Source organism: Trachurus trachurus (genome assembly GCF_905171665.1).
Source record: "Trachurus trachurus genome assembly, chromosome: 19".
NCBI classification, from domain to species: Eukaryota; Metazoa; Chordata; class Actinopteri; order Carangiformes; family Carangidae; genus Trachurus; species Trachurus trachurus.
In genome coordinates, this window is record NC_139913.1 from 17,469,237 (window position 1) to 17,530,184 (window position 60,948).

The following is a 60,948-nucleotide window of genomic DNA, read 5'->3' on the forward strand; positions in this document are numbered from 1 at the left end:
AGGACAGAATGAGAGATCCAACCATGAAGGGACTCGAACCCTCAATCTTCTGATCCGAAGTCAGACGCCTTGTCCATTAGGCCACATGGTCACAAATGTTTGATTTTAAACTTTTGATGGACCCACAGTTTGGATTAATATTCATGTTTATAAGCTTGGTTCTGTACAGCGTTTCAAAATGACTGAGACATTGCACAGCATTGGAGAGGTAGCTTCACATTGGTTTCTGTTGAGAAAAAGTGTCACTGGAAACAGGTGAGAGGAGACCACCCTCCAACTACATACGGACTTGAGCTCACATACATGTAATGTGCCTTTCAGTGCCATATGAGAGTGACTTTTCTGGCCAGTATGGGGATCGAACCCATGACCTTGGCGTTATTAGCACCACGCTCTAACCAGCTGAGCTAAACGGCCTTGCTTTTGCACCTATTGCTGTACAAAAAGCCAGACACAGTGTAAACCACAGTCAAGCCATCTCCTTTCTTACTGCTTCCTCAAACACTAAACACATTGCTGGACTGAAATACAGCTTTCCTAATAAGCAAAATAAGGCAAAGGTGTTTGTCAGCACCAGTCTTTTAACTTTTCACACAGGCTCCAAACACCACATGATCACTGTAAACCTTGATGTAGTTGACTGAGGACGGATAAGTGGCTCCTTCAAATACTAGAGATACTGCAGAGGACAGAATGAGAGATCCAACCATGAAGGGACTCGAACCCTCAATCTTCTGATCCGAAGTCAGACGCCTTGTCCATTAGGCCACATGGTCACAAATGTTTGATTTTAAACTTTTGATGGACCCACAGTTTGGATTAATATTCATGTTTATAAGCTTGGTTCTGTACAGCGTTTCAAAATGACTGAGACATTGCAAGGCATTGGAGAGGTAGCTTCACATTGGTTTCTGTTGAGAAAAAGTGTCACTGGAAACAGGTGAGAGGAGACCACCCTCCAACTACATACGGACTTGAGCTCACATACATGTAATGTGCCTTTCAGTGCCATATGAGAGCGACTTTTCTGGCCAGTATGGGGATCGAACCCATGACCTTGGCGTTATTAGCACCACGCTCTAACCAGCTGAGCTAACCGGCCTTGCTTTTGCACCTATTGCTGTACAAAAAGCCAGACACAGTGTAAACCACAGTCAAGCCATCTCCTTTCTTACTGCTTCCTCAAACACTAAACACATTGCTGGACTGAAATACAGCTTTCCTAATAAGCAAAATAAGGCAAAGGTGTTTGTCAGCACCAATCTTTTAACTTTTCACACAGGCTCCAAACACCACATGATCACTGTAAACCTTGATGTAGTTGACTGAGGACGGATAAGTGGCTCCTTCAAATACTAGAGATACTGCAGAGGACAGAATGAGAGATCCGACCATGAAGGGACTCGAACCCTCAATCTTCTGATCCGAAGTCAGACGCCTTGTCCATTAGGCCACATGGTCACAAATGTTTGATTTTAAACTTTTGATGGACCCACAGTTTGGATTAATATTCATGTTTATAAGCTTGGTTCTGTACAGCGTTTCAAAATGACTGAGACATTGCACAGCATTGGAGAGGTAGCTTCACATTGGTTTCTGTTGAGAAAAAGTGTCACTGGAAACAGGTGAGAGGAGACCACCCTCCAACTACATACGGACTTGAGCTCACATACATGTAATTTGCCTTTCAGTGCCATATGAGAGTGACTTTTCTGGCCAGTATGGGGATCGAACCCATGACCTTGGCGTTATTAGCACCACGCTCTAACCAGCTGAGCTAACCGGCCTTGCTTTTGCACCTATTGCTGTACAAAAAGCCAGACACAGTGTAAACCACAGTCAAGCCATCTCCTTTCTTACTGCTTCCTCAAACACTAAACACATTGCTGGACTGAAATACAGCTTTCCTAATAAGCAAAATAAGGCAAAGGTGTTTGTCAGCACCAGTCTTTTAACTTTTCACACAGGCTCCAAACACCACATGATCACTGTAAACCTTGATGTAGTTGACTGAGGACGGATAAGTGGCTCCTTCAAATACTAGAGATACTGCAGAGGACAGAATGAGAGATCCAACCATGAAGGGACTCGAACCCTCAATCTTCTGATCCGAAGTCAGACGCCTTGTCCATTAGGCCACATGGTCACAAATGTTTGATTTTAAACTTTTGATGGACCCACAGTTTGGATTAATATTCATGTTTATAAGCTTGGTTCTGTACAGCGTTTCAAAATGACTGAGACATTGCACAGCATTGGAGAGGTAGCTTCACATTGGTTTCTGTTGAGAAAAAGTGTCACTGGAAACAGGTGAGAGGAGACCACCCTCCAACTACATACGGACTTGAGCTCACATACATGTAATGTGCCTTTCAGTGCCATATGAGAGTGACTTTTCTGGCCAGTATGGGGATCGAACCCATGACCTTGGCGTTATTAGCACCACGCTCTAACCAGCTGAGCTAACCGGCCTTGCTATTGCACCTATTGCTGTACAAAAAGCCAGACACAGTGTAAACCACAGTCAAGCCATCTCCTTTCTTACTGCTTCCTCAAACACTAAACACATTGCTGGACTGAAATACAGCTTTCCTAATAAGCAAAATAAGGCAAAGGTGTTTGTCAGCACCAATCTTTTAACTTTTCACACAAGCTCCAAACACCACATGATCACTGTAAACCTTGATGTAGTTGACTGAGGACGGATAAGTGGCTCCTTCAAATACTAGAGATACTGCAGAGGACAGAATGAGAGATCCAACCATGAAGGGACTCGAACCCTCAATCTTCTGATCCGAAGTCAGACGCCTTGTCCATTAGGCCACATGGTCACAAATGTTTGATTTTAAACTTTTGATGGACCCACAGTTTGGATTAATATTCATGTTTATAAGCTTGGTTCTGTACAGCGTTTCAAAATGACTGAGACATTGCAAGGCATTGGAGAGGTAGCTTCACATTGGTTTCTGTTGAGAAAAAGTGTCACTGGAAACAGGTGAGAGGAGACCACCCTCCAACTACATACGGACTTGAGCTCACATACATGTAATGTGCCTTTCAGTGCCATATGAGAGTGACTTTTCTGGCCAGTATGGGGATCGAACCCATGACCTTGGCGTTATTAGCACCACGCTCTAACCAGCTGAGCTAAACGGCCTTGCTTTTGCACCTATTGCTGTACAAAAAGCCAGACACAGTGTAAACCACAGTCAAGCCATCTCCTTTCTTACTGCTTCCTCAAACACTAAACACATTGCTGGACTGAAATACAGCTTTCCTAATAAGCAAAATAAGGCAAAGGTGTTTGTCAGCACCAGTCTTTTAACTTTTCACACAGGCTCCAAACACCACATGATCACTGTAAACCTTGATGTAGTTGACTGAGGACGGATAAGTGGCTCCTTCAAATACTAGAGATACTGCAGAGGACAGAATGAGAGATCCAACCATGAAGGGACTCGAACCCTCAATCTTCTGATCCGAGGAAGATGGCGGCATAGGCGGCAGACACGTCGCAACCCGCTCTGCTCCATTGACGGTATAAACCCCTCTTACTGAGAATATATAGCCCCAACTTCGAGATACACCACCTTATAGTACAGTTTAGTTGCTTTAAGCTCGTGTGCGGCCTTTATTCATCTTAAAACGCTGGAATGAACACCAGAAAAGGCTCAAAGCAGACCCAGGTAAACGATGGCACACCTGGGGAGAACGCGCTGCAATCACAGCACGAGGACACTCCACCTGCTTGGTTTCTTTCAGAAATGGAGAAAGGCTTCTCAAAGATACACAACATGGTTGAGGATCGTCTGAGCAGAATAAATAAGGTGGTGGAGAAAATACACAGCGAGCAGTCAACTATTAATAAAAAGTTGGCAGATCTGTCAGCTAAACAGATGGAATACGAAACAACTGCTGTGGACCTACGCGCAGATATCACCGACTGCAAAAAGGAGACTAATGCTACAATAGAAGAGCTCCGGGGAAAGCTAGACGACATGGAAAACAGAGCCAGGCGAAACAATCTACGTTTGGTGGGCTTCCCCGAAGGAGTTGAAGGCCGGGACGGAGTAAGTTTTCTGCAGGAGTGGCTACCAAAGATCCTGAAAATAAATATGTTCTTTGAAATTGAAAGATGCCACCGCACCCTGCAACCGCGACCAGCGGAGCAGGATAGACCACGAGCCCTGGTCATTCACCTGCTGCGAAGCAGCGACACGGATAAAATCCTTGCCGCCGCCCGAGAACAAAAAAAACTGGAGTATGGAAACTCCACCATCATGATCTTCAGAGACGTGTCCACAGCGCTGTACAAGCGGCGTAAAGCATTCACGGACCTGAAGAAATTGCTGCGGAGATGTGACATAAAATACAGCCTGCTCTACCCGGCAACGCTGCGAATGGATCTGCCCGGAGGACGCCGATCCTTCACCTCCCCAAACTCAGCCGAGACCTATCTGCGACAATATCATCCCGAATACTTCTGAGTTTGGATCAGCGGGCCACGGTAACGACCCCGGGCCACACTCTGTCGCTGGAGCAGCCGGTGGTTAGGCTGGGGACTTTTTTTGGATTCTGCGTCTGGACTACACTGTGGACTGGTCATCGGCGAGCCTCTTGGACTCTGCATAGGGATTATAGACTATTGACTGGTCATCGGCAAGCTTCGGCGAGCCTCTTGGACTCTGCGTTGGGACTATAGACTGTGGACTGGTCATCGGCGAGCTACTATGATCTAATTTACTTCTGGAACTTGGAAACACCACCCTGAGCACACTAATCCCACAAGGTATGACTCTATAGTTACCCCTCCCCTTTTTTTGTGCCTTTTTTTTTAATATATACTATTCTCCCCCCCCCCCCCCCTTTTTTTTCCCCCCATTTTTTTTTTTTTCTTTCAAGTAATCATTGGGGCAGGGAGGGAGTAGAGGGAAGGGGAGGGGAAGGAGAGGAGGGGGGAAAAAGAAAGAGGAAGAAAGAGGAAAAGGAAAAAAGGAAAAAAAAAAAAAGAGGGGTCCCTGGTGGGAAAGAAAGTGTGTGAGTGTGAATTTGCCCTATATGGAAGGATTCTGAAATTTAGTTGACCTTTGTGTTAGAGGGAATTTAATCTTTATATATATATTTTTTCTTCCTTTGTTTCTTTTTGTTTGTATCCCCCCTTTTTTGCAGTCCTTCTCGTTATTTTTTAAGTTGATCGCTTATTAGGGGAAAACATAGCCTAGTTTGTTTTTGTTTTTTCACTATAACAAAAAAAAATATCCTCCTTTTTCTTTAAAGGAGAAAAAAAAAAAAAAAAAAAATCCCCCTTTTCCCTCCCCTTTTTTTATTATTAAGAACGGGGAAGAAGTTATTAGGGGAAAAAAGAGGAAAAAGGAAAGAAAAGCTCTAAAACAGCACTATCTGTGTTTTTTTTATTTTTTTTTTTATTTATTTTTTTTTATTTTTCTCTTTCTTTTTTTTTTTTTCTTCATTATCAATTGATTCTGCAATGGAGCAGATGTTGGGTTGTAAAGGTGACTTAGATCACCAGTACGTGAAGTATATATCGATCTGCACTTCATTAGGAAATGCAGACACATAGATCAGGATAGGGTTACTGTCTATAGATTATCTTTACTTAAATTTGTTTTTCCTTTGACATGTTTTTTTGTTTTTGTTTTTTTGTTTTTTGTTTTTTTGTGGTTGCCCTTCTTATGTTTAATTTTGTTTCTTACATATTTCAAGTCGTCTTTGTATCACTTTCATGAAATTGTTCTGCTGGGTAATCAAGAGGACAAATTCTTTTATTGGGTAGGAGTAGGCCATGAATAAATTAATGCATTATAGATATATGACATGGAATGTTAATGGATTAAATCAGGCTTTGAAAAGGAAAAAGATTCTTAGTTTTCTATATAAACAGAATGTTGACTTTATTTTCCTACAAGAGACTCACTTAACAGTGGCAGAACATGTTAATCTAGGACGTCAATGGAGGGGGCAGGTTTTTTTCTCTTCATTCTCCTCTCAGGCGAGGGGAGTTGCTATTCTGATTAGTAACAAAGTGTCATTCCAACAAGATAGAGTAATTAAAGATAAAGGGGGTCGCTATGTTATAGTAAGAGGTTTTGTGGCATCTGAACCAATAGTTCTTGTAAATGTTTATGGACCTAACTTTGACGATCCACAATTTTTCTATAACCTGTTTTTGAACTTAGATTACCCCTCCCCTGAACTTATAATTGGGGGTGACCTGAACCTTACTTTGGATGTACTAGATAGATCAATTACTAATCGGTTCTCCCTTACAGCCGCAGCTAAGATATTAAAACAAGAACTGTCTCATCATAACCTTATTGATATTTGGAGGTCTCGAAATATAAACAAACGAGAATATTCTTTCTATTCTCACAAACACAACAGTTACTCTAGATTAGATGTATTTTATTTACATGCTGGGATGGAATATCGTATCACCTCTTGTGAATACTTACCTAGAGTAATCTCCGATCATTCTCCACTAGTGATGGTTATGAAATATGGACAAACTACAGCAGGGAGGAAACGGTGGAGATTTAGCAATTACCTTCTTAATGATCCTGAATACATGGACTTTATTAGCACCAACATTGAGATCTTCGTAGAGCTGAATAAACACTCTGCCTCCTCATCAATTATTTGGGACTCCCTCAAAGCTTTTATAAGAGGTTTAACCATTTCATATACAGCTAGGAAACGTAAAAAGAATGGGTCTAAATTAAAATCCTTAGAATGAGCTATTTTCGATTTGGAAAAAAAACATATAGAGACCCAGGACGATAAACACTTACTACAACTGAAGGCTAAAAGATTAGAATACAACATTCTTACCAGCCATAACGCGGAGAATGCTTTGTTGAGAACTAAAGCCCAATATTATGAGCATGGAGAGAAATCAGGCTCACTACTTGCGTGGCAGGTTCGAAGGGAGGATGCTAAAAGAATTATCTCCTCAATTCAACTGGAAGATGGCTCAATAACTAGGGAACCTCAGTTAATCAATACAGTATTTACAGATTTCTATAGGACATTATACACCTCTCAAGGGAGCAATTTAGACTTAACAAAGACTTTGTTAAATTCCTTAACTGTTCCCACTATATCAGAGAGGGATAAAGAAAGTTTAGAAATTGATATTACTGTGGAGGAGGTTCAAAGGGCAATACACTGTCTGCCAGGGGGTAAAGCTCCTGGGCAGGATGGATTCTCCACTGATTTTTATGTGAAGTTTCTGCCTAGGCTCCTTCCCCCCCTGTTAGATATGTATAAGGAGACTCTTTATAAAGGGAAACTGCCCGATTCGTTAGAACAAGCATTAATCATCTTGTTACTTAAACCAGGGAAGGAGGCCAGCCTTTGCAGCTCTTATAGACCAATCTCGCTATTAAATACTGACTACAAAATTCTGGCTAAAATTATTGCAAATAGATTGGCTCCCCTTATTCCTGGACTGGTAGCCATGGACCAAACTGGGTTTGTTATCAAACGTACATCTTATGATAACATTCAAAGGCTCTACAATATTATTTATTTTTCAAAAAAGATCGAAGTGCCTGTTTTAACTGTCTCTTTAGACGCTGAAAAAGCCTTTGATCGTGATGAGTGGGGTTTTTTATTTTGTCTCTTGGAAAAAATGAACTTTGGTCCTAGATTTATAACTATGATTAGGGTGCTTTATCAGCACCCAAAAGCAGCAATTCTAACTAATACTGAAATTTCCCCTCAGTTTAATTTGACTAGGGGAACCAGGCAAGGGTGCCCCCTGTCACCCCTTCTTTTTGCCCTGGTAATTGAGCCATTGGCCATTGCAATAAGATCAAACCCACAAATTCAGGGAGTACTAGTTGGGAATGTTGAACACACCATTTCACTTTACGCTGATGATATATTGCTTTTTCTAACTAAACCTGATACATCTCTCCCTACTTTGGTTGACCTATTGAAAACCTATGGTGCTATATCAGGCTACAAAGTAAATAATACAAAGAGTATTATTATGCCTCTTAATTTAGCCGCAGAAGTGATGCCCAAACAGACCATACCATTCTCATGGAACGATGGTTGCCTAACATATTTGGGTTTACAAATACCTAATAAACTAGATCAGACATTTTCTCTAAACTATGGCCCATTATTGAAGAAAGTGGAACAGGAGTTGGATAGATGGAAAACCCTGCCTATTTCATTAATAGGGAGGGTAAACTGTATTAAGATGAATATACTCCCTAGGTTTTTATATTTATTTAGGTCTCTTCCTATTCATGTCCCGCAATTTTTCTTTAAACGTTTAAATAGTGTAATAACTAAATTTATGTGGCGGGGGAAATCGGCTAGAATAAAACTGAAAGTCCTTTGTCTGAGCCCATGTGAAGGAGGACTTGGCCTCCCTGATTTTTATTTATATTATTTAGCAGCACAATCAATGGTCATATGGGCCTGGCAAAGAAGTAAGCAGAACCCCCCATCGTGGTTACAAATTGAGCAATACCAATTAGCTGACATAAACCTCTTTAGTCTTCCCTATATTCCTTTTGTACATACATTTAAAAAGATCTTAAATAACCCCTTTGTCTTACATGGATGCAAAATCTGGTCAGATATTAGGAAAAAGACAAAAAGTAACCAATCAGTGTATACAGCTACCCCTTTCTATGCCAACCCTGTTCTACCTGAAATATTAAAGGATGAAACTTGCTTACTATGGTATAAAAAAGGTATTCAGACATTTGGGGACTTATTCGATAATGGGGTGTTATTATCCTTTGAACAGTTGAGATTAAAATTCTGTCTGCCCCCTAGACATTTTTTTAAACATCTACAAGTTAGAGACTACATTAGAGTCCAGCAAGGGGGTAGATTATTGCCTTTACACCCCTTGGAAGTGGACCTCAACATAGGGGGTAAAGATGAAAAAAATTTTGTTTCATTTATGTATAAGATGTTATTGAGATTGTCTAACTGTGGTTCATCAGGGGTAAAGTTTAAATGGGAGCAAGACCTTGGCGTGGTATTTAAGGATGAAGAATGGAAATCTATTTGTCAAAATAGTCAGACATTCTCATTTAACAGCCGACATAGATTACAACAATTTAACCTGATTCATCGAACATACTACACGCCACAGCGTCTTAACAAAATGAATCCAGATCTTTCTGCTCTATGCCCCAGGTGTAGAACAGAAACTGGGTCTCTTGTGCATATGTTCTGGTCATGCTCCCATCTAAATGAATTTTGGAAAAATGTAAAGAGTACTATAGATAAAGTGACTGGTCATGACTTTGTGTTACATCCAAGAACAGTATTGCTAGGAGATGCATATACTTTACCACTATGTTCTAGATATAATATTAGGTTTGTTAAAATGGCTCTGATAGCTGCACTCAAATGTATTGCAGTTAAATGGAAAAGTACTGCACCCCCAAGCTCTAATATGTGGATGAATGAGCTTGCTTCATATGTTCCACCAGAAAAAATTGTGTATAACTTGAAAAAAAACCCAAACATCTTCAATGAGGTATGGGGCGACTTTATTGCTCTTGCATATAAAAAATAAGGGAATGACACGATGGTTTTTTTTTTTTCTTTCTTAATTGCATTTATTTCATTATTTATTTATGTTTTCTATTATTATATTTATTTGTTGCCTTTTTTTTTTTTGTACACTTGTTTCTGTTCTGTTATTGTTGTCCTTTTTGTTTGTGTGTTTGTTTTTGGTTCTTTTTTCTCTCATCTGTCGTCTAGGACCCTTCCTGTTGATATGTGGGGGGGGGGGGGGGGGGGGGGGGGGGGGGGGAGGTGGGGAGGGGGGCGGGAAGGGGCGGTTTAAATATGCTTTGGAAAAAAAAAACTGTACACATGTTTGAATGGGTGAATAATAATAAAAAGATTTACTGTTAAAAAAAAAAATCTTCTGATCCGAAGTCAGACGCCTTGTCCATTAGGCCACATGGTCACAAATGTTTGATTTTAAACTTTTGATGGACCCACAGTTTGGATTAATATTCATGTTTATAAGCTTGGTTCTGTACAGCGTTTCAAAATGACTGAGACATTGCACAGCATTGGAGAGGTAGCTTCACATTGGTTTCTGTTGAGAAAAAGTGTCACTGGAAACAGGTGAGAGGAGACCACCCTCCAACTACATACGGACTTGAGCTCACATACATGTAATGTGCCTTTCAGTGCCATATGAGAGTGACTTTTCTGGCCAGTATGGGGATCGAACCCATGACCTTGGCGTTATTAGCACCACGCTCTAACCAGCTGAGCTAACCGGCCTTGCTTTTGCACCTATTGCTGTACAAAAAGCCAGACACAGTGTAAACCACAGTCAAGCCATCTTCTTTCTTACTGCTTCCTCAAACACTAAACACATTGCTGGACTGAAATACAGCTTTCCTAATAAGCAAAATAAGGCAAAGTTGTTTCTCAGCACCAATCTTTTCACACAGGCTCCAAACACCACATGATCACGGTAAACCTTGATGTTGACTGAGGACAGATGAGTGGCTCCTTCAAATACCAGAGATACTGCAGAGGACAGAATGAGAGATCCAACCATGAAGGGACTCGAACCCTCAATCTTCTGATTCGAAGTCAGACGCCTTGTCCATTAGGCCACATGGTCACAAATCTTTGATTTTAAACTTTTGATGGACCCACAGTTTGGATTATTATTCATGTTTATAAGCTTGGTTCTGTACAGCGTTTCAAAATGACTGAGACATTGCACAGCATTGGAGAGGTAGCTTCACATTGGTTTCTGTTGAGAAAAAGCATCACTGGAAACAGGTGAGATGAGACCACCCTCCATCTACATATGGACTTGAGCTCACATACATGTAATGTGCCGTTCAGTGCCAGAAAAGAGTGATTTTTTTGGCCAGTATGGGGATCGAACCCACGACGTTGGCGTTATTAGCACCACGCTCTAACCAGCTGAGCTAACCGGCCTTGCGTTTGCACCTATTGCTGTACAAAAAGCCAGACACAGTGTAAACCACAGTCAAGCCATCTTCTTTCATACTGCTTCCTCAAACACTAAACACATTGCTGGACTGAAATACAGCTTTCCTAATAAGCAAAATAAGGCAAAGTTGTTTCTCAGCACCAATCTTTTCACACAGGCTCCAAACACCACATGATCACGGTAAACCTTGATGTAGTTGACTGAGGACAGATGAGTGGCTCCTTCAAATACCAGAGATACTGCAGAGGACAGAATGAGAGATCCAACCATGAAGGGACTCGAATCCTCAATCTTCTGATCCGAAGTCAGACGCCTTGTCCATTAGGCCACATGGTCACAAATCTTTGATTTTAAACTTTTGATGGACCCACAGTTTGGATTATTATTCATGTTTATAAGCTTGGTTCTGTACAGCGTTTCAAAATGACTGAGACATTGCACAGCATTGGAGAGGTAGCTTCACATTGGTTTCTGTTGAGAAAAAGCATCACTGGAAACAGGTGAGATGAGACCACCCTCCACAGTGGCGTAGCTGGGCTGTATTCCACATGGGTTTTGAGGTCCAAGGGGCCCGCGTGCGCAGTGGGCCACATTGCACACACAAATAGAGGACAGAAAAAAAGCCAAAAAAGTGCATCAAGAATGAACCATGACAGTGATTAGAAAAACATCTGAAATTGCTGAGATGTGTAAATTTCAGTATATGTTAGCCTACTGGTGAAGAGTAAATGAAGATGACACACGGGAAAAATAAATAAATAAATAAATAATAATATTCGTCCCCCCCCCCCCAAAAAAAAAAAAAATCATATTTTAGATGAGTGTCCTTCAGAATGATGCTGCTAAAGCTCAAAACATCTAGGCTATCAAATGATTGTACAATGTATGAACATGATCTCTGCAGTGGTTGATTCTGATAAAGTGTGCTGTTCATGGATGTATTATATTAACGGTGCTGTTACTGTTGTAACGAATGTGAGCTGGAAAGACTGAAATGTTGTTGTTGCTACAACTTTAAATAAAGTTGAAAAAAACAAAAAAAAGCAACAACAAAGTTTCCGCCGCTCCCATAGACTGTAAAAAGAATGGACGTAGCGTCCGTGACGTCACCCATTGGTTTGGAGGAGTCTGTTTTGTGCCGCTACTACGGGCGTTTGAGCCGCGCCATGTTGGATTCTACTTGCCATATTTGGAGCGGTGCGGCCATTGGCCGGCCGAGGGCCCGCCCACTGGCCTTGTAGCAGCGGTCGCCGGACCTGTCACTCAACGGTTCTGCTCCCTAATTGGTCAGAACTTTAAACCTAATAATAGTAAAACGGTAGAGTTTAAAAAAAATTCACCCCCCTCAGAGTGTGTGCGGGGGTAGAAACTATCGATTGAGACCAAAAAAATAAAATGTACCAGGCTGTAAATATGTTTTTTTAAGCTGTAAAATCGGCTATTTTAACATGGGGCTCAATTGGAGTTGCTCCCTTCTGGAGCCAGCCCCCAGCGACAGCCGAGGGGATTGCAGTTTTTTGAATGCGGAAGTGAGCTTCACTTCTCAGACCGACAACTGCCCCCTTGGCCGCTCCTAAAGCCCGTCCGGACCGATTTAGATGTAACACCGGTCAAAGTTCTGTTCAAACTGGAAATATTGTGGATTTACCTTACAGTCTATGGGATTTACCCATAAAACAAACTTTTCACGGCAAAACAGCAAAGGTAAGAGGAACTGCTCTGGTCAAGCAGTGTCTGTGTGTGCTGGACTTTGCTGGTTGTTGTCTTCTCTCTCTGCCTGCTGCTGTGTAGCCGCGGTTGCTATGTAACGTTCCAATCTTTGTAGCCCTTTCATATGAGCGGTAGCTGTAACTGTTTTGCATAATGTACAGTAGAATACGAGCCAGAAATGTGGCGACTGGGTCCACACAGAGGTGCTTCATGATGAAGTTTGATGTTTAGTTGTTCATTTGAGTAGTGTTTGCTGTGTGTTTGGGTCATAAAAACATGGTTTTTACACGTTGTAGACAGTGCTTAATTTGTAAATCATAAGGTGCCGGAACACAAAGTACACATGAGAGCTCGGGGATGACGAGACGGGCAGAGGTCCCGGAACGTATGCGGCGCACGTCGGGGGGGGGGGGCATGCCATGCTGTGGGCAAGAGTGTCTGGCTGTAGACCTCCACCGTCAGGCTGCTTCCGGTGCAGGCTCCACGCTCAAGCCTCAATTTCAAATAATAGGCTATCCATGTTATGACGTTTACTTTAAATTATTTTAGGCACAGGCAAATGCCCACATCACCACAGGCGGTGCTTTACACACAGGAAATTTCTCAACAGGTCTAACTTGTAAAAAAAAAAAAAAAAAAAAAGAGCTTATAAAAAATCACACAAATCTTCCTATTATTCAAAGACTGGCACAGCGACCTATTAATAGACAGTATGCCAGTATGCTCAGCACAGTTGTGCAGCAAAACCTCAATTTTCCATAAGAAGCCAGGGGTAATAAGTCTGCTTCACCTTGAACTGAGCTGCTGTCCAAACAGTTGTGCATCCCATCCCTGACCTGTCGCTGGACGTCCCACACACTCTCCACTCACTGCGCTCTCCTCTTCTTCTCAATCTCCTCTTCTTCTGAATCTCCTGCTGTCAGCGGGCTGATGCCAGGGTCCCCGCCTGTTGCTCCGGCCAGTGTTGCCCACAGTTTCAAATAAATTACGTCCGCCACGACGGCAATATCGTTCCGTTCATTCATCTCCGCATAACGCTCTTTCGCCGTTATTGGCACGCACGCACGCACGCACACACACACACACACACACACACACACACACACACACGCGCGCACACACGCAAGTACACGCACACACACAGAAACAGACAGAGAGGGGGGAGAGAGGAAAGGACGAGTGCAGCAGTGCACAGCGCGGTAAAAGCGAAACTATATACGGCCCGGTCAGTGCGTCAACTTCAACAGATCTCCGACTCTTTCAAATACTTTAAATCTTAATAAACAACATGGATTTATGGGGATTTGTTCTGTAAATTAATATATACATATTATATATTTTTTAAAAACATTTTTAAAAACAAACATTTTTATGAGAGGTACCGGATCTGCCCAAATAAGTACCGGAACACAGGGAGGCCAAAATTAAGAGGTGCCGGATCTTGTTCCGGCAGGATCCGGCTCAAATTAACCCCTGGTTGTAGACCAGCTTCTGTTGTTTAATTTGATGTAATAGACGCATGGATCAGCTCAAACTGGGAGGGGCCGCGCCCGCTCGTATCCCCCCTTAATATGCAACATAATGCAGTGGCCAGTCTGATGTTACACTCTGTGCTACCTGCCGCTGCGACGGAAGGCAGCCGCGGTCAACCGCGTCCCGAACCTCCCTATGACCAGCCCGCCCCTGATTTAAACCAAAAAAAAAAAATCCTCGGTAGTGTGTTGGGGCCGCAGGATTTCACCACAAGAGGGCCCATGGGTTTACAAAACCCACCAACCCTACGTCATCTACGCCACTGACCCTCCAACTACATATGGACTTGAGCTCACATACATGTAATGTGCCGTTCAGTGCCAGAAAACAGTGATTTTTTTGGCCAGTATGGGGATCGAACCCATGACCTTGGCGTTATTAGCACCACGCTCTAACCAGCTGAGCTAACCGGCCTTGTTTTCGCACCTATTGCTGTACAAACAGCCAGACACAGTGTAAACCACAGTCAAGCCATCTTCTTTCTTACTGCTTCCTCAAACTCTAAACACATTGCTGGACTGCTTTCCTAATAAGCAAAAGGCAAAGGTGTTTGTCAGCACCAATCTTTTAACTTTTCACACAGGCTCCAAACACCACATGATCACTGTAAACCTTGATGTAGTTGACTGAGGACGGATAAGTGGCTTCTTCAAATACTAGAGATACTGCAGAGGACAGAATGAGAGATCCAACCATGAAGGGACTCGAACCCTCAATCTTCTGATCCGAAGTCAGACGCCTTGTCCATTAGGCCACATGGTCACAAATCTTTGATTTTAAACTTTTGATGGACCCACAGTTTGGATTATTATTCATGTTTATAAGCTTGGTTCTGTACAGCGTTTCAAAATGACTGAGACATTGCACAGCATTGGAGAGGTAGCTTCACATTGGTTTCTGTTGAGAAAAAGTGTCACTGGAAACAGGTGAGAGGAGACCACCTTCCTATTGCATATGGACTTGAGCTCACATACATGTAATGTGCCTTTCAGTGCCATATGAGAGTGACTTTTCTGGCCAGTATGGGGATCGAACCCATGACCTTGGCGTTATTAGCACCACGCTCTAACCAGCTGAGCTAACCGGCCTTGTTTTTGGCCCTATTGCTGTACAAAAAGCAAGACACAGTGTAAACCACAGTCAAGCCATCTTCTTTCTTACTGCTTCCTCAAACACTAAACACATTGCTGGACTGAAATACAGCTTTCCTATCAAGCAAAAAGCAAAGGTGTTTCTCAGCACCAATCTTTTCACACAGGCTCCAAACACCACATGATCACTGTAAACCTTGATGTAGCTGACTGAGGACAGATGAGTGGCTCCTTCAAATACCAGAGATACTGCAGAGGACAGAATGAGAGATCCAACCATGAAGGGACTCGAACCCTCAATCTTCTGATTCGAAGTCAGACGCCTTGTCCATTAGGCCACATGGTCACAAATCTTTGATTTTAAACTTTTGATGGACCCACAGTTTGGATTATTATTCATGTTTATAAGCTTGGTTCTGTACAGCGTTTCAAAATGACTGAGACATTGCACAGCATTGGAGAGGTAGCTTCACATTGGTTTCTGTTGAGAAAAAGCATCACTGGAAACAGGTGAGATGAGACCACCCTCCAACTACATATGGACTTGAGCTCACATACATGTAATGTGCCGTTCAGTGCCAGAAAAGAGTGATTTTTTTGGCCAGTATGGGGATCAACCCATGACCTTGGCGTTATTAAAACCACGCTCTAACCAGCTGAGCTAACCGGCCTTGTTTGCACCTATTGCTGTACAAACAACCAGACACAGTGTAAACCACAGTCAAGCCATCTTCTTTCTTACTGCTTCCTCAATCTCTAAACACATTGCTGGACTGCTTTCCTAATAAGCAAAAGGCAAAGGTGTTTCTCAGCACCAATCTTTTAACTTTTCACACAGGCTCCAAACACCACATGATCACTGTAAACCTTGATGTAGTTGACTGAGGACGGATAAGTGGCTTCTTCAAATACTAGAGATACTGCAGAGGACAGAATGAGAGATCCAACCATGAAGGGACTCGAACCCTCAATCTTCTGATCCGAAGTCAGACGCCTTGTCCATTAGGCCACATGGTCACAAATCTTTGATTTCAAACTTTTGATGGACCCACAGTTTGGATTATTATTCATGTTTATAAGCTTGGTTCTGTACAGCGTTTCAAAATGACTGAGACATTGCACAGCATTGGAGAGGTAGCTTCACATTGGTTTCTGTTGAGAAAAAGCATCACTGGAAACAGGTGAGATGAGACCACCCTCCAACTACATATGGACTTGAGCTCACATACATGTAATGTGCCGTTCAGTGCCAGAAAAGAGTGATTTTTTTGGCCAGTATGGGGATCGAACCCATGACCTTGGCGTTATTAGCACCACGCTCTAACCAGCTGAGCTAACCGGCCTTGTTTTCGCACCTATTGCTGTACAAACAGCCATACACAGTGTAAACCACAGTCAAGCCATCTTCTTTCTTACTGCTTCCTCAAACACTAAACACATTGCTGGACTGAAATACAGCTTTCCTATCAAGCAAAAAGCAAAGGTGTTTCTCAGCACCAATCTTTTCACACAGGCTCCAAACACCACATGATCACTGTAAACCTTGATGTAGCTGACTGAGGACAGATGAGTGGCTCCTTCAAATACCAGAGATACTGCAGAGGACAGAATGAGAGATCCAACCATGAAGGGACTCGAACCCTCAATCTTCTGATTCGAAGTCAGACGCCTTGTCCATTAGGCCACATGGTCACAAATCTTTGATTTTAAACTTTTGATGGACCCACAGTTTGGATTATTATTCATGTTTATAAGCTTGGTTCTGTACAGCGTTTCAAAATGACTGAGACATTGCACAGCATTGGAGAGGTAGCTTCACATTGGTTTCTGTTGAGAAAAAGCATCACTGGAAACAGGTGAGATGAGACCACCCTCCATCTACATATGGACTTGAGCTCACATACATGTAATGTGCCGTTCAGTGCCAGAAAAGAGTGATTTTTTTGGCCAGTATGGGGATCGAACCCACGACGTTGGCGTTATTAGCACCACGCTCTAACCAGCTGAGCTAACCGGCCTTGCCTTTGCACCTATTGCTGTACAAAAAGCCAGACACAGTGTAAACCACAGTCAAGCCATCTTCTTTCATACTGCTTCCTCAAACACTAAACACATTGCTGGACTGAAATACAGCTTTCCTAATAAGCAAAATAAGGCAAAGTTGTTTCTCAGCACCAATCTTTTCACACAGGCTCCAAACACCACATGATCACGGTAAACCTTGATGTTGACTGAGGACAGATGAGTGGCTCCTTCAAATACCAGAGATACTGCAGAGGACAGAATGAGAGATCCAACCATGAAGGGACTCGAACCCTCAATCTTCTGATTCGAAGTCAGACGCCTTGTCCATTAGGCCACATGGTCACAAATCTTTGATTTTAAACTTTTGATGGACCCACAGTTTGGATTATTATTCATGTTTATAAGCTTGGTTCTGTACAGCGTTTCAAAATGACTGAGACATTGCACAGCATTGGAGAGGTAGCTTCACATTGGTTTCTGTTGAGAAAAAGCATCACTGGAAACAGGTGAGATGAGACCACCCTCCAACTACATATGGACTTGAGCTCACATACATGTAATGTGCCATTCAGTGCCAGAAAAGAGTGATTTTTTTGGCCAGTATGGGGATCGAACCCATGACCTTGGCGTTATTAGCACCACGCTCTAACCAGCTGAGCTAACCGGCCTTGTTTTCGCACCTATTGCTGTACAAACAGCCATACACAGTGTAAACCACAGTCAAGCCATCTTCTTTCTTACTGCTTCCTCAAACTCTAAACACATTGCTGGACTGCTTTCCTAATAAGCAAAAGGCAAAGGTGTTTCTCAGCACCAATCTTTTCACACAGGCTCCAAACACCACATGATCACTGTAAACCTTGATGTCGTTGACTGAGGACAGATGAGTGGCTCCTTCAAATACCAGAGATACTGCAGAGGACAGAATGAGAGATCCAACCATGAAGGGACTCGAACCCTCAATCTTCTGATTCGAAGTCAGACGCCTTGTCCATTAGGCCACATGGTCACAAATCTTTGATTTTAAACTTTTGATGGACCCACAGTTTGGATTATTATTCATGTTTATAAGCTTGGTTCTGTACAGCGTTTCAAAATGACTGAGACATTGCACAGCATTGGAGAGGTAGCTTCACATTGGTTTCTGTTGAGAAAAAGTGTCACTGGAAACAGGTGAGAGGAGACCACCTTCCTATTGCATATGGACTTGAGCTCACATACATGTAATGTGCCTTTCAGTGCCATATGAGAGTGACTTTTCTGGCCAGTATGGGGATCGAACCCATGACCTTGGCGTTATTAGCACCACGCTCTAACCAGCTGAGCTAACCGGCCTTGTTTTTGGCCCTATTGCTGTACAAAAAGCAAGACACAGTGTAAACCACAGTCAAGCCATCTTCTTTCTTACTGCTTCCTCAAACACTAAACACATTGCTGGACTGAAATACAGCTTTCCTATCAAGCAAAAAGCAAAGGTGTTTCTCAGCACCAATCTTTTCACACAGGCTCCAAACACCACATGATCACTGTAAACCTTGATGTAGCTGACTGAGGACAGATGAGTGGCTCCTTCAAATACCAGAGATACTGCAGAGGACAGAATGAGAGATCCAACCATGAAGGGACTCGAACCCTCAATCTTCTGATTCGAAGTCAGACGCCTTGTCCATTAGGCCACATGGTCACAAATCTTTGATTTTAAACTTTTGATGGACCCACAGTTTGGATTATTATTCATGTTTATAAGCTTGGTTCTGTACAGCGTTTCAAAATGACTGAGACATTGCACAGCATTGGAGAGGTAGCTTCACATTGGTTTCTGTTGAGAAAAAGCATCACTGGAAACAGGTGAGATGAGACCACCCTCCAACTACATATGGACTTGAGCTCACATACATGTAATGTGCCGTTCAGTGCCAGAAAAGAGTGATTTTTTTGGCCAGTATGGGGATCAACCCATGACCTTGGCGTTATTAAAACCACGCTCTAACCAGCTGAGCTAACCGGCCTTGTTTGCACCTATTGCTGTACAAACAACCAGACACAGTGTAAACCACAGTCAAGCCATCTTCTTTCTTACTGCTTCCTCAATCTCTAAACACATTGCTGGACTGCTTTCCTAATAAGCAAAAGGCAAAGGTGTTTCTCAGCACCAATCTTTTAACTTTTCACACAGGCTCCAAACACCACATGATCACTGTAAACCTTGATGTAGTTGACTGAGGACGGATAAGTGGCTTCTTCAAATACTAGAGATACTGCAGAGGACAGAATGAGAGATCCAACCATGAAGGGACTCGAACCCTCAATCTTCTGATCCGAAGTCAGACGCCTTGTCCATTAGGCCACATGGTCACAAATCTTTGATTTCAAACTTTTGATGGACCCACAGTTTGGATTATTATTCATGTTTATAAGCTTGGTTCTGTACAGCGTTTCAAAATGACTGAGACATTGCACAGCATTGGAGAGGTAGCTTCACATTGGTTTCTGTTGAGAAAAAGCATCACTGGAAACAGGTGAGATGAGACCACCCTCCAACTACATATGGACTTGAGCTCACATACATGTAATGTGCCGTTCAGTGCCAGAAAAGAGTGATTTTTTTGGCCAGTATGGGGATCGAACCCATGACCTTGGCGTTATTAGCACCACGCTCTAACCAGCTGAGCTAACCGGCCTTGTTTTCGCACCTATTGCTGTACAAACAGCCATACACAGTGTAAACCACAGTCAAGCCATCTTCTTTCTTACTGCTTCCTCAAACACTAAACACATTGCTGGACTGAAATACAGCTTTCCTATCAAGCAAAAAGCAAAGGTGTTTCTCAGCACCAATCTTTTCACACAGGCTCCAAACACCACATGATCACTGTAAACCTTGATGTAGCTGACTGAGGACAGATGAGTGGCTCCTTCAAATACCAGAGATACTGCAGAGGACAGAATGAGAGATCCAACCATGAAGGGACTCGAACCCTCAATCTTCTGATTCGAAGTCAGACGCCTTGTCCATTAGGCCACATGGTCACAAATCTTTGATTTTAAACTTTTGATGGACCCACAGTTTGGATTATTATTCATGTTTATAAGCTTGGTTCTGTACAGCGTTTCAAAATGACTGAGACATTGCACAGCATTGGAGAGGTAGCTTCACATTGGTTTCTGTTGAGAAAAAGCATCACTGGAAACAGGTGAGATGAGACCACCCTCCAACTACATATGGACTTGAGCTCACATACATGTAATGTGCCGTTCAGTGCCAGAAAAGAGTGATTTTTTTGGCCAGTATGGGGATCAACCCATGACCTTGGCGTTATTAAAACCACGCTCTAACCAGCTGAGCTAACCGGCCTTGTTTGCACCTATTGCTGTACAAACAACCAGACACAGTGTAAACCACAGTCAAGCCATCTTCTTTCTTACTGCTTCCTCAATCTCTAAACACATTGCTGGACTGCTTTCCTAATAAGCAAAAGGCAAAGGTGTTTCTCAGCACCAATCTTTTAACTTTTCACACAGGCTCCAAACACCACATGATCACTGTAAACCTTGATGTAGTTGACTGAGGACGGATAAGTGGCTTCTTCAAATACTAGAGATACTGCAGAGGACAGAATGAGAGATCCAACCATGAAGGGACTCGAACCCTCAATCTTCTGATCCGAAGTCAGACGCCTTGTCCATTAGGCCACATGGTCACAAATCTTTGATTTCAAACTTTTGATGGACCCACAGTTTGGATTATTATTCATGTTTATAAGCTTGGTTCTGTACAGCGTTTCAAAATGACTGAGACATTGCACAGCATTGGAGAGGTAGCTTCACATTGGTTTCTGTTGAGAAAAAGCATCACTGGAAACAGGTGAGATGAGACCACCCTCCAACTACATATGGACTTGAGCTCACATACATGTAATGTGCCGTTCAGTGCCAGAAAACAGTGATTTTTTTGGCCAGTATGGGGATCGAACCCATGACCTTGGCGTTATTAGCACCACGCTCTAACCAGCTGAGCTAACCGGCCTTGTTTTCGCACCTATTGCTGTACAAACAGCCATACACAGTGTAAACCACAGTCAAGCCATCTTCTTTCTTACTGCTTCCTCAAACACTAAACACATTGCTGGACTGAAATACAGCTTTCCTATCAAGCAAAAAGCAAAGGTGTTTCTCAGCACCAATCTTTTCACACAGGCTCCAAACACCACATGATCACTGTAAACCTTGATGTAGCTGACTGAGGACAGATGAGTGGCTCCTTCAAATACCAGAGATACTGCAGAGGACAGAATGAGAGATCCAACCATGAAGGGACTCGAACCCTCAATCTTCTGATTCGAAGTCAGACGCCTTGTCCATTAGGCCACATGGTCACAAATCTTTGATTTTAAACTTTTGATGGACCCACAGTTTGGATTATTATTCATGTTTATAAGCTTGGTTCTGTACAGCGTTTCAAAATGACTGAGACATTGCACAGCATTGGAGAGGTAGCTTCACATTGGTTTCTGTTGAGAAAAAGCATCACTGGAAACAGGTGAGATGAGACCACCCTCCATCTACATATGGACTTGAGCTCACATACATGTAATGTGCCGTTCAGTGCCAGAAAAGAGTGATTTTTTTGGCCAGTATGGGGATCGAACCCACGACGTTGGCGTTATTAGCACCACGCTCTAACCAGCTGAGCTAACCGGCCTTGCCTTTGCACCTATTGCTGTACAAAAAGCCAGACACAGTGTAAACCACAGTCAAGCCATCTTCTTTCATACTGCTTCCTCAAACACTAAACACATTGCTGGACTGAAATACAGCTTTCCTAATAAGCAAAATAAGGCAAAGTTGTTTCTCAGCACCAATCTTTTCACACAGGCTCCAAACACCACATGATCACGGTAAACCTTGATGTTGACTGAGGACAGATGAGTGGCTCCTTCAAATACCAGAGATACTGCAGAGGACAGAATGAGAGATCCAACCATGAAGGGACTCGAACCCTCAATCTTCTGATTCGAAGTCAGACGCCTTGTCCATTAGGCCACATGGTCACAAATCTTTGATTTTAAACTTTTGATGGACCCACAGTTTGGATTAATATTCATGTTTATAAGCTTGGTTCTGTACAGCGTTTCAAAATGACTGAGACATTGCACAGCATTGGAGAGGTAGCTTCACATTGGTTTCTGTTGAGAAAAAGCATCACTGGAAACAGGTGAGATGAGACCACCCTCCAACTACATATGGACTTGAGCTCACATACATGTAATGTGCCGTTCAGTGCCAGAAAAGAGTGATTTTTTTGGCCAGTATGGGGATCGAACCCATGACCTTGGCGTTATTAGCACCACGCTCTAACCAGCTGAGCTAACCGGCCTTGTTTGCACCTATTGCTGTACAAACAACCAGACACAGTGTAAACCACAGTCAAGCCATCTTCTTTCTTACTGCTTCCTCAATCTCTAAACACATTGCTGGACTGCTTTCCTAATAAGCAAAAGGCAAAGGTGTTTGTCAGCACCAATCTTTTAACTTTTCACACAGGCTCCAAACACCACATGATCACTGTAAACCTTGATGTAGTTGTCTGAGGACGGATAAGTGGCTTCTTCAAATACTAGAGATACTGCAGAGGACAGAATGAGAGATCCAACCATGAAGGGACTCGAACCCTCAATCTTCTGATCCGAAGTCAGACGCCTTGTCCATTTGGCCACATGGTCACAAATCTTTGATTTCAAACTTTTGATGGACCCACAGTTTGGATTATTATTCATGTTTATAAGCTTGGTTCTGTACAGCGTTTCAAAATGACTGAGACATTGCACAGCATTGGAGAGGTAGCTTCACATTGGTTTCTGTTGAGAAAAAGCATCACTGGAAACAGGTGAGATGAGACCACCCTCCAACTACATATGGACTTGAGCTCACATACATGTAATGTGCCGTTCAGTGCCAGAAAAGAGTGATTTTTTTGGCCAGTATGGGGATCGAACCCATGACCTTGGCGTTATTAGCACCACGCTCTAACCAGCTGAGCTAACCGGCCTTGTTTTCGCACCTATTGCTGTACAAACAGCCATACACAGTGTAAACCACAGTCAAGCCATCTTCTTTCTTACTGCTTCCTCAAACTCTAAACACATTGCTGGACTGCTTTCCTAATAAGCAAAAGGCAAAGGTGTTTCTCAGCACCAATCTTTTCACACAGGCTCCAAACACCACATGATCACTGTAAACCTTGATGTAGTTGACTGAGGACAGATGAGTGGCTCCTTCAAATACCAGAGATACTGCAGAGGACAGAATGAGAGATCCAACCATGAAGGGACTCGAACCCTCAATCTTCTGATTCGAAGTCAGACGCCTTGTCCATTAGGCCACATGGTCACAAATCTTTGATTTTAAACTTTTGATGGACCCACAGTTTGGATTATTATTCAGCTTGGTTCTGTACAGCGTTTCAAAATGACTGAGACATTGCACAGCATTGGAGAGGTAGCTTCACATTGGTTTCTGTTGAGAAAAAGCATCACTGGAAACAGGTGAGATGAGACCACCCTCCAACTACATATGGACTTGAGCTCACATACATGTAATGTGCCGTTCAGTGCCAGAAAAGAGTGATTTTTTTGGCCAGTATGGGGATCGAACCCATGACCTTGGCATTATTAGCACCACGCTCTAACCAGCTGAGCTAACCGGCCTTGTTTTCGCACCTATTGCTGTACAAACAGCCAGACACAGTGTAAACCACAGTCAAGCCATCTTCTTTCTTACTGCTTCCTCAAACTCTAAACACATTGCTGGACTGCTTTCCTAATAAGCAAAAGGCAAAGGTGTTTGTCAGCACCAATCTTTTAACTTTTCACACAGGGTCCAAACACCACATGATCACTGTAAACCTTGATGTAGTTGTCTGAGGACGGATAAGTGGCTTCTTCAAATACTAGAGATACTGCAGAGGACAGAATGAGAGATCCAACCATGAAGGGACTCGAACCCTCAATCTTCTGATCCGAAGTCAGACGCCTTGTCCATTAGGCCACATGGTCACAAATCTTTGATTTCAAACTTTTGATGGACCCACAGTTTGGATTATTATTCATGTTTATAAGCTTGGTTCTGTACAGCGTTTCAAAATGACTGAGACATTGCACAGCATTGGAGAGGTAGCTTCACATTGGTTTCTGTTGAGAAAAAGCATCACTGGAAACAGGTGAGATGAGACCACCCTCCAACTACATATGGACTTGAGCTCACATACATGTAATGTGCCGTTCAGTGCCAGAAAAGAGTGATTTTTTTGGCCAGTATGGGGATCGAACCCATGACCTTGGCGTTATTAGCACCACGCTCTAACCAGCTGAGCTAACCGGCCTTGTTTTCGCACCTATTGCTGTACAAACAGCCATACACAGTGTAAACCACAGTCAAGCCATCTTCTTTCTTACTGCTTCCTCAAACACTAAACACATTGCTGGACTGAAATACAGCTTTCCTATCAAGCAAAAAGCAAAGGTGTTTCTCAGCACCAATCTTTTCACACAGGCTCCAAACACCACATGATCACTGTAAACCTTGATGTAGCTGACTGAGGACAGATGAGTGGCTCCTTCAAATACCAGAGATACTGCAGAGGACAGAATGAGAGATCCAACCATGAAGGGACTCGAACCCTCAATCTTCTGATTCGAAGTCAGACGCCTTGTCCATTAGGCCACATGGTCACAAATCTTTGATTTTAAACTTTTGATGGACCCACAGTTTGGATTATTATTCATGTTTATAAGCTTGGTTCTGTACAGCGTTTCAAAATGACTGAGACATTGCACAGCATTGGAGAGGTAGCTTCACATTGGTTTCTGTTGAGAAAAAGCATCACTGGAAACAGGTGAGATGAGACCACCCTCCATCTACATATGGACTTGAGCTCACATACATGTAATGTGCCGTTCAGTGCCAGAAAAGAGTGATTTTTTTGGCCAGTATGGGGATCGAACCCACGACGTTGGCGTTATTAGCACCACGCTCTAACCAGCTGAGCTAACCGGCCTTGCCTTTGCACCTATTGCTGTACAAAAAGCCAGACACAGTGTAAACCACAGTCAAGCCATCTTCTTTCATACTGCTTCCTCAAACACTAAACACATTGCTGGACTGAAATACAGCTTTCCTAATAAGCAAAATAAGGCAAAGTTGTTTCTCAGCACCAATCTTTTCACACAGGCTCCAAACACCACATGATCACGGTAAACCTTGATGTTGACTGAGGACAGATGAGTGGCTCCTTCAAATACCAGAGATACTGCAGAGGACAGAATGAGAGATCCAACCATGAAGGGACTCGAACCCTCAATCTTCTGATTCGAAGTCAGACGCCTTGTCCATTAGGCCACATGGTCACAAATCTTTGATTTTAAACTTTTGATGGACCCACAGTTTGGATTATTATTCATGTTTATAAGCTTGGTTCTGTACAGCGTTTCAAAATGACTGAGACATTGCACAGCATTGGAGAGGTAGCTTCACATTGGTTTCTGTTGAGAAAAAGCATCACTGGAAACAGGTGAGATGAGACCACCCTCCAACTACATATGGACTTGAGCTCACATACATGTAATGTGCCATTCAGTGCCAGAAAAGAGTGATTTTTTTGGCCAGTATGGGGATCGAACCCATGACCTTGGCGTTATTAGCACCACGCTCTAACCAGCTGAGCTAACCGGCCTTGTTTTCGCACCTATTGCTGTACAAACAGCCATACACAGTGTAAACCACAGTCAAGCCATCTTCTTTCTTACTGCTTCCTCAAACTCTAAACACATTGCTGGACTGCTTTCCTAATAAGCAAAAGGCAAAGGTGTTTCTCAGCACCAATCTTTTCACACAGGCTCCAAACACCACATGATCACTGTAAACCTTGATGTCGTTGACTGAGGACAGATGAGTGGCTCCTTCAAATACCAGAGATACTGCAGAGGACAGAATGAGAGATCCAACCATGAAGGGACTCGAACCCTCAATCTTCTGATTCGAAGTCAGACGCCTTGTCCATTAGGCCACATGGTCACAAATCTTTGATTTTAAACTTTTGATGGACCCACAGTTTGGATTAATATTCATGTTTATAAGCTTGGTTCTGTACAGCGTTTCAAAATGACTGAGACATTGCACAGCATTGGAGAGGTAGCTTCACATTGGTTTCTGTTGAGAAAAAGCATCACTGGAAACAGGTGAGATGAGACCACCCTCCAACTACATATGGACTTGAGCTCACATACATGTAATGTGCCGTTCAGTGCCAGAAAAGAGTGATTTTTTTGGCCAGTATGGGGATCGAACCCATGACCTTGGCGTTATTAGCACCACGCTCTAACCAGCTGAGCTAACCGGCCTTGTTTGCACCTATTGCTGTACAAACAACCAGACACAGTGTAAACCACAGTCAAGCCATCTTCTTTCTTACTGCTTCCTCAATCTCTAAACACATTGCTGGACTGCTTTCCTAATAAGCAAAAGGCAAAGGTGTTTGTCAGCACCAATCTTTTAACTTTTCACACAGGCTCCAAACACCACATGATCACTGTAAACCTTGATGTAGTTGACTGAGGACGGATAAGTGGCTTCTTCAAATACTAGAGATACTGCAGAGGACAGAATGAGAGATCCAACCATGAAGGGACTCGAACCCTCAATCTTCTGATCCGAAGTCAGACGCCTTGTCCATTAGGCCACATGGTCACAAATCTTTGATTTCAAACTTTTGATGGACCCACAGTTTGGATTATTATTCATGTTTATAAGCTTGGTTCTGTACAGCGTTTCAAAATGACTGAGACATTGCACAGCATTGGAGAGGTAGCTTCACATTGGTTTCTGTTGAGAAAAAGCATCACTGGAAACAGGTGAGATGAGACCACCCTCCAACTACATATGGACTTGAGCTCACATACATGTAATGTGCCGTTCAGTGCCAGAAAAGAGTGATTTTTTTGGCCAGTATGGGGATCGAACCCATGACCTTGGCGTTATTAGCACCACGCTCTAACCAGCTGAGCTAACCGGCCTTGTTTTCGCACCTATTGCTGTACAAACAGCCATACACAGTGTAAACCACAGTCAAGCCATCTTCTTTCTTACTGCTTCCTCAAACTCTAAACACATTGCTGGACTGCTTTCCTAATAAGCAAAAGGCAAAGGTGTTTCTCAGCACCAATCTTTTCACACAGGCTCCAAACACCACATGATCACTGTAAACCTTGATGTAGTTGACTGAGGACAGATGAGTGGCTCCTTCAAATACCAGAGATACTGCAGAGGACAGAATGAGAGATCCAACCATGAAGGGACTCGAATCCTCAATCTTCTGATTCGAAGTCAGACGCCTTGTCCATTAGGCCACATGGTCACAAATCTTTGATTTTAAACTTTTGATGGACCCACAGTTTGGATTATTATTCAGCTTGGTTCTGTACAGCGTTTCAAAATGACTGAGACATTGCACAGCATTGGAGAGGTAGCTTCACATTGGTTTCTGTTGAGAAAAAGCATCACTGGAAACAGGTGAGATGAGACCACCCTCCAACTACATATGGACTTGAGCTCACATACATGTAATGTGCCGTTCAGTGCCAGAAAAGAGTGATTTTTTTGGCCAGTATGGGGATCGAACCCATGACCTTGGCATTATTAGCACCACGCTCTAACCAGCTGAGCTAACCGGCCTTGTTTTCGCACCTATTGCTGTACAAACAGCCAGACACAGTGTAAACCACAGTCAAGCCATCTTCTTTCTTACTGCTTCCTCAAACTCTAAACACATTGCTGGACTGCTTTCCTAATAAGCAAAAGGCAAAGGTGTTTGTCAGCACCAATCTTTTAACTTTTCACACAGGGTCCAAACACCACATGATCACTGTAAACCTTGATGTAGTTGTCTGAGGACGGATAAGTGGCTTCTTCAAATACTAGAGATACTGCAGAGGACAGAATGAGAGATCCAACCATAAAGGGACTCGAACCCTCAATCTTCTGATCCGAAGTCAGACGCCTTGTCCATTAGGCCACATGGTCACAAATCTTTGATTTTAAACTTTTGATGGACCCACAGTTTGGATTATTATTCATGTTTATAAGCTTGGTTCTGTACAGCGTTTCAAAATGACTGAGACATTGCACAGCATTGGAGAGGTAGCTTCACATTGGTTTCTGTTGAGAAAAAGCATCACTGGAAACAGGTGAGATGAGACCACCCTCCAACTACATATGGACTTGAGCTCACATACATGTAATGTGCCGTTCAGTGCCAGAAAAGAGTGATTTTTTTGGCCAGTATGGGGATCGAACCCATGACCTTGGCGTTATTAGCACCACGCTCTAACCAGCTGAGCTAACCGGCCTTGTTTTCGCACCTATTGCTGTACAAAAAGCCAGACACAGTGTAAACCACAGTCAAGTCATCTTCTTTCTTATTGCTTCCTCAAACACTAAACACATTGCTGGACTGAAATACAGCTTTCCTATCAAGCAAAAAGCAAAGGTGTTTCTCAGCACCAATCTTTTCACACAGGCTCCAAACACCACATGATCACTGTAAACCTTGATGTAGTTGACTGAGGACAGATGAGTGGCTCCTTCAAATACCAGAGATACTGCAGAGGACAGAATGAGAGATCCAACCATGAAGGGACTCGAACCCTCAATCTTCTGATTCGAAGTCAGACGCCTTGTCCATTAGGCCACATGGTCACAAATCTTTGATTTTAAACTTTTGATGGACCCACAGTTTGGATTATTATTCATGTTTATAAGCTTGGTTCTGTACAGCGTTTCAAAATGACTGAGACATTGCACAGCATTGGAGAGGTAGCTTCACATTGGTTTCTGTTGAGAAAAAGCATCACTGGAAACAGGTGAGATGAGACCACCCTCCAACTACATATGGACTTGAGCTCACATACATGTAATGTGCCGTTCAGTGCCAGAAAAGAGTGATTTTTTTGGCCAGTATGGGGATCGAACCCATGACCTTGGCATTATTAGCACCACGCTCTAACCAGCTGAGCTAACCGGCCTTGTTTTCGCACCTATTGCTGTACAAACAGCCAGACACAGTGTAAACCACAGTCAAGCCATCTTCTTTCTTACTGCTTCCTCAAACTCTAAACACATTGCTGGACTGCTTTCCTAATAAGCAAAAGGCAAAGGTGTTTGTCAGCACCAATCTTTTAACTTTTCACACAGGGTCCAAACACCACATGATCACTGTAAACCTTGATGTAGTTGTCTGAGGACGGATAAGTGGCTTCTTCAAATACTAGAGATACTGCAGAGGACAGAATGAGAGATCCAACCATAAAGGGACTCGAACCCTCAATCTTCTGATCCGAAGTCAGACGCCTTGTCCATTAGGCCACATGGTCACAAATCTTTGATTTTAAACTTTTGATGGACCCACAGTTTGGATTATTATTCATGTTTATAAGCTTGGTTCTGTACAGCGTTTCAAAATGACTGAGACATTGCACAGCATTGGAGAGGTAGCTTCACATTGGTTTCTGTTGAGAAAAAGCATCACTGGAAACAGGTGAGATGAGACCACCCTCCAACTACATATGGACTTGAGCTCACATACATGTAATGTGCCGTTCAGTGCCAGAAAAGAGTGATTTTTTTGGCCAGTATGGGGATCGAACCCATGACCTTGGCGTTATTAGCACCACGCTCTAACCAGCTGAGCTAACCGGCCTTGTTTTCGCACCTATTGCTGTACAAAAAGCCAGACACAGTGTAAACCACAGTCAAGTCATCTTCTTTCTTATTGCTTCCTCAAACACTAAACACATTGCTGGACTGAAATACAGCTTTCCTATCAAGCAAAAAGCAAAGGTGTTTCTCAGCACCAATCTTTTCACACAGGCTCCAAACACCACATGATCACTGTAAACCTTGATGTAGTTGACTGAGGACAGATGAGTGGCTCCTTCAAATACCAGAGATACTGCAGAGGACAGAATGAGAGATCCAACCATGAAGGGACTCGAACCCTCAATCTTCTGATTCGAAGTCAGACGCCTTGTCCATTAGGCCACATGGTCACAAATCTTTGATTTTAAACTTTTGATGGACCCACAGTTTGGATTATTATTCATGTTTATAAGCTTGGTTCTGTACAGCGTTTCAAAATGACTGAGACATTGCACAGCATTGGAGAGGTAGCTTCACATTGGTTTCTGTTGAGAAAAAGCATCACTGGAAACAGGTGAGATGAGACCACCCTCCAACTACATATGGACTTGAGCTCACATACATGTAATGTGCCGTTCAGTGCCAGAAAAGAGTGATTTTTTTGGCCAGTATGGGGATCGAACCCATGACCTTGGCGTTATTAGCACCACGCTCTAACCAGCTGAGCTAACCGGCCTTGTTTTCGCACCTATTGCTGTACAAAAAGCCATACACAGTGTAAACCACAGTCAAGTCATCTTCTTTCTTACTGCTTCCTCAAACACTAAACACATTGCTGGACTGAAATACAGCTTTCCTATCAAGCAAAAAGCAAAGGTGTTTCTCAGCACCAATCTTTTCACACAGGCTCCAAACACCACATGATCACTGTAAACCTTGATGTAGTTGACTGAGGACAGATGAGTGGCTCCTTCAAATACCAGAGATACTGCAGAGGACAGAATGAGAGATCCAACCATGAAGGGACTCGAACCCTCAATCTTCTGATTCGAAGTCAGACGCCTTGTCCATTAGGCCACATGGTCACAAATCTTTGATTTTAAACTTTTGATGGACCCACAGTTTGGATTATTATTCATGTTTATAAGCTTGGTTCTGTACAGCGTTTCAAAATGACTGAGACATTGCACAGCATTGGAGAGGTAGCTTCACATTGGTTTCTGTTGAGAAAAAGCATCACTGGAAACAGGTGAGATGAGACCACCCTCCAACTACATATGGACTTGAGCTCACATACATGTAATGTGCCGTTCAGTGCCAGAAAAGAGTGATTTTTTTGGCCAGTATGGGGATCGAACCCATGACCTTGGCGTTATTAGCACCACGCTCTAACCAGCTGAGCTAACCGGCCTTGTCTTCGCACCTATTGCTGTACAAAAACCCAGACACAGTGTAAACCACAGTCAAGCCATCTTCTTTCTTACTGCTTCCTCAAACACTAAACACATTGCTGGACTGAAATACAGCTTTCCTATCAAGCAAAAAGCAAAGGTGTTTCTCAGCACCAATCTTTTCATACAGGCTCCAAACACCACATGATCACTGTAAACCTTGATGTAGTTGACTGAGGACAGATGAGTGGCTCCTTCAAATACCAGAGATACTGCAGAGGACAGAATGAGAGATCCAACCATGAAGGGACTCGATCCCTCAATCTTCTGATCCGAAGTCAGACGCCTTGTCCATTAGGCCACATGGTCACAAATCTTTGATTTTAAACTTTTGATGGACCCACAGTTTGGATTATTATTCATGTTTATAAGATTGGTTCTGTACAGCGTTTCAAAATGACTGAGACATTGCACAGCATTGGAGAGGTAGCTTCACATTGGTTTCTGTTGAGAAAAAGCATCACTGGAAACAGGTGAGATGAGACCACCCTCCAACTACATATGGACTTGAGCTCACATACATGTAATGTGCCGTTCAGTGCCAGAAAAGAGTGATTTTTTTGGCCAGTATGGGGATCGAACCCATGACCTTGGCGTTATTAGCACCACGCTCTAACCAGCTGAGCTAACCGGCCTTGTTTTCGCACCTATTGCTGTACAAACAACCAGACACAGTGTAAACCACAGTCAAGCCATCTTCTTTCTTACTGCTTCCTCAATCTCTAAACACATTGCTGGACTGCTTTCCTAATAAGCAAAAGGCAAAGGTGTTTGTCAGCACCAATCTTTTAACTTTTCACACAGGCTCCAAACACCACATGATCACTGTAAACCTTGATGTAGTTGACTGAGGACGGATAAGTGGCTTCTTCAAATACTAGAGATACTGCAGAGGACAGAATGAGAGATCCAACCATGAAGGGACTCGAACCCTCAATCTTCTGATCCGAAGTCAGACGCCTTGTCCATTAGGCCACATGGTCACAAATCTTTGATTTCAAACTTTTGATGGACCCACAGTTTGGATTATTATTCATGTTTATCAGCTTGGTTCTGTACAGCGTTTCAAAATGACTGAGACATTGCACAGCATTGGAGAGGTAGCTTCACATTAGTTTCTGTTGAGAAAAAGCATCACTGGAAACAGGTGAGATGAGACCACCCTCCAACTACATATGGACTTGAGCTCACATACATGTGATCTGCTGTCATTTCCCTGATGAAATTCCTGTTAATCTCCCGTCTTCAGTCAAGCCACTGTAGTGCCACGTAATGTGCAAAATCACTGTAAAAATGGTGTTCAACACTCAAGTGAGTAAAACAAAAACACCAGTCATTAGCCTATGTAGTTATGATTTAAGTCCCAAGTCAGCAGAGCTTGCACTGAACTTGTAGCTAAACTCATCAGATGTTAGCCGACACATAATCTCAAATGTTTGAATCGCCTAACCCTAACCCTGACTCTAACAACCGACCAAGATGAAAAATGCCGAGCCAAAACCACACCCCGCCAGTGTATCCTGTCCCTAATCTGTTTTAATAGTTACATCGGCATTTTCCAATGCTGTTGTATGGCAATACAAAAAGCAGTAATAAAGCACCTTTTTAGTGAACAATTAAGATCAACTACTGAGTCCTCAAATATTAATGTCAACATGTTTAATTTCAGCAAATGTTTTATTAAGCAGTTCTTTATGAAATGTGGAAAACCTGATGCATCCTTGGCCCTTTTTTGTTACATTTATTGAACATCAACAGTCTCGCACTGAAACGTATCTCTTTCTGATATCAGTTAAATAGTTCCCTGTATAGTTTCCTTTGAGTCCTGAGGTCATGACTTTAGTTTCTGTTTGGTGGCACATGTGGGTGGGGCCAGTTTCTGGACTGGAAGTAGCCCCTGAGTCCTTCCAGGTCCAATGGAGGGAAGTAAGCTCCAATACGTTTTCTCAGCCACCACTTCCCCTGTGCTGCGCTGGCGCTGCCCGGCTGGCTGAACTTGTACTTGAAATGTTCTCCACGCACCCACCTGAGAGGGAGGAGGACACAGGAGAGTGAAGAGTTATTAGACTTCCTCATCTATTGCAGCTGAGAATAATAGGGGTATCAGGAGACAGGAGGCACTTTACTCATTCATCTAGATTTTCTTTCCAAACATGAGGCTTGAGTTGTTTTTGTTTTTAACACTCACAGTTCGAGAATGGGCTTCTAAAATAGATCAGGATGAAGGTAAAACACAACATGAGACATTGTCTATATTGTCTCTTGTTTGCACTGGATCATATAAGTCATGTCTGACATAAAAACACCCAGTAGCATTTGAAACACTTTGGCCCTTTCCTGTACAAATATAATAGTGAGTGTTCAGACAACTGAAATGTAAAGCTTAAAGGGATATTTCAGCTTTTTTGAAGTGGGGTTGTATGAGCTACAAAATGCCCATTAAGTACAAAAAGTCCCGCGGCACTCCTCCGCGACATGCTGTATCACTCCGCCTCTTCACACCGCTTATCCAAACAGCTGGACTGATACAACGCATCGCGGAGCCTGCCTGTGCGAAGGAGTACCGAGGAGTACTGAGTGAGTTAGTTAGTTCCAGATTTAAAAAAAAACTTTTTTTCTGACCAGCTGATGCATTGTAAATTTTTACTATCGTACTCTTGAACTGGTGTACTATTCTGAGACTGGACTTCTCGTAGGCGGCGAAAATACGCTTATTAATTGTCCCTCATTGACAGCAGTGTACTGCCTGTGTCTTGGTGCAGTGCGATGCACCGGTGTTTCTCAGTGGGGGAGAGCAGAGACTTTTCTACTGCATCTAGTGCACTTATTGGGCATTTGTAGCTCATACAATCCCACCTCAAATAAGCTGAACTATCCCTTTAATTTAATCATTGTGATACTAACTATCAACATCATTTAGGTAATTTATTTGAAAATATATATTGTGTATATATCATGAGCACAAATACATTTTCTAGCAAGAGAAAGTCATTGTGTGCTCTTTCCGTCACTAGAGGGAGCTATAGGACAGAAAATAACTACTGCAGACAATATGTGATTGTCATTCAATGGATCCATGCTCAGCTATTTCAGTAAATAACAACTGAAAATGTTTGAGTAGATATTAGTTTTTGAAAATAACGGCACATAGATGGGGCTGGGAAGTGACAGAAGATGCCCCATGCTGATAAAAGTCCCTTTGCCAAAGCTGAGGATGAAGATCCACTGATTTGAGCTTTTCTGCATTCTCTGGTTTTTTTTAAATTATTATTATTTGTTATTTTTTACCTGGGGGCGTCTCTGCCCTGGAAAGGGTTGTGGTCGAGCAGGGAGAGGACTGTGCTGTCATTGGACAGCAGACGTCCTGCTATGTGGATCACCCACTCACTCTGCTCGTAGGTCTGTACAGAAAGAGAAAAGGATTCAATGTTAAAAAAGATGGACATGTATGGTAAAAAAAGAGATTTAAAACTGAACAATACCATGAACAGAAAAAACACTGAAGAGGTCAAACAGTTTACTTATGGATTTTCAGTATCAGCTCGTACTTAGTAAAAGCAGCTTCAAGTTAGTCTTCACTGAGTAGAAGTTGGTGTAAATATGTGCACTTGGTGGACATTTCCACAGGAGGATAATTCATATACCACCAAAACAAGCCAATGTACCTGGAAGGCCGCAAACCACATGAGCCAGTCCAGGCGGTAATGGTACGGTGATATGAGGCACGGTCTCCGGTAAATATCCCCTGGCTTACACAGGAACTGGTACTCCTCCCAAACTGCCTCAGGGTCTTTGGGATCAGAACTTAGAGTCCCCTGGAAAATCACCTCAGTACGCTCCTTGGTGATGCTGGGTAAAAAAAGTTTGGAAAACAAGATTAAACCCTTATTAAAACTGCAAGGAAAGAGGTTGGAGTTGATGTTTTTTACAAATGTATGACTGAGGTGAAGCACAGAAAACTGACTTTGCACTGTGCAAGAGTAAGTTTAGTGTAAAATATCTTGATTTAACTTTAAAATTTGCTTCAATTTAATCCCCGGATTCCCCGCTTTCCCAGCTCTACCTGCCAAAGGCCCCGTAGGTGTTGACGATGCGCAGCGGGTCAAAGGAGGTGTTCATCAGCTGCCTGGAACTGAACAGGTTCATCACCACGGGGATGCTCAGAAAGCCAATCAGAACGCCCATAGAGATGTTCACCACTCGACGTACGAACATACCTGACACACAGAAATGAAAAATGATGGAATGTGAAAAACGGCAACTAAAATTACTACCATTACATATTAATATTCTGACAAAAGGGGAATATTTGTTTTTTCTGTTCCAGTCTGTCTACCTGTCCATCCATCACACACTGTCAACAACACTCCTACCCAGACTTTATGAAATTGCAGGGATGCATGTCATCGCTCCCTCGAAGCCTAAAGCGGTTGCGACTGTGTTTGTTTACTTATTAAATTCTAATTACTTTTAGAGAAATAGAGCATCTCGCAGCTGTGTGATCCCCGATTTCCAAATGAAACCAAGCGGCCCATGGGAAAGTTGTAATTACACTTCAAATTATGACACATTTGTTAGTGTCTGGCCATAAAAGTGAATTCATCATTTGGATGCGGGCTGACGTGACAGAGCCCGTGCTACTGAGAGTGCACAGTAAGCCTATGTGTGTTTATGTACGTGTGTCATCACTTTAACACTTCCTCAGTGGAAAAGGTTTGGCCTGTTAGATCATGGGACGCCTGGTATTGACAAATGTTGGCCGAGTCTGCATCAGTTCCTTCCTACCTGTTATGCGGGCCTGCTTATCCCATGCATGGTAAAGACATCAACACAATCCAACTAAAACCTTCTGGGTCTGTTCAAATGATTAAAACATACTCACACTTAAGGTAAAAGCCTATTTTATATTCTACTTCCTCCAACAAAGTAAAGACACTAATGGGTCCAATGAGACCAATTAGAGAGGCCACTCTCACTCTTTTACAACATTTTAAGAAGTCTGCACTGTAAAAAAAGAAAATGTAAGCGACATCACATTAAATTCCAATAAACCACATGTCAGACTTTTCCCAGCTACTCAGCTGTCCAAGTGCTAATCCCTTGTCTTCCCTTTAATTCTCTTTCTGTTATAACCAGACCCACTACCTGCTATTAGCTTCTATAAAACCAATGGTATATTCTGCTCATAGTCAACTGTGTAACAGCAAATAAAAAAATGTAAAAAAGTCAACTGATGCGTTCGCATGAAGGAAGGATACAGCCATGGTTGGATTCTGCCCTGCACATAATCTGCTTTGTGAGTTTAAATACCTTTGGTGGGGCTGGGGGTGCGTCCAGCTGCATCTTCACTCTGTATCTCCAGCACTACCTTCTTGGCTCCCCCGCCAGAGCGGAACAGGAAGCTGAGGGATGCATCGTCGAAACACGCAAGGCTGGGAACAATGGTTAGCCAGTTGAGGAAACTGAGGTTCCCGCTGACTATCAGAACCACCTACAGAACAGAAGACAAAGGACAAAGAAAAGCACGTATTGCCTTGTAAACTCTGACACCGCCTCCATGTGAGGAGAGACATGATATAGTATGACAAACCTAAGAGAAGAATAATACAGATAAATACAATTTAACCTTTCTCACCACAACAGACTTGGGCCTCCTGTACTTCCATTCGGTCATAAACTATTATCTAATCACATGTGGGGAAACGGGCTCAGCATCAATCACATCTCTGGTCTTGTATTGCAACACAGCATGCAGATTTAGGCTGTTTACCAAATGAGGATTAATGTACAGTGGCTGTAACTACATTAGCCCTGAATGCTAATGGAAAGCATGCCATTTGTCATCATGTACAGATGCCAAACTGTTTTACAAATCAGATTATTTTTTAAATTAATTACATAAGGTAAGTAAAATACATTAAATATATATATATATATATATTTGTATATATAGACTTGTTTTTGTCATACCTACTACACTTGTATATCAAAGCCTCTTGGTTCATAAAATCCTGACACTTTGCAGAGACAACATAACCTTTCTTTCTTCTATTTGTCAGCAGCTGCCAAATGATACAAATGTAAATGTTCACATCATAACTAGAACTTCACTACTTTTATGAAAAATGCTTTAGATCCTTTTCTTGGTGGAAACTTATGACCTATGTCAGTATAAATATTCAGAGGCTTTTGATGCCAGTCCATTTTAATCAGTTATAGGGGTGTATTCTGTACATCTGCAGTATTTATTTGCTCCCTCTGTTTAGCTTCATGTCGAAAAATAGCACTTTCAGTTTTCCACCGGCGAATTGCTTGTATTACCTGGAACAGGATCTGGATCGCTCCGTTGACGATGCACATCCGCCTGCCCAGGAGGGTGAAGAACGGGACAATGAGTTCGATGAAGTGGTTGGACAATGTCTCGAAGCGATGGAACCACCACGGGGACCGGTGCATGTAGTAGGACATGGGGTTAGGAACCGGCTGGGTCTGAAAGACAGAAATGGAACTCTTTAAAGTCTTTATTGATGTCGGAAGCAGTGATTTGCTGCAGGAAAAAGTTCCAGCAGGGGGGGTTATTGGAGTTGAATGATTGGATTTTTCCATGTATTTCTGCATATACTCATATAAAAATCATGTTTGATTATCTTCAGTGTCTGCTCCGCTCCAATACTTGTTGCAGCGAGTGGTTTCTAAACATAGTCTGCCTCTGCTTCTCCAGGTAGACGTTTACTCTGCTTTACTTTGGCACTAAGCTCTCATCTCAGCCCAGGATGGAGAAAAAGTTAAGACAGAAACATTTCCACGTCTAAATAAAGATGGAACTTTATTCAAATGAAGGCAACACCACCTACACACACACACACAGACACAGTCAGTGGTTTCATACAGAGCTGTGCAGTGTTTGCGTACGTATGATTAAGTGCGTGTATGTTTGGTGGTGCATGTAAATTGTTTAATGGCTGAAGGTGCAAGCAGTGTCAGGTGAGGTGGTGAAAAATAAATATAGCGCAGAAAAAGGGCGGGTTAAAAAAAGAAAAACAGCCGCGCTGCTAGTCTATACTCTTATTGTTTTTACGGAATGGAAGAAAAGAAGGAGTTATTCAACCTATAGCTAACCAAAATACCCCTGGAAATCCAAGGGCAAAGAGCCTGCAACCTCAGACAACCAAACAACCCCAGCTGGCCGGCGAGCTCGCTGCGTTACAACAAACAAACCAAAGCAAACAAAACGCTAAACTGCTGAAACACACCTACACAGCCCCCTGGGAGTCAGGACAGGAGGAGATCTGCAATTTCTCTGCAGGTCTGAAAGAGAGCAGTGTGTCAGAGGGGGTTAATAAGGCTTCACCTGGCGCCAGTGGCTTCCAGTGCTCCCTGTGTGTGTGTGTGTATGTATATATCCAGATTACCCCTAAGGCCGTTGACAGCTGAGGTTGGAGCAGGTAAACGGACCCAGCATGAAATAAGCTCCATATTTCATTAGGACTTGTCAGGTGGCAGCTCATTTTCTAACGCACTTTGATTACACCATTAGAACAGCACACATTAAATGTCATGATGTGATTCTGAGAATTACTGTTTCTGTCTTTGTTTCTCCTATTGAAATTTAAAGGTCCATCTAGCATTCTGATTCTATTATTTATCTATTAAATAATTCTATTTTATGAACGTGAAAGTGTCTCTTGAAATGTGCTCTCTGGTTGGCTGGATTTTCCATTCCGTACAAACATGGCGGTGCAAGATGGCGACACTCTCTAAAGCAAGACCCTTGCTATATGTATACATAAAAAAGGAATTATAAGGCTATGAAAACAGATTTTATTTTATAGCGATTATACACTTATACAAATATATTCATTGGTAGTATATTCAGATTTTGCAAATTAACCATGACAAATATTACACACTGGATCTTTAAATGTATCATTTAAATTCATAATTCAGGATGAAATATCTTAGTTGCAACAACCAATGAATCAGTTTGGTCTCTTGTTAATTGATTTCATTTTTCCTTTTCTTGTTTTTCCTGTTTGTTTCTGTGGATTAATGCCTGATTATACTCTTGCTGGAGTCAGCTGTTGACATGCAGTCTTACTATTTATGAGTAGTCAAGATGGACTGATATTCATTTAATGACTATGTATTGCTTCTCTCCCTAGATTAGTGGATTAATGAAGTTTGTGAATGAAGAGAATTGTTTTTTTGTCCGTCTATGTTGCATTGCTGTTTTGTTTTTTTGTTTTTGTTCTTGTCATTGCCTTTTTGTTGTGTGTGCTTTGACGTAAATACATTAAAAAAAAAATCATAATTCAGTGAAAACTACAATATGCAAGAATTGGAAAGCAAGCCAGCTTTAATCAGTATTTTTGAAAACAGACCTCTCCTCTCCTGCTATCCCTCCCTCCCCCTCCCTGCTGTCTTGCTCTGCCCAGTTTGCCGGCCTTTGAGCTATCCTTTGAGTGACGTCCTCCAGCAGCACATACCAGCTTGAAGCCTTTGGTCGGAGATGAGTAGAAGACCAGAAGCACATTGATTGAAAGCCATGACTCCCCACCCCTGAGTTTGACCATCTCTGATTGGTCAGAGGGGATGACTCAGAACCTTTAGGAGGGAATATCTACTGCACAGCTGCCAGGTTCAATGAGTCAAGACGACAGCAGCCGCTGACAGCTCGCCATGAAAGACACAGTGCCGAGATGATCCTTTTGGGATGAGCTGGTTCTTTGTATTAACTGGACACAGAATGTGATCTGATCTGCATCTAAGTCACAAATATAGACATTACAAATACAACATGCTTATGCAAACAACACAAACAATTACTATTCACTTTATTGACCACACCCATTTAACTTTCAGTGCTGGTGGAAAAACAAAGTTATCTATCTATCTATCTATCTATCTATCTATCTATCTATCTATCTATCTATCTATCTCTTACATGCATTGCCTTTATTCTAAGTTTTTTTGAGATTTCACACATTCTTTCGTCATTTTTTTAAGTTTAGTTCGTCAGGGTGATTGAGCTCCAGTAAATCTCACACAGCAGTGAGGAAAAAAGAGACTTAGATATTTCAGTGTTGTCACAATTACGTTTGTCAGGTCAAGGATGAATGATGTGTTTATGTTGGTCAGTGTCTGCTGGATTGGATGGCATGGAGGAGACGTACAAAAAACGTGTGCAAAGTTTTCATGAGACACATGTTCTGTATATTTAGTAAATTGAAAGCCACACCAGACTGATTAACATCCTGCTGACACTTTGATGCTGCACTTGATTCTCCTCTCTGAAGTTCATCAAGTGCACATGCCGTCTCTGTAGAGGATCAACATTTTCCTGCTTTTTTTTTTTTTTGGTTAGTTTAACGGCCGCTGCTGCTCTTGTGCTCCAATTTAAATATGAACTGAACAGACAATGTAGTTAAGACTTTGGTTCCTTGGAATTTGGGACCAAAGAATTACTGTATTGCTGAATTTAGACTTTTTTTTGTAAGCTGTGATTGAAAGGCTCCATGTACCCAAGAGTTTCCTTTACCACTGCATAATTACAGCAAGGCATTCTGCCTTAAACAATTAAGCTCATTTAGGCTGGTTTCAGTGAGCATTTTTAATGTCCTCTTCTGTGTGATATTAGCCTTCATTAGGAAATAAATTCAATATTTTATCCAGACTTAATTATCTCAACCATTATAATATAGAGCAATTTTATTTTCATTGTCTCCAGGGGATGAATCAAACTGGCTTAAGTCCGTGACTTTATCTCCAGTGTTGTTATTTGATGGATTGGTATCACATTTAATGAGTAGTTCCTTTAAGAGGATTAATTGTGAAAACTTTAATCTACTGAGCTTTCATGTAGCACCATCATCACGTCAAGATTTCTGTTTGACAATATATAGCTGCCAATCAAACGACTTTAAGTTTTGCTTTAATTAGCAAATGTTAGCAAGCTGACATTATGAACTTAGACTGCTAAAGATAAGGATGCTAGTATGGTCACTCTAGCCATGTTCTCACGCTGATGTTAGCACTTTGTGGTAGAAAGCAACACAAACCCTATGCACTGCCTCACAGTGCTGCAGGGCCAGGCCAAGCGGGCCAATCTAAAAATATACAGATATTTAAGAATAAAGATTAATTTCCCCTGTTAAGGATGTGTTGTATGATTCATTAACACACACAATTGATGCAATAAAGATGTACAGTAAGGTCTCATTTGATTTAATTTGTTGGTCTATTGCTCTACGAGACATTAGCTATGCTAACATTATTCTTACTCATGGGAAGTGAAACCCCATGAATATATTAGAATAACAAATCAGAGTACAAAAGTACCAAACCAAGAAAAGTCAATTCATATGTCAAGTACATCATTCCTAAAGTTTCTTCCATAAATCACACACATAATAATCCCAAATGGCATTAGCTATCCAGTGTCTTACAATCTGTCAGGATTTCCCATTACATCTCAGACTGTGTAAGTAGTATATTGTATTCCTGATATGTGTCAGCGTCAGTCGTGCAGCTCCATAGGAGCCAGTGTATTCCTGTCTATATGAATTACAGACGATGGCCCTGCTCTCCCTGCGGCTTGCTAACACAGAGCAGTGTGGGTCAGAGTGGTTGAGCATCCCGCAGGGGAAAAACAAACAGTGGATTTGCACAACCTCACGCTCTGTGTGAGAGGCTGATTTATTGAAACCCTTGACAGCATTTACTGTAATGTTTTGCCCTGCTGTGGTCAGCCTGATGTGAGTCCATTGCAGTCATGTCATCAGTCAGGAGACAAAGCCAAGGCGCAATGTTTTTGTATATCTGGATCAGTCTAACATATTCACTTTGCCGAAGGAAAACAGGCCTTTTGGGAAATTACAAAACTAGTCTTTCAGAGAGTGATCTTTATTTTTTCTTTACTTCTACTTGTGATGCAGTCTGAAGAATGATTTGTACTTCATGTGTCATTTGAACTTGATACCGACACTGATCTGATTTGGTGAAATCCTTGGTTCTCACAGTTCATTGATGCGGTGTTGCTGCACTTCCTAGAAGTCAGCGAACAGCCTTGGGGTTGTATGATGAGAAAAATTCAGCTTCTGTTATTTTCTTTGTCAGTTCCCATGATAACCACTCTCCACCGTTGTAGCATCTGGAAACTTCAAATGCGTCATTTCTTGTGCACCAGAGGATCCCCCCCCAAGACAGAGGGCCCTCAGCCTGCTCAGAAAATGTAAATGCAGCTATATTCAATATTGGTATGTTAAAGGGATAGTCCAACATTTTGGCAAACTGGCCCATTACCATAATCTCTATAGTTTTAGGAGTAGGTTCGTTACCTTTATTTGTCGGTGCAAGCTATTTTTAGAACGGCAGAGCAGAGCCGCAAGCTCCTCATCAAACTCATCAAATACACAATCCAACAACTCCAAAACGCTCTTGTGGAAAAGTTGTGACCTGCACATTCACCACGCTATGAAATAATAATGGAATGTTATGAGACAGAGTTGTTTTAGAGGTAAATTCATGCAAAACTGCTGATGCGCGTTCCTGTCAGGGGCAATTTTTCGGCAAGTAGTATCTACATTTGCCTCGAAAACAACTCCGTCTCGTAACGTTCCGCACCTTTTAGCTCATTGTTTGGGTTACACAGCCCAAAAAAGCCCATAGAAACCCATTGTACACAAAATATAAACCCACTGTAAAATGATGAGCTAGTGGCTAGCTAGAGGTCATAGCCCCAAACTGTCAGTGCATGGTGATGAAGCACATTTTTTATTTTTTGTTATTTGTTGTGCAATAGTCTATTTACAGGTGTTGGGGAGTATAAGGGATCAGTTCCAGAGGTAAGTGAGCAAGATCTGACTGATTACCAGTTCACTTGAGTCAGCATCTGTTGGGGGGTGAAGACTATATGTTTGGAAATAGAAAACATCTGGGGTTGTGAAATCGTAAAAGAAGTGACCGTACCTAACCTCTGCAGCCCTCGCAGCACAAGGGTAAGTTAGCCACTGTTAGCATATAATGAATCTTTGAATGAGACATTGGCCGTTGAGTTGCACTGTGGTAATGAGTCTTTCTGGTGCTTTTCTTGACGGTTTATCATATGAAAACCAGCGGACAGAAACTAAAGCTCAGTGGCTCAGCAGCTGATGAAAACATTGGTCAGTTTAATCAGTTTATGGACGGAGAGTAGGACCTGAGGAATGGTTATGTACAGTGAGTGTAGCTCAGTAGTATGGCACACAGTGCAGAGAAACCTGTGCACTGAAAAGAAACGCAGACACACACTGTGTATAGTAAATGTAGTGTATAAAAAGACGTACTACATGCATAACACACACCTCGTAGTGGTAGTCCATGCAGGTGAGGTCTCTCCAGCATTTGTCCCCTCTGATTTTAATGAGACCCTGGAAAGGAGAAAATAATAATGATATAATAAACTTTACGTATTCATCAATTTTGACAATGTACAATGTTTTTCAAAATTAGATAAAACCAGATGAGACAAACAGAAAGTAAAAACATGAAAGCTCCCACTAATGCTATACTTTACAGCAGGCGTCACCTGTGTTATAAATCATGTACAATAAGCAGCCCATTAGAAAATCAGATTAGAGCCTGCAGCCACTGAAAGCACGCATCCAGCTGAAACAGTCCAAAATGAATATAACATAATCTATCCGCATCCACGTGCATATACGAAGGAAACGTTAATTCAAAGCATGAATGCATTAAGAATTCAGATTAAAGATTCATTTTCAATGTAAAAAGAGATACTGTGTGACAAAGAGACAGTTCTTCACACGAGATAACATATTACATAAAAGGCAATAAAAAAGCAGAGAAATGACTGATGATGGTAATACAGATATACACACAGTAAACAGAGACCATTGTTATAGTGAATTAGGTCTGGACTGAATTAAAAAATACATGCATTGTAAAATAAAACATAAAAGTGAATGAATGGAATTCTGTTGTTAAGGTAGATAGGTAAATCTGAATGCAAAGAATCTTAAACATGTTTCTGAAGTAATGTTTTGTCATTGTCATGCCTACAACACAGTCAGGTGTGGTTAGGGTGGAGAGTTTATTTTTTGTGTTTGTGTGGTGCTGTTTTTGTACTTGTGTAGAATGAGGAATAGAAAAGAGGAAAGTGGCCAGTCCCACCCAGCAGTATGCAACCTATGGCTAAATGAGACTTGGAACAGACCTGCACAGGGTGGTACTGGTACAGCAGGCCTGTTTCAAGTTTCACTTAGCCATAGGTCACATAACCTATACACCAACACTGAGGTACTAACTCTCAGGTGTTGCCCGGTTCAATGAGTCAAGACAACAGCATGTCTGTGAGTCGATATATTTTCATTACATCCCCTGGATATATGAAGATATTTATGTCAAAATACCCACTGTAAAATATGTTTATTTCTATTAATAGAAAAAACAATATTTCTTTATTGAGTTATTTCTGTATGCATACTGCATCTGTGACACATTAAAGTCCAAAAGGACGCAGTAAACTCAGGGACGCACCTCGTTTTCAAATTTCATCCTCCAGCAAAAACAACTTTGCATTATTGGTTCTACTCTGGATACCAGATGGTATCAGGTGAACATATTTTGTATTCATTATCTCAACTTAAAAGTTCTATTGTACATTCACAAACTCTGTTTCTGATTGAGAAGTTCGTCTGTGGTGCGTTGTCACCGTTTCCTACTTGCACATCTCTGAGCATTTTGGAGGATGGGGCAGCGCTGTCACACAAACTCGGCAGTTTTTTAGGTTTTCAGTGAAAGTAATTACAGCCTAACACACACACACACACACACACACACACACAGGGTGACAGCTCTTTAATGTCAGCGTTCAGAGAGAGAGATGATCACGTGTGTGTTTGATTATGAATTTATTATTATAAATATGTGACTCTTAACCTTAAATTCATGGGTTTGATTCCCAGCAGTGCCCCCCATGGCACTCTCAAAATTTCTGCAAGGAAATGTTCTACTTAATTTCCTGCCAAGAGACCATGAAGAGTAACTGTGCTTAATACTGTACAGTTTCTTCTTTCATTTGATACATTTTGTCAGACTGTATTATTGTACTGCCACAAATAGTGTCCCCCTCCACACTAAACAGGTTCTGTCCAACCATCTAGCTTGATGTTGAATTTTGAAGGCTATAATATCAACGATGCATTGATCTACATATTTGATGAAAATAAATTTGAAATGAAAATTTCTTAAATACATTCACAGCAAAAAAAAAAAGTAGATTGTAATTAATTACATTTGATGGCCCTACTTAAAATATAAAAATCTATTTCAGTCATCTGTGCATTACAAAGTGGGAAGTCACTCCTAAAGACCAAATCAGATGTGAATCTAATTTGCTGTCTGAACACATCATTAGCTGTTCTGACTGTCAGCGGTCTCAGAAACAGCTCTCTGACAATTAAGACTGGCAAATGAGCACTAATGAGACCAAACATGAAGGGTGTTAAGAACTGAACAGTAACATTCATCCTAAGAATAAAACTAGGGCAAAGACAAATGGATACAACAATAGAATAGATATCCTAGGCACAGCACAGAGCTGCCACTAGCAATAGCAGGTGATCCAGCTGATGGTCATTGTTGAGCTGTCTATAGTTCAGAGTATGAGGCGGGTTACTGAAAGTTCACACACAAACTAAATCAAACACATTTCAAATTAGCCCAGAAAATGTCAGAGAGGATTTTCCCCATCTTAAAAGAGAAAATAAAACTCAATCAGGACCCATAACACAGAGAAATGTGTCCTCAACCTTGTGCCTGTTTTGCACCAAATGAACCAAATGAAGTAAATAGAGCGCTATCCAGGACACGAGATTGTCAATGCTGATACATTAGCCCATCATGTGGTTGGCATGGAATGTGGAATGAATCGGCCGCTAACTTCCCTAACCAGATTTAGTAAAAACAGGACATTTCATACTGATAATGAGCTTGGCTGTTGCCTGCAGCTGCTGGCTGTCGACAGGCTGCGGCCAAAGATGTTGCTGATCTAATCTAATTCAATCATGAGATCCTGAAATGTCATCAACTAAAACCTGATATTCAGACTTGCAACGTAAACAGAGCAGTCTGCCGAGGGACCTGGGGAAGGAAATAGGAATACCTGCGTGGATTCAACAGGTTTCCCTGAGGAAAATCACTGGATACACACACACACACCTCAAGACTTAACTCCACTGAACATTTCTGTACAATTATGATCAAAATGTGTATTATAGTTAAAGGGAAAGTTGTGATTTGTGGGCAAGTTTCTGCTCTATGATGAGTTAATGGAAAGCTTGATGGATAGCCTCTTTACAACTGACAACTTTCACAATAATCCTGTTTTATGATTACATTTTGAATTTGACAATAAACTCCCAACACATGCGTCCACCCATCTGAACAAGTACCTCAGTATAACAAAAACAGAATAAAACAGTACTTCTCTCTTGATATTTTGTTTGGGCCTCAATAGACAGAGGAGCCTTGAAAGTGAAGAACAGTGACAGTGACATGGACAAACAATCTAAAACTTACCACACTTGTAAAGTCTATTATAACGCCGCCAGCATGATTTATTTGTTAGGAAAAGGAGATGTGGAAAAAGTACTGTAGGATTGCAAATCAATGAGCATGAAAAAGTCAAACTTCTTTTTTTTTGTCCTGCCCTCAAGTGGACATGGCTAACCATATTTCAGTGTTCATGAGCCACTAAAATCAAATTAACTACACTTTTTTGTAGCTTGTCGCCTGATTACCCTCACAATCAGCTGCTGAGCAGTAAACAAGCTGCCGAAGCTCAAATTAAAAAGCATCCAAACAGCTTAATGTCTCTCTGCAATGCGCTTCATTAAACATATCCACCTTTACTAATGGGGACACTGGTAAAGATAATTCTTTGATTAGCACTGCATATGGACATTTCATGTTTCTTTTTTGCGTTTGCAGCCAAAACCAAAACCAAAGCCTGATCTTCCAAGTTCAGTTGAGATGTGTGGGCCAGTAAGACTACGTTTGGTGCCGTCTAAATCACGAGACCACCCTACTTTTTTCCATATAGGTTGCAATGAATGAGTACTGTAAGTGTCTATGATATCCGAGTAGAGAACAGTCTCCATTCCCCCCAGAGTTACTGCAACCAACACATCCTGCTGTAGACAAGAACTTGCACAACTCTAATGTGTACTCAGTACAAGTTTACAAGTTATAATTATATATATATATTACATAATTACATAGTGCAGATGTTCCACAGCTAGATCAACAAGAATAAAACGTGTGTGTGAGTAGACAATTTGCTTGTGAGGAATCAGTTGTGAAAAAGAAATAGAGAAAACTAATTTGAAGTTGCTGAAATTACAGCTACAGTACACATGGATATGCCATGTAAACTTACTTACTTATACTTTAAAATGTTGATCATTATAGTACGTGTTACATGCCAACCGATGCCATTGTGACAGTGTGCACTATTCTGTCGGGACAAATAACTTAACATGAGGGATCAAACCATGTAAACAGTAACCAGTGTGACAACTTGGGACATTTCTTAGTCATGCTGCAAAAATACAACCATTTCGCTCGTTTCCTATGACTGAAGGATCCTTTGAAGTGTTGACTAGGCCATCTCGTCCTCTCGCAGTCACAGAGCTACCACAGCAACCACAGGCTGCCAGACAGAACAAAAAACTGCTGTGACTAGGACAGATCTATAACAAGTGACCGTTTCTCAACTCCAACGTAGTACTATCTAATGGTGTTCAGTACATGCTCCATGTTTTTATTATTCTTTGGGGAAAAAACAACCTTAACGGAGCTGAAACCTCAGCCAATCCATAACTAGTCGCCAATTTACTAAATCAAAACCTGTGAGTCTGTGACAGTTTCATTCTTTTGTTTATCGTTTAGCATTTGGATGAGACTTCTTGTGAAATGGCACGTCAATACTATTATGATGTTAAACTTTTAAGTTCTGGATGTCTGACATTTTTGCCAGTACTTGAATGCAGCATTGTTACAAATTACCCCAAAAAATGAGAATGTAATTGAGAAAATCACAGATTTGGGTTATCAGATAATCCAAATGGGCTGAGGGTGAGCTGTTCACCAGATAATAGTCAGATCCAATTGCAAGTTCTTGAAATATTTTGCACATAGTTAGAAGACATTATGTTGAGGTAACAGTATGTGTTATATAATGGCAAGTATATTGTGTACAAGGAAAACTAGGGAACTAGTCAGCTTGAAGGAATATTTTTGTAAACAAAATATCCTTACCCTAACTCATCAATTAATAAGGACAAAGACATCATTGTGAAAATGTCTATTATGAGTTCTACAATTTAAAATATCTTACTTTGTCTGACCAAGAGTCTGAAACCACCTAATGGCTGCATTCCCCTGTCAATCTGTCAAGATGGAGTTTAGACCAATATCTGTTCAAACATAATGTAGTGCAGTATGTTTTGTGAAGACACAGTAATCTTGACCTTTGACCTGTGACTACAAAAACGTCATCCTCGGGTTCAAGAGAACATGAGGGAATTCCATTAATGTGTTACTGAGATATTACACCCACAACACTGTTGTGGACATTAGTTAATCTACCCTATTATTAAAGGGATAGTTCCAAAATTCAAATTTCACTCATTATCTACTCACCCTCATGTCGACTAAGGGCTGGGAGAAGTTTCAGAGTCCTCCGTGCCTTCTCTGAGTTACAGCGGGGCTCCGTGCAGCACTGCATGTCCATATGATGGTTGCGAACGGAGCTCACTTTTCTTCGTCCAAAAAGACACACCAAAAAACAAATCTTGTGCGATTTGCGCCGGCGTCAGTGCAAATCGTGCGAGATTTGGACGGACCAGGAAGAGTAGTGCTGGGAGCTTCCACTACAAACAAGCTTAAAATACAGATTTACCGGTATTTAATTTTTTTCGGAACAATTTCTCATGTTGGGGCTTCAATACAAGAGGGACATTACAGACGAGCACTATGGAGGTATTTGGATGTTTTTTGGTGTGTCTTTTTGGACGAAGAAAAGTGAGCTCCGTTCGCAACCGTCATATGGACATGCAGTGCTGCACGGAGCCCCGCTGTAACTCTGAGAAGGCACCCTCACGCCCTTAGTTGACATGAGGGTGAGTAGATAATGAGTGAAATTTTAATTTTGGGTGAACTATCCCTTTAAAAAAATGCCTTAATTAATACTGAATATGAATATTCCTTGTAGCAAAAATATTATGTCATGTACCAAAAAAAGATGCAGCTTTCAACCAAACCCTCCACATATCCAGGATCAGTCAGGAAGACTATAGTTCTTTACAGTTGTGAACCCGTGACAGTGATCCAGAGCTGAGGTGCGCCCCCCGTGCTGCAGTGCTCTTCACGGTCTTAATAGGAAAAACCCCACTGGGGTTGTGGTAACTGCAGTGATTGGCAGATAAAACCCCGTCGGTGGTCTGAAATTCACCATGGAAACTGTCAAACAACCAGACATGTTGTTTAGCTGACCATATATTTGGGTTGGATTTCCAAATACTGGCAGGGTTTTACAGCAAAGCACGGCTCCAAAAGTAACGGTCTAAAATCAGGAGGACAAACACTGGAATATCCCAGGGAATTATGCTGTTGAGAAACTCTTTCATTTCTTCACACTGCCTTTCTGGATGTGTTCAGGTACGGGTATATGTGCCACACATGCCTTTCTGCTTGAATTTAGACTATTTACTTCCTCCAAGACAGAAATATCCATGTCTGTGCAGGATCTCCCCACAGGAAATATGTTAGTCAAGGTGCTGTTGGCAGTAAAAGCGTTTTATGAATGGGAGAGCCCCGAGTAAATTCCTTTTGATCAGTTTTTACTGTGTTTGACAAGTTCAATAATCACTACAAGGAGTTCAATGCAGAAAAAGTCAATAAGAAGTGATTGGTTTGCAATAGCAAGAAGGAAAAATGTATCCAATTATAGAAGTATTTTTAAAATATTCAATAGAAACTATGAGGCATTCAGGTAGATTCCTGTGTCGTCAAAACCCAGCTTGATTATTCTGGTCTCATCGCTAATTTTTGTGTTTTCCACACACTGACTCTATTGAGGTGTAGTAGGATATATTGCATTTATTTGTATAGTGTGTTACTCACAGCTCCTAGCATGATGCGGACAATGAGCCACCTGAAGGTCCAGATGCAAATGCGTGAGGGTGGACAGCTGCGGGGGACCTGGGACAGAGTCCAAACTGGACACAAAAAAATGGCAAGGAAGCCCGTCTCCAACAGCTGGCTCTCCCAACCTGAACAAAACACCACAGGATCAACAGGTTAAATTATTTTCTTGAGGTTCAACGTACAACAGAAGAACAGACAAAGTTTTATTCAATAGACCACACTCCAGAACCAAGAGGTGAAAGATGGACAGATCTACTGTAAACAGTTCTTTGCTGTTATATATATTCAAATTAAAGATTATAGCTCCAACTTTTTCATCAAAATGATTAATTTTTCAAAAATAATGCATCCACAGAATGTCTAGAGGGGTGCAGAATAAAAGTTTTACTGGATTTATGTGATAGCTCTGTGGAGAAATGGCATTGTGCTAATGCTAATGCTAATGCTAACTAACGGTCAGCCGGCACTGTAACGTTTCCGGTGCAGGTGTGACGCTGCGGGTGAAATTATTCAGTTGTGTTTTCAGTCAACTGTCAACACGCTGCTGCTCCTTAAGTACAGTTAGCGTTAGCTTAGCTTTAGCTACTAGCCGCTCGTATACCTGGCAACCAATTGAAGGTTGGAGTGAGAGCAGGTGAGGTGTGAGTGCCGGGATGAATTAAACTTGTAGCTAACACCTTTAGTGAGGTTGGATCTAAAGCTTAATAATGTAATTTTTACATGGAGTCTTTGTTTGACAGTGATAATGATGTTGACCAAGAGAATAATTTAAATGTATGATGACAATGGCCTTTGTTGAGCAGATATTTGGTCATGAACCAAAATGATTTATCAACCAACAGCCTCAATATCACCAAAATAAATACAGTTCATCCTGCTGGAGGTGTGAATGTCCGACATAATTTCATGGTGATCCATTCAGTAGTTGTTGGGTTATTAAGGTAGGAACCCAACTGACCAACAGACCAAGATTTGATATTCCTAGAACCACGTCGCCTGATTGAAACCAAATCCAGTGCATTTTTATTATTCAGATTGACCATACTAAATGCTTGGATTTATTTATTTATTTTTTAAATAGTGAGTGAATGAGCGGTGCCTGCCACTAATGACGCAAGCGGCACAAACCCCTGGCCTCTGGTTTGTTGTCTAGACTTGGGAACAATTGGAGGAGCTCAGTCTGCAGACTTTAAAGTTGCTCTGTCAGCTACAGTATAGGGTGATAATAGGTCCAAGGGGGGAAAAAAAGAAGAGGGAGTGAAGGAGAAAGACAGTGTCAGTTAGAGAAGAAGAAAATAAATATATTTTCAAAAAGAGAAATATAAGCCGCAGCTCCTAACCACAGACATCAGCCTGGCGTCTCTGACTACAAAGTGTCATTAGCCAGTCAGAAAGCTGCCACTGACCTCGCCACTTATCTGGGCCAGAGCCCTGCATGTAGCCTCCTATTTATACTTTCTTTCTTCTCTCCTCTACGTCCTCCCTCTTTACTCGTACATTCATGACAGTTTACTGGGTTCACCAAGTTAGGAGGTAATGTACTGTACGTCAATAAAACTTAATTCTGTCGCTGGCTGGATTTTAACCCAATAACTGGCTGTAAACACTTTTGGGGAAAACAATCATGAGAAAGCTGGTGGTGAGATTTAGAAGTATAAGCATAAAAGTAGATTTATGTGCTGTGATTATACTGTATTATAGTTATAATCCATGACTCTACATCTGCATGTTTCCAAAGGATAAAACAAGTTGGGATTTCTTTTTCTTATTCTTTGGGATTGATTCTTATGATTCCCAGTAGAACCATTCTCAGCGCCCATTTCAAACCTCATAGAATAAAATAATAGGACTGAATAAACATATCTTTAAAGATATGTTTATTTCAACTCTAAAAATGTCATTATGTCACCGGTGTCCCAATAACATGTGTGAGAGATTCAGATTCACAGAGACTACACTGGAGACAGGAACTAGTTGCCTACTCATTATTAAGAAAGACAACCAGCGTGTAGTCATGATGGAACAACCCAACAACTAGAGAAAATCATCCAGGAGCACAGAAAGGTCAACTGTAGACCACAAAACAAGAACTGAGTCTGCTCTGTCTTCAGATTCCACAGGCTGTCTATCAGGAAGATCTACAAGGCTGTAGCAAAAAAACTACACAAGAAGATACCTATGGAGAACATGCTGCAGGTCATGACTTTCATGACTGTCCTCCTCTTTTCCTTAGTCTTGATAATCCCATTTATTTCTTGTGACTTTTGGGTAACTAAAAATGTTCTGTGCCATATAGACATCTAGAGATGACTTGTTGAGGCAGGTTTAAAAGAGAATTGCCGAGGCGCAAGATCAGAATATCAAAAAACAACAACAAAAAAACAATTGAATAATCATGTTTGGTTGTGATTCTTGGAAAGAATTAATATCATCAGCACAGTATCCATATCAAACACAACCATGTACCCAGCAGCTAGCTTGCAGTTCACTGCTGAAGGCCAGGCAGAGTCAGCTGGATGCAAGGGAAGGATGCTAGTTTCACCCTCTTTTTTTCCCTGAAATCCCAATGTTTGTATTTTTCCACTGAATTCCTGCTGTGCATCACACCAGTTACACTGTAAACAAACTAAAATGGCATCCAAACCTGAGTGTTTCACATAAATGTTTTGCCTTTAATCCACTTGGATGATTGAAGACAGTTCCTGGATTCTGTTTTGAAAGCTGAAAGAGTCACTGGTGTGGAACTTCACTTACCGAAGGAATACCTGAGAGGAAGACAAGGGAAACAGAAACCACAATGCAATAAGACTTCTGATGCACTCTAACATCATCAAATAATTAGAATAAGCTACATGTAATAGATCATTTCTTTGTCATGACTATTTTTATGATTATTATTTTATTACTATCATCGTTATATTATTTCTTCACTTCACTTTCATTACTGAGCAATCTAACAGTTATTTTTCTGAAGTAGCTAAAGAAAAAAAAATGTTTTGTGAGTGAATTGTTAAAAAAAAATCTGTGAAAAGTGATCATCATAACTTCCCATAACCTCAACTGCATCCTCAAATGTCTTCAAATGCTTTGTTCAAACAAGTCCCAAAGCCCGTTTTATAATATTATATAGAATAGAATGTAAATCATGTCACCTGAAATACTGAAACAAGAGTTTTTTTGTTTTGTTTTTTGTTTTTTTGTTTTTTGGGGGGGGGGTTCCCTAAACTATTGTTTATTCTTTGACGGAAGAGTATTAGGGCTGCTGTGGAAAAAAGAGTGACTTCCAACTTTTTTCTCAGAATTCTGACTTTAAACTCAGAATTCTGACTTTAATCGCATAATTCTCACTTTAAAGAATAGGATTCTGACTTACAAATCTGAATTCTGAGAAGAAAGTCAGAACTCACTTTTTATTTTTTCAGCGGCACTAATCCTCTTCTATAAGTCTAAATCCAAAACAGTGATTTCATAAAGTTCAAAAGCTTTAAGGAATATATTTGTATAACTATGTGGATATATTATAATGTAGAATAGAATAGCTGGTACAAGTTACTCATACCAGCTATTAATGTCACATGTGACATTTAATTTCTTTACTGAATGCAACCTGGCTGGAACCTAAATGTCCTATTTGCCCATTTAGGAATCCTTAGGAAAAAAATTGCATTCATCTGCGGTCGTGTTTCAGTCAAAGTAATGAATGTAAGTTTAATCAGCTCTTCTATTCAGCTCTTGGTCTCTCCCGATTTCTCAGAAGATCTGTCTCATTGCTCCAGGAAGCTAATGGAGAGTCAGTTGATAATTCAGTTACATGTGAGCCAATGCACGGAATGTGTCTATCTATCCTGGACTCACCACAGCTGCCCCACGTTGACCAGTGAATGGTACAGCACCCACAGCGTCACCATGATCACCATGTTGGCCATTCCTGTCGCCAGCACAAACGCCGACAGAGCCATCCCCACCAGGGCCATGGCGTCCAGGTTGGCGTCCATGTCGCTCCAGTCCAACAACCAGAGGATTGACGGTGTGTACGCGAAGGCGGCCATGCCTATCTTTCCCCCGACGTAGCGCTTCACACTGTTGAGGTAGCTCTTGCAGGGCATCAGGCCGCGCTCACCAATCAGCTGCTTGTTCTGGTTGTAAGCTACGCTGAACGCCACCACTGCAGGAAAAGACACAACACCACTGTCACTGCATATAGTCTACATATTGTTTTTCATTACCCTTTATTTTGAAAAGGTCTTTTGCATCACCAAGAATAAAATATAGCATGAGTATGAAATCATATACAAACATGGACAAAATTGTTGGTCGTTCAAGAAAAAAAACAAAAACACAACTGTCACTGAAATAACTTGAAACTAGCATAAGTAATAACAATTTAATGAAACTTAACAAACAAAAATCAGACATGAATTGTGGTTCAACAGAGTAATTTAAAAAACAAACTAATGAAACTGGCCTGGACAAAAATGATGGTACCCATAACTTAATCTTGACTTGATATTTGTTGTACAATCCTTCCTGTTCAGTAGATCAGGACTCACAAGGCCACTTCAGATATAGTCCAGTGTTTTGTTCTTAGCCATTCTTGGGTGTTTTTAGCTGTGTGTTTTGGGTCATTACCCTCTTGGAGGATCCCTGACCTGCAACTTAGACCAGGGCTTTCTGACACTGGGCAGCACATTTCACTCCAGAATGCCTTAATAGTCTTGAGGTTACATTGTAACCTGCACAGATTCAAAACAGCCTGTACCAGTGCAGCAAAGCAGCCCCAGAACAGAACCGACCCTGATCCATGTTTCACTTTAGGTACAGTGTTTTCTTGTTTCTTTGTGTGCTTCATTTTTGCATCTGTGTACGATTAGCTGATGTGACTTGCCAAAAAGCTTAATTTTGGATCAAAAAGCTCCCGTTTTGTCTCATCAGTCCACAAAGCTTCTGGGCAAACGTCCTTTGGTCTTTTACTTTTATCAGTCTCAAGTTATTTCAGTGACAATTGTGGGTTTTTCTTTCTTTATCAGAAGGGTAAAAACAATTTTCTCCACGTCTGTCGCTGTTAATAACTGAAAGATGTACTCACATTTCAGTCTAAACTGTTTGATACAGACACAGGACTTTGACATGGATGTGTGTCATGTGGTGAAATCAGGCTATGAAGGCAAACATCAAACACCAAGGTCTGAAGGTGGCTCTGCCAGTTCAGAATGTGGGACAGTGCGTGTCTGTATCTGGTTGTGTAGGAGAGCAATGTATGGTTTTTGATTTTTGATCTTGCTTGTGTTTTCACACCGGTGCTCATAGATTTAGGCTGAGACTGAAAACCTGAGTCCCAGAAACAGAGCGTCAAGAACCTGCACTCATGTGACTTAAATAAAGGAAAACACAGCATGTGAGGTCATTGTAGACTAATATATTAAATGCATGTTACACAGCAGACGGACTGTAATACACCACACACCTCGTGTGTTTGTGAGTGTGGTGCAGAGTAGTGAAACTTCAGCGCACTTACAGTAAATAAAGGCGGTGAAGCGCAGCAGCACGATCCGTGTGAGCCAGTAAGTCCCGGTCTGCAGTGACCCGGGTCTCGTCCCTGTCTCTGTGTCTTTACTGGTCTCTGATCCATGATCTTTACAGCTGTCAGTGTCCGCGGCGTCTTTCTCTGTCTTCCTGATGTCGACACGTCTTCTCCGCACAGAGCTCTCAGCGCTTTCACTGCTGGCCGCCATGTTCAAGGAGCGGACGGTCATGTGACTTAGTAGACGCGGAAGTGATTTATAATAATACAATTTTATTATTATTATTATTATTATTATTATTATTATTATTATTATTATTATTATTATTATTATTATTATTATTATTATTATTATTGTTAATTTATTGTAAGAATATAGGTGTTTTTTTTTTTGAAACAGACAAAATGACATACAAACATAAATACAGACAATGTAACACCACTGACAAAAAAAGAAAGAAAGAAAAAACAATAATAGAATGTAGTAAAGTAGGATTTCTGCTTCAAAAAAAGTTTCATGAGCAGACACGGCTACTATCCAAACCTTTAAAGTTTAAACTCTCAACCTGATATTGCCTGTTAACAATTCTCTGCCTCCTCCTACTTCTTCCTGCCAAGCGAGGAGGAATTCTGTTGGTAAAACCTTTCAAAAGCCAATGGGATACGAGGGGTGGAGAGATGCATGTGCTAAAGAGAGTTAAGGAGCTAAAAAAGAAAACAGTTGCCATCATAAAACTCTGTCTTGCTTTGGAAGAGGGTGTGGAAAGGAATCTCAAGTTCAAGACAAAAAAAAATGTGGGATTTTACTTGACTCGGTGGTGACACACTCTTCCTCGCAGAGCCGCGTGCGCCCTTACGCACGGAGTTTGGGCGCCAGTAAATCCCTGCAGCTTTTAGGGGCTAACATGACAGAAGAGATAAAGTCATTGATAGAGCATCCATGCAGCCCGGCGGGCAGCGACAGCTCCATGTCCCTGCACGGCTCGGATTCAGAGTCTCTAGTTTCTCCTGCAGGATCGGACGCACCGGGGACTGCCTCTGGAAAGGCGCACAAGGTAGATGGCGGCGCAGAGGATGAGCGTTTCCCAGCCTGCATTCGTGATGCGGTGTCACAGGTGCTGAAAGGATACGACTGGTCCTTGGTACCGATGCCCAGTCAGGGAGAGAGGGGGCTGAAAAATAAACCTCATGTTAAACGTCCGATGAACGCGTTCATGGTTTGGGCACAGGCGGCGCGCAGGAAGCTGGCGGACCAGTATCCTCATCTGCACAATGCTGAGCTCAGTAAGACGCTGGGAAAACTGTGGCGGTGAGTACTGGACCTCAACTTCACCTAATAAACTGTCTGCAACTCAAGACCAACAGTTTTTAGTGTTTGAGCCAAAGTCTGGACAGTCTCACTCTAAGATTAACAGTTAGGCCTAGTGGCGTCATTGCGCACACAGTTAGAAAGGCGTCCTTCTGTTTAATATAAAATAAAGGCAAATATATATTTTTATCCCTTACTGATCATGAAAAACCACTCTGAGTCAGATGCATCAAGTAATAGATTAAGTGGATAAGCAAGTAAGCAAATAAGTAGAAAGTAGATTTCAGTGTGTGTAAAAAAAATAAAAAAAAAAGCAGTAGGAAAAATAAACATGGGCCATACTGTAAATACTTCCTGTCCTGCAAATGAAAAGGTCTCATAATGAAGTGTTAGAGTTAAAAAGTATTACATTAGCCAAATCTAGTAAAAAAAAAAAAAAAAGAAGAAGAAGAAGAAGAAAAAAAAGAAGCATAATTCAGGCAGAAAATAACTGCTGAGTAACAGGACAAGTGATGATCCATTGAGGTACCGTTGAGTGGTTCTTTCTGAAATGTGGTGTATTTATACTTAATTTATAATGAAATAATAATCGTATGTATCATGCTAATTGACATTTGTTTACATGAAAAGAAAAAGATAAAGAAAGTTTCCATGAGCAGATATTCAGCCACATTAAGATTCTCCACTAATCCGTTAACTCCCCTCTCTTCACCTCAGGCTTCTCTCTGAAGTAGAGAAACGTCCTTTTGTGGAGGAGGCAGAGAGGCTGAGGCTGCAGCACAAGAAGGACTATCCAGACTACAAGTACCAGCCTCGGAGACGGAAAGGCAACAAACCGGGTCAAGGGGACAGTGGAGCGGGGCTGGTCCAGCAACAGAACCAGCAGAGCCAGTATAAGACAGAACCAGGGGTGTCCAGGCTGACTGGAACAGGGGATGTGCACCATCATTACCATCCAGACAGGACAGGTGAGACACTGATCATGCTGTATTTAGATCCTCTATTTCAGTGGTTCTCAAAGTGGGGTCTGTGGACCTCCAGGGGTCCTTGAGCGGGTTCAAGGAGGTCCCCAACCTTTTCTCAAAATTTTACCACATTTTTCCCCAGAAATATTACATTTTCATTCCAATTTTCTTTCTTTTTTTTCCAAACATGCATGCCATTGGCAGTAATTTGAATGTACATTGACTAAAAAAAGCAACATTATTCAGTCTCAGAACAAATATTTGTGTATTCTGGTGTTTGTTTTAAAATTTGATTCAATGGGGGGTCCGTGGTCTAATTTGTGTCAGTTTAGGCCGGGATCCGTAATGTAAAAAAGTTTGAGAACCACTGCTCTATTTCATTACAGTCCATTCATGCATTGGAAATGATCTCCTCTGTGTTTGTGTTTCCTTAGGTCAGTCCCATGGACCTCCAACTCCTCCCACTACCCCTAAAACTGACCTCCACATAGGGAGCAAACATGAGAACCACCGATTTGTGGACGGCAGCTCCGGCTCTGCTCCTCCACCCAGCCGACATAACATTGACTTCAGCAACGTGGACATCTCTGAGCTCAGCACCGAGGTCATCAGCACCATAGACGGATTTGACGTCCATGAGTTTGACCAGTACCTGCCTGCCAACAACCACGGCTCGGCCGTTCTGACCCAAACAGATACCAGTCACACCCATAGCAACCCCCCTGGATCATTCGTCTTACCCAGCATCCACTCTCACCCCCACAGCCTTCCCACTTGGACTCCCAAAACTTCTGCTGGGTCTTCCGCTGGAATGCCACCGTCCTCTTCCGGTCGTGACACCCACGAGGAAACCGTCCACAAACCTCAGATAAAAACCGAGCAGATGAGCCCGGGTCACTACAGCAACTCCTCCTCCACCACCTCTCCGCCACCACAGCCAGAGTACACCTCCCTGAGCTCAGGTGGCTGTCCATACCCTAACTCCTCCACATCTTCCTCCAACCAACCTGACCACACTGACCTTCAGAGCTCCACTTTCTACAGCGCATTCTCTGGGTATCCCGCCGGTCTGTATCAATACCCGTACTTCCACTCCTCCAGAAGGCCTTACACCACATCACTTATCAACAGCCTGGCCTTGGCACCACCTCCGCACAGTCCTCCATCTGGCTGGGAGCAACCTATCTACAAAACACTCACCAGGCCTTGAAGAAGAGGATACAATAAAACTAGTTTTATAGACAAAAAACTACTCACAGAAGTGTTAAGGAGCATAAAGATACTGTTTGGGATTTTGCTAACATTTTGCCTTAATAAGAGTTATTTCCAGAGGTTAACACCAATTTGGATTACAGAAGGAGAGTACTGCATAGCAGCTGTTAGCCAAATGGCTTTCATTGTGTGTCAATGTATTATTGCATTTGTTCATTTCCACAGAAAAAAAGAAAAAAATCAGAACAAAGATTCAGTGTTTTGTCTCCTTACTGAGCAAAGCGGTCTGTGAAATGTCATACGAACCCTGATGCAGACTAAAACGTTCCATTAAACTTCGCACTAATGTAATTTTGGTGTGTGAGTATAGGTCATATATGAAGGAGGGTGTTACACTTTTTATATTAGTTTTTCCACACTTAATCTGGCTGAAATAAAACAGTTTCCCCGCATTCACCTTCACATTAGTGGGAAAGCGAGTTACAATGGGTTCAAAATTGAATGTGGCCTATAGTTAGGCTACAGCAGATTTGTGAAGGGATCTGCATTATTAACTACTGGCTGTTTAGCCAACAAGACAGCTTTTGAACCTCAGAGAGATTGTGTGGCAATAGCTTCTGATATCTGGAAATATAGTTTCAGCATTTTACCAGGAATTACATGGGGGGAGATCGATCCGCTCTCCTGCTCGTATGCTAAGTATAAAGCTAAAGATAGCAGATGCATCAGCAGGGACAAACAGCTAGCTAATTCTTTTATTAAAACCAATTATGTCATGGAGTCTTGTGATAACCTACTGTAAAACCACAAACTGTGGTTCTTAGCTTTTATTTTAGTGATGTTTTGCTTTTGCTAGTAGGCAGAAAGTTTTACAGTCCTCTGGGCAGAGCCACAGTAGCTGTTTCCAGCCTTAATGCTAACCAGCTCCTGGCTCCATATGACACTGCTTTTGATTTTCTCATCTATCTGTTGGCAGGAACTTTCTTAAATGTCAAAATATTCCATTTAACCATAAAAAGTGTTAATCGAACTACAAAATTTGACTGCTTTGTGAGCATAAAACAGAAATAAGTAGGCCTATCACACTTTATTTTTTCTGTTATGCCTGTATCAAATGTTATGAAGCCTACGCAGCATTACGTTTAACCAAATGGCATTTAAGGTGCCAGTTGAAAAAAAATCAGAATCACAGTAATAGGCAAATACAAAAAATTGAAATTTGACATCAGTCGCCTTTTCTTCTTT

At 41.7% G+C, this 60,948-nt stretch overlaps 2 protein-coding genes across 2 annotated transcripts; one reads left to right on the plus strand and one right to left on the minus strand.

Moving 5' to 3' along the window:
• Window positions 1-33,139: 33,139 nt before the first annotated feature.
• lmf1 (lipase maturation factor 1) lies at window positions 33,140-56,449 on the minus strand (the record flags this gene model as incomplete). Its single annotated transcript, XM_083994745.1, has 11 exons — window positions 33,140-33,513; window positions 34,776-34,888; window positions 35,153-35,336; window positions 35,551-35,704; window positions 36,798-36,978; window positions 37,809-37,976; window positions 43,829-43,894; window positions 50,673-50,821; window positions 53,451-53,461; window positions 54,552-54,861; window positions 56,212-56,449. 11 exons carry the CDS (start codon window positions 56,447-56,449, stop codon window positions 33,327-33,329), a joined length of 1,761 nt encoding a protein of 586 aa, XP_083850871.1. The 3' UTR covers window positions 33,140-33,326.
• A 535-nt stretch (window positions 56,450-56,984) lies between these two features.
• Window positions 56,985-59,861, plus strand: sox8a (SRY-box transcription factor 8a). Its single transcript, XM_083994643.1, has 3 exons — window positions 56,985-57,526; window positions 58,244-58,494; window positions 58,926-59,861. The coding sequence occupies exons 1-3, from the start codon at window positions 57,123-57,125 to the stop codon at window positions 59,699-59,701; spliced, it is 1,431 nt and encodes a 476-aa protein (XP_083850769.1). The 5' UTR covers window positions 56,985-57,122; the 3' UTR covers window positions 59,702-59,861.
• Window positions 59,862-60,948: the final 1,087 nt, after the last annotated feature.

What these genes read in the sequence shown, in the direction of transcription:
- sox8a (XM_083994643.1), top strand. Translation starts at nt 57,123, where the DNA reads ATGACAGAAGAGATAAAGTCATTGATAGAGCATCCATGCAGCCCGGCG. An exon ending in ACGCTGGGAAAACTGTGGCG is followed by an intron (nt 57,527 to 58,243) that starts GTGAGTACTGGA and finishes TCTTCACCTCAG; the next exon opens with GCTTCTCTCTGAAGTAGAGA. An exon ending in TTACCATCCAGACAGGACAG is followed by an intron (nt 58,495 to 58,925) that starts GTGAGACACTGA and finishes GTGTTTCCTTAG; the next exon opens with GTCAGTCCCATGGACCTCCA.